Source organism: Panthera tigris, chromosome A2, assembly GCF_018350195.1.
Source record: "Panthera tigris isolate Pti1 chromosome A2, P.tigris_Pti1_mat1.1, whole genome shotgun sequence".
In the NCBI taxonomy this organism is placed as follows: Eukaryota; Metazoa; Chordata; class Mammalia; order Carnivora; family Felidae; genus Panthera; species Panthera tigris.
The window spans coordinates 7,554,749-7,609,152 of NC_056661.1; the positions used below are offsets into that span (position 1 = coordinate 7,554,749).

General features: G+C 54.0%; 2 protein-coding genes across 2 annotated transcripts; one reads left to right on the forward strand and one right to left on the reverse strand.

Moving 5' to 3' along the window:
* Positions 1–1,185: 1,185 nt before the first annotated feature.
* COL5A3 (collagen type V alpha 3 chain) lies at positions 1,186–36,612 on the reverse strand. Its single transcript, XM_042973974.1, has 68 exons — positions 36,525–36,612; positions 35,616–35,687; positions 32,512–32,670; positions 32,229–32,418; positions 31,997–32,153; positions 31,300–31,404; positions 30,825–30,980; positions 28,933–29,046; positions 28,672–28,818; positions 27,578–27,625; positions 27,463–27,504; positions 27,086–27,148; positions 26,641–26,715; positions 26,460–26,543; positions 26,221–26,277; positions 26,076–26,129; positions 25,828–25,881; positions 25,206–25,259; positions 25,071–25,124; positions 24,832–24,885; positions 24,445–24,489; positions 24,284–24,337; positions 24,057–24,101; positions 23,843–23,896; positions 23,651–23,695; positions 22,689–22,742; positions 22,550–22,594; positions 22,352–22,405; positions 20,822–20,866; positions 20,652–20,705; positions 20,402–20,509; positions 19,907–19,960; positions 16,919–16,972; positions 16,437–16,481; positions 16,127–16,180; positions 15,973–16,017; positions 15,550–15,603; positions 15,397–15,450; positions 15,253–15,306; positions 15,006–15,113; positions 14,752–14,841; positions 14,441–14,494; positions 13,521–13,628; positions 13,297–13,404; positions 13,147–13,200; positions 12,646–12,699; positions 11,897–12,004; positions 11,769–11,822; positions 11,512–11,565; positions 11,343–11,396; positions 11,153–11,206; positions 10,494–10,601; positions 9,840–9,893; positions 9,624–9,677; positions 9,265–9,318; positions 9,074–9,127; positions 8,793–8,900; positions 8,593–8,646; positions 8,071–8,124; positions 7,766–7,873; positions 7,414–7,467; positions 7,298–7,333; positions 6,805–6,858; positions 6,004–6,220; positions 5,803–5,915; positions 4,202–4,270; positions 2,230–2,469; positions 1,186–2,148 (listed from the first exon to the last, which is right to left on the reverse strand). Exons 1-68 carry the CDS (start codon positions 36,610–36,612, stop codon positions 2,002–2,004), a joined length of 5,322 nt encoding a protein of 1,773 aa, XP_042829908.1. The 3' UTR covers positions 1,186–2,001.
* Positions 36,613–38,481: 1,869 nt separating this feature from the next.
* Positions 38,482–43,988, forward strand: RDH8 (retinol dehydrogenase 8). Its single transcript, XM_015536314.2, has 6 exons — positions 38,482–38,588; positions 41,061–41,222; positions 41,853–42,032; positions 43,001–43,094; positions 43,384–43,567; positions 43,687–43,988. Exons 1-6 carry the CDS (start codon positions 38,486–38,488, stop codon positions 43,900–43,902), a joined length of 939 nt encoding a protein of 312 aa, XP_015391800.2. The 5' UTR covers positions 38,482–38,485; the 3' UTR covers positions 43,903–43,988.
* Positions 43,989–54,404: the final 10,416 nt, after the last annotated feature.

Consider the following 54,404-nt stretch of genomic DNA (forward strand, 5'->3'; position numbering starts at 1 on the left):
GTGACTGCTAATGGATATGGGATTTCTTTTTGAGGTGATGAAAGGTTCTAAAATTGATTGTGGTGATGGTTGCACAAGTCTGTGAATGTACTAAAAACCATTTAATTGTATACCTTAAATGGGTGAATTATATGGTAAATGAATTACATCTCAATAAATCTACTTTAAAAAACCTCAGCCCAACATCTAACCTCCAATTCAAGCTGCCTCAAACCCAACTCAGATCTTAACTGATGCCATCTTGACTTGCCAAACTGCCAATCCTCACTCCCCATTCATAGCAACCCCTACTTAGTTCTACTCAGTTCATCCTACCTCCCACATCAACCCTAATTCACGTCAGTCCAACCTCCAACTCCAGACCCTTACCTCAATCCACTGATTTCCCAACCTCCAGTTCAGCAGATCCCATCATTACTCCACCGCAAACGCACTCAACTGACTCCAAAGCAGCCTCCAATGACTCATCTTCAAGCCATTTTCAACATAACTCGACCAACCTCTACCCTCTAACACCCAACTCACCCCGAGGTTCAACTTGTAACTCAGTTCTCTCTCCCCCCAACTCATCTCCTGACTCTCCACCCAGATCTTTGACTTCTAGTCATTTCATCTCAAACCCAGATCACATCCCATGTCACCTCTTGATCCATTCCCTCACCCTCAGCTCAGCCAATGACTCCAGGACTAACCAAGATCAACAGAAAGATCTAGCTATTCTCTCTCTCTCTCTCTCTCTCTCTCTCTCTCTCTCTCTCTCAAAGTTTGGTGTATTCCTAATAGGTTCACATTTTTTTCCAGCTTTATTGACATAGAATTGACATATGACATTGTCTAAGTCTAAGCATACAACCTGTTGATTTGATACACTTGTATACTGATCACAACCGTAGCATTAGCTAACACTGGCATCACAACACATAATTAAAATTTCTTTTTTGTGTGCTGAAAACATTTAAGATCTCTCTTAGAGATCCGGAGATTTTTGACTCTTCTTCTAGGGTTCTGAAATGGTAAACAGACCCATCGTCTCCGGTGAGTACCATTATAATTGGTTTCCCCCACCTCCCAAAGCCACCTCTACCAAAAGACACTATTAAGCCAGGTGGTGGCAGATAACCTCAGGCGAGACAAGAGCCCGACCTTAAGAAAGATATAGGCAGCACTAGATGAAAGACACAGGGACACAGTTCACTGGTTTATTCTCAGACTTGAGATGCCAAATATGCCCTATGGCCCCGGAGGGGTGGGGATCATGCTAGAATCTCTCTCATCATATCCCAGCCTTCCCTAAAGGAGGAAGCAGATTAAATATACAACAGAGGGGATTTTCCCTTTTAACACAGACCCAGGTATAAATAGGGCAGCACCATTAGGATCCTGACTCACCCCCACCATCTTGGCTCCCCTACCACCTGGCATGGCAAGGTGAGTTCAGGGAGATATGGGTGGGGGCAGTACTCAGAGCTGGGCTGAGGCAGTGGAAGGAGCACCCAGCTCAGTCCAGGGAAGCCCCACTCTTCCCTCTGGAGCCTGACTTCAGTTCCTTCACTGTGAACCCACCTGAAAATAGGAATGAGCGAAGGGGTCCCAGCCTGGGATCAGGAGACATCCAGTGCTTAACTATTGGAAAGGGGAGCACCACCAGGTGTTGGGGGCACTGACCGAGGAGTGGGGAGGCAGGCATGGGGGGCATTCATCAGCTCTGAGTTAGAAGTTCATTGCATGGGGCCTCGGGGGTGGGGAGATGAGGGCTGGGCAGGCAGGCAGAGCCAGACTACAGTATGTCAGCTGTGGTGCAGTGAAGGGAGGCTAGACTTGAGCCAGGGGAGTGCAGCCCCCGGCCCCCTGGAACGGAGAAGGAAGACTGCTTGACCGTGATGAGCAGACTCTCCCCTGGCTCCACAGTCACAGGACACGATAAATACGGTGGCTTCAAAGCCTCAGCACCAATAGTGCCCCGTCTGGGGCTCCCTCATTATCCCTCCCACCCCAAGACTCTCAGCTGCTAAAGCAGACAGGGCCCAGTTCAAACCCAAACTTCTGGTTCGTCTGGCCGAAGTCAGTAGCCGCCACATCCCACAGAGGCAGAAACCCCACTTGGGAAGAGCTGAACTCCAAGAGGGTCTTCGTCTGTCCCTTGCGGAGCTGGGAAGACAGAACGGTGAGTTAGCAGGAGGGCAGCCAAAGCCTCTCCCCACTCTGGCCGGCCCCTGCCCTTCCCCTTACCCGGCAGCCGTCGTAGGGGACAGCGATGGTGGCTGCTGTCGTCTGGTTGAAGGACACCTCTTCCCCGTTGGCCCCGAGGAAGCGGAGGGAGCGGCCGTAGTCGCCTGCAGCTTCGTCCAGCCAGGCGGCAGAGTTCTGGCAGGAGTAGGTGAAGCTCTGGCGGGCTGTGGCACTCAGCAACTTCAGGAAGGTCATCTGCACCACGTTCACTGGAGACCCGTCAGCGTCCACGTAGGAGAACTGGGGGTGGGACAAAGTAAGAGGTGAGGGTGCCCCCAGTCACCCCTACTCCTTCTGCAGAACCTCCCTCCCAGGCTCTCCATCCCCTGGCAGACCCACGACCTCTGCCACGTCCCCTTCTTTGGGGGTGGCCTTTCCCGCCATCCAGCCCCCCATGGTTCCCCTGTGAGCCCCCGGGTGCACGTGGCTACTGAGCACTTGAAATGTGGCCAATCAGATAGAAACTTTCAACCATGTTACTTAACTGTTTAATTAAAAATTTGTATTTATGCTTTTACTTTAATTCATAACTAATAACTGAGCCTCAATCCAGGTATCAGAGAACTTAGGTGTGGAACAACTCAAGTATGCGAATCTACTTTTTCAAAGGCAGATTTTATGAAATCTAACTATGGATCAAGAACCTCCAATGAAATTTAGTGCCCAAATTACGATGTGCTATAAACGTAAAATATGGGTCAGACTCTGCAGAACTCGTAGGGGAGAAATTTTAAATGCCTCAGTAACCTTTATATTGATATGACACTAATTTAGATGCACTGGGTCAAATAAAATATATTATTAACATATCACGGGCCTGAGATAGCCTGCTGGGTAATACGTCCCTTCTGGCCTCCTTCTCATCTCTGTATCATTTCCATGTGCCCCTACCGATGTTTTCTGGAATCACCTCCCAGATAAAGTACTAGCAACTGAGTCTGTGTGGAAGGGTCTGTTTCGGGGGGAACCCAAACCAAGATACCCCCACGCTATATTATAGCTTTGTTTCTTGGGTTCCTGTCTGCCTGCTTCCTTGGTTATGCTCCCAGTAGAGTATCAACTTCATGAAGTCAGGAACTGTGTTTATTATTTGCTGCTACGTTCCCAGTGCTTGGCAGATACACGTATGTCATGTAAACAGTTCCCAAGCTGAACCCCAAATCCCCCCACCCATCAAACCTGTTCTTCTCATCTACATATCTCAGAATGTCACAAGACACCAGCCCACCAACCTTCTCCTCCCTCCCTTCCATTTCATCAGTGACTAGGTCCTATTGGCCTCTCTCTTAGATTTTCCAAGCCACACCCTCCTCCCCACCCCCACAGCACCAGCTCCAGCCTGGACCACCTCTTCACTCCCTTGGGCCAACATGCCAGTCACCGCCCCCTCCCCACCTGCCCCGGAAGCATTTTTCTAACTGAGAGGTTAGATTTGGGTCCTTCCCTCACTGAAACACATTCCACGGCTCCCTGCTGCTCACAGGTCTTTCTGGGGAGGTGGGCCTAGCCCTCACCTACCTCCCCAGCCTCCTTTCTTACCACATTCCCCTTCACACTTTCTAGAGCAGGGAGAGTGGCTTTTTCTTTCAATTCCCCAGATCCTCTTTTAACTCTGGACCTTTGTGTATGCTGTTCCCTCTGCCTGGAACACTTTTCCTTGTCCTCCCTAACTTGCTAACCCAGCTCATTCTTTAGGCTTCAGTTGATCTGTGACTGCTACCAGGACACCTCTGGGACTTGCGGCACTGCCTCTGGATTTCCACCATACCCTGGGCTTCCCCTATTCACATCTGACGCTCCACACACCCCTCCCCCGCCCCCAATCTGCTACCCCTACCAAGCCTGCAATCACCATGAAGGCAGAGGTGAGTCTGCCCTGTTCCTCTCATCCCTCAGAGCCCCTCCTCCAACTCCCCATGCCAGTTCCCACCAGTTTTCATACCATCCCCCACCTCGGTCTCCAGCCGCTCACCTTCTTCCCTCGACGGAATGTGCTGTACCAGTTTCCCGGCTTTTCCTTGGACCAGGAGGCCATTTTCACCTGGGATGGGAGGGGGTAGTCAGTGTAGATGGCCTGGGTGCCGGCCATGTCTTCTTGTATTTACCTCCCAGCACTGAAAGTTGCAGACTGTATACCCCGGACCCTTGAGCTGTTGTTCTCTGGGCATGGGAGTTGGCTTGGCCGGTGCACGGGTTGGGAGTCCCTGCCCTCTGAGGCAGCTCTCCACCAATGACAAGAATGGATGGATAAATGCTCAGCTCCCTCTCCCTCCCCCACGTGCCTGTTCCACACCATCTCCCAGAAGTCTCCCAGTGGAACTGAGCCTTCAGTGCCCAATGGTGACATTTTAACCCTCATCGGCTGCCTCCCCCAGTCCCCTCTCACTTCCCCCCTCCTCTCCTGGTGCCTCCTGCGATCTCCTCCCAAATAAATGACTCGCCCTCAAGTCTTTGTCTCAGGGTCTGTGTCTGAGGAACCCAAACCTGGATCAGTCTTCACACCCCTCCCCAACACCTCTGGGCAGGAGGAAGCTGAGCTGGCGGGAGAGGCTCAGATACCAGCAACTGTTTAGAGATCAAATCCTACGTGACCTCGAGGTCTGAGCTTGTCTGTATTCCCATCCACTAGTGTGTAAGGGTGCGGGAGAGGCGGAGGGTTGAGCTCCCACTAAACCAGGGCTCTGGCCAGTCAAAAATAATCATAAATAAGAGGGACATCACCATGCATTTTTGCAGGTTCTGTGCTGGCTACATACTTTACCAGCAGCAGAGGCATTAGCACAGCACCGCCCATCGTCAGTGTCTAATCTGATACATTGCATCAGCACTCAACTGTACAACCAGTCCATACCTTCCTGAGCTCCGTTTTGCAGATGAAAAAAACCCTGTTCCCCCCAGTTTATATCCCAACCCGGGGTTCTAGAGTTGCTGCTGCCTGCCCACTGCCCTCTGCTGCTGAGCCTGATGGAGAAGCCCAGTGTTCCTGGGGGCCCAGGTGGTCTCCCCTCCCAGCCCACAGCCTGGAGGGCAATGAGTCCACAGGCCCCTCAGATAGCGGATCAGGAGGCAGTGCCTACAGGAGGTTAAGGGCTGGGACTCTAGAGCCAGCCTGCCTTGGGTAATCCTCGGGTAACTTCTCTGTGCCTTAGTTTCCCTCTCTGGGGGATGATGGCAGAACTGGGCCTCAGTGTTGATGCAGCTAAGTGCTCAGAACAGCCTGGCACACATAAAGCACTATTTAAAGATCTGCCACCATTATTGTTTCCTTCCCTAGATTTTCTCGTAGAAGGTGAGCTCCCTAAAAGCAGAGTTTTGTTTTGTTTGATTCTCGGCTGTGGTCCCAGACCTTCAGACCTTCAGACCTTCACAGGCCTTGGCATACAGCAGGTCCTCAACAAATGCCGGATGAAGTTAGGATAAGGTCCCAGACAAAGCCTGTGTGTGTGTTGGGCAGGGAGGGGAAGCAGGGGACAGCCTTTGGTGGAGGCGGGAGGACGGGCTGGTGATAAGGCTTGGCTTCCGGTGCCCTCTTTCTCCCTGCGCCCTCTCCCCCCACCCAGCCCAGGCACTCACGGTCTCAAACTTCTTGTCGGGATAGAGGCAGGTCTCTCCTCCAGCTGTGAAGTTGCAGAAAACCCTGAGCGCGTCCCGCGCACAGCCCTGGTTGGGGTCAATCCAGTATTCCCCTGCCGCAGAGCCAGGTGGGGTCAGTGAGTCGGGAGCGGGACCCGACGGCTTCCTGCCCACGGGGCCCAGGCAGGGACGGGACCTCACCATCCGGCAGGTGCGGGTGGTTGCGGTGCAGCTCACTGCACACGAGGCCCGGGCGCTCAGCTGTGCCGGGAGGGCGCCGCATCTGCTCCAGTTCGAAGCTCAGCGACGTGAGCGAGGCCAGCACCTCCTCCAGGCCGCCCTCCGGGCCCTCCAGGCCCTCCAGGGGCACAGAGCGCCGCCGCCGCCGGCGCAGCCCGTGCAGCTCGGCCGGGGGACCCTGAGCGGGGTCGGGGACAGCAGAGGGGAGAGCAGAGATGCGGGAGGAAGAGACAGGAAGAGAGACAAGCAAAGATGAGAGAGACAAAGGAGGCAGAGACACACAGGGTTGGGGATAGATAGGAAAAGGGAGAGAGAGATCAAAAAGGGACGGGAGCCATCGAGAGGCAGAGACGGACAGGGACACATAGGAGGGAGAGAAAGAAAGACCCAGTGATGGGGAAAGGCCGAAGCAGTAACACCGTGGAGGGATCCGCAAGGTGAGGCAAAGAAAGCAGAGGGAGAGAAAGAAACAGAGACAAAATTGTGCAGCAAGTATTTGAAATAGAGACAGAGGCCAGGAGAGATGGAAGGGACGGAGGGAGAGATGGTGGGGGGGACAGAGTCAAGCAAGACAAGACCCAGTCAGAGCCCCCATGGGTGTTCCCCTAAACCCTCCAGCAGAGCCGGCATCCTCCCTCAGCTTTCAAGACACCTCCCTCCCCACCTGGGTGCCCTGAGCACCTGCTGTGTGCCCCACCCAGTTCTGGGCACTTGGGGACCCAGTGGGACAGACACTCCCAACATACTCCCTGGGGAACCTACCGGAGGGCCAGGGGGGCCAGGGGGGCCAGTGTCGCCACGGGGACCAAAGGATCCCTGTAGAGAGAAGTCACTTGGGAGTGAACTCTGTCTATGGAGACCCCTTCCTGCCAACACACACACACACACACACACACACTCACTCACTCACTCACACAGCACTGGGGGAGGGAACTGCAATTTTTTAGCCCCAACTATAAAACACTCATTTCCTTTCCATATTTTAACATCTCCGAAATCAAAACCTAACATCTTTGGCAAGTCATAGTTTCCTTGTCAAAACTGTTTTTTCTTCACAGTAGTTTCTAAAATAATGGTGCATCTCACAATTGGTGGCATTTTAGATTTGATAAAATACAACGGTAGGTGTTGAGTAAATAGTCGAATGCATGATTGAATGAGTAAATGAATGAATGCAAAGGGATTGAGGGTGTGGTGACGTTGAAAGGGGTGGGAAGCCAGGATGTGGGAGCCTGAGGGAACAGTGCATACTCACCGGGGAACCTTTTGAGCCCTTCTGTCCCAGAGGACCCTGTGAGGTAGAGACAGGGAGGGCTGGAGTCCCAGCTGCCCCACCACGGTGACCCCACCCCACAAACCCCTCTTACTCACCGCCACACCTGGGGACCCAGGGGGGCCCAGAGAGCCGATGGGACCGGGGGGACCCTGAAGAAAGGACACCAAGGTCATCACTGATGGGGTTCACCCCTGTGATCCAGGCACATCCCCCAGACAAGCCTCCAGTCCCCTCAAAAAACAGGCCACAGACACAGCCTCCAACCCGCAAATCCCTAGATGGAGACACCACCCCCCGCCATTTTCCCCAGACACAACTCTTATCATTCTAGACCAGGCTTCCCAAGCCCCAACCCCCACAGTCTCCAAATAAGCCCCAATTCTGCCCCCCACCCCCACCCCTTCCTATGGACACATTCTTTCCACTTGGGGTAGAACACACACTCACGGGTTCTCCCTTGGGGCCGGGGGGGCCCTGCACGCCTGGCAACCCCTGATCCCCTTTCTCACCAGCTTCCCCAGGGGGGCCGATGAGGCCAATTAATCCAATGTGACCCTGGAGGACAAGAGAGGCACACACAGGGAAAGAAATATGGTGGGGGGATTGCTGGAGGATTTTTCTTCTAGAGCCTTGGGGTAATGAGGTTGGGAGCAGAGGAGACCCCAAATTCTCAGCCCTCTGGCCAGGGAGGGAGGTAAATGTGGAGGAGACAGAGGTAACTGGGGGAGAATAATGGAAGGAGGTATCCTTACTTTTTCCCCCTTGGGGCCAGCATCTCCCTTCAATCCTGGAAGGCCAGAGGGCCCCTGGAAGGAGAGTGAGGCTCAGTTAGTCAGGCTCAAACACAAAATCTCAAGGTTCATGTGGGTGATTGGAGGGTAGTCAAATGGGAAATTACTCATGTTTCAAATGGGAATTACCAGGGATGTGGTCATGGGGATGGTCAGGAGAGAGGGGTGATGACAAGGGATAATGAAGGGCTGGCTGGAGGAGGTCCAGTATGAATGGTCCGTGGTCAGGATCGCTGTGGGTGGTCAGTGTTGACTATCAACATAGATGGTCAGTTTGGCTTGTCATGATGGTCACTGTGGTCGGTATAAACCACCAAGATAGAGGGTCGGTATTGACCATCAGGATAAGACCATCAAGATAGATGGTTAGTACAGGTGGTCAGATGGACTGTCAGTGAGGGGTGAGCCCACAGCACCAGGTGGCCACTGGATGCCCAGTGTGGTTCTCCATGCCGAGACACCAGGGACAAAGAGGTCTCTTACCAGGGGTCCAGGAGGGCCCATCAGTCCAGGAGGTCCCAGGAGGCCTGGTTCACCCTAGGATGAAGCAGAACGTGGGGATGCTGCACTCGGCCAGACCCAGTGTAGATGCCCCCACCGCCCTCCAGGGTCAGCCACCTCAGGCTGTGATTAGAAAGCATAAGGTGGGTCACGCACAGAGGGTCTGATCCCACCCTACTCACCACAGGGCCGGGGATCCCCCGAAGACCCTCAGGCCCCACACGTCCAGGGGGCCCTCGAGCCCCCACTGGGCCCGTCATCCCTGGGGGCCCGTCGGGACCTGGCTCCCCCTGAAACAGACCAGGGCAAGGGAAGGGCAGAAAGTGTCAGACAGCACCTTCCTCCTGGCCTCCCAGCCAAGAACCATCAGGGAGGGGGAAGGAATTGGGGCACCCATTCTGATGGCCCATCTGTTGGCCGAGGATCAACACAGGGACCCTCCCTGGGCAGGGGGGGTACTCACCTTGGCCCCTTTCTCCCCTTCTTTGCCTTCTGGACCCATGCGGCCTGAAGGACCCTGAGGAGGGAAAGAGTGTAGGAGGGATGCTTTGGGGGTGAGGGGGCCTGTGGAGGTGGGCGGGGGCCTGTGGGGGCCTGTGGGGGTGAGTGGATCAAAGCTGGAGCCAGGTCAGCCAGGAGGCAGGTCTCACTTACCCTTTTGCCGGGGGGCCCAGGGGGGCCAGGCTCCCCAGAAGCTCCAGGCGGACCCTATGGATATGTAACAGTACGAGGGTAGTATTAGCTCACGTTAGCTCACGTCGGTTGAGCAGGGCTATGTGTCAGGATGCCTGTGATCCCAGGACGGCCTTCCCCAGACATCCCCACAGCACCAGCCGTCTCCCACCTCCTCCACTGAGCTGCTCACCGTCGTGGTGAAGGCCCAGAGCGGCAAAGCAGGTGCTGTACGGGAGCCCTGGGTACCTCATCAGCCTACTCCTCCGGCCCCCCAGTCTACCCACTCACCAGCCCCAACCCCCCTCTGCCAGCATGACATGCTCTGCTCCCCCACTCACCGGTCCCCCAACATCACCAGGGTCTCCCTTCTCTCCTGGGGAGCCGTCTATACCCTGTGGGGGATGGGAGGGGTCATGGAGGCAATATGAGTTTGGGGTGAAGCTTGGGGACACATAAAGCTTATGTGCTCCCCTGACCTTGCCCAAGTCTGTGGAGGGAGGCGAGATGGGGGCAGAATTAGGAATATATTGTGGGGGTGGGGGGCTCACACACACCGAAACTCCTGGGTCTCCGGGGGGGCCTAGATCTCCTGGGAGCCCAGTGGGGCCCTGGAAGACAGAATGACGAATAATCACATTTCTGAATTACCGAGCATTTGTCTGACAGGTGAACAGTGCCCAGGCACAGCTTGGGCTGCTGAGGACACATAGTGAACAAAACACAAAATCCCTGCCCTGGGAGAGAGAGCTTTCTACAGTCTAACGCGTGTAGGCGGTGACCTAGGGGCATCACATGCATCACCTCACTTCATCCATCAGGTGTCTCCCAGCCCACGACTCAACAGAACTGACCCTCAGAAAAGGGGTGAGATGCAAACTGAGGTCCCACAGACTCCGGAGCTCCTCACTGCCCTGCCAGCCACCCCAAGCCCCACTGCCGTGGCCGGGGGAGGGGGGGCGGTCTCAGCCTCCACCCTGGTGCTAAATCCCACATCAGCCCCAGCTCCGTTGCCAACATTTCCAGATCGGTTCTGTGTGGGAGCAACTTCCACCCCATCCCGTGACATACAAGCGTGCCTTTGGTCATTGTCAGCCACGTTCTGGGTGGCTCGGGGCCAGCAGGTTGGAGGAGGGAAGGCCTGCTCTAGAAGTCGGGGAGCAGGGTCAAGGCCCCTCCCCATCTCTGCCTCCTCTTCTCCGAGGACTCACCACGTTCCCTTTGACTCCATCCTCTCCAGGGGGGCCTTTCTTGCCTGGGGGTCCAGCAGCCCCAGATGGACCTGAGTCCCCCTTTTCACCAATTTCTCCCTTGGGCCCCTTTGTAGAAATAGAGGTCGGAGGTCAGAATAGCCTAGACAAGAGTCCAGGGTCAGGGGTCAAGGGTCAGCATCCCTGGACTCAAGAATCTGGGTAGTCTGGGACTTCCTGGGGCCAGGGGTCAGAGTAGCCTAGACTGTCCAAGAGTCAGAGGTCACAGGATCTAGGACTTATAGGAGTCAGGGGCAAGGATGGCCCAGGTGCTCAGAGATCATGACCAAGTTTGGTCTAGCCCACATGCCACATCGGAGTGAATTAGAAAAGGGGATCCCTCTGGGAAGTTCATCCCCAACTCAGGGTGTACGGCTTGGATCCGAGCCCCCACCCCCTCTCTCAGCCCCACACCCTTGTGCAGTGTACAACCTGAAGAACTCTGTGTAGCAGCCCTATCTGAGACCTTCCAGGGCTCTGTCATCAAGACAACTGGGGCTACCCATAGGTCCTGGGTCAATGGGTGACTCTGGTCTGCCCAGGGGTCAAGGTGCCCCAAGATGCCCAGGGGTCAGAGGTTCCCTGCGATGGGTGCAGGGGCACAGGACACAGTCACTCACAGGGATGCCTGGGGTTCCTGGGGGTCCTGGGTCTCCAGCCTCCCCTGGCTCACCCTGTAGGAGGCGAAGTTGAGGGTAAGGAGAGGTCTGCTTATGAAAGACAGGAAGGAGCTCCCCAGAACAGCCACCCCCAAGCAAGACTGGCTGTGCCTTCCCAACCCTAGGCAGTCCCCTGCCCCCTTTCTCTCACCTTCTCGCCCACAGCGCCCGGCTGACCAACTCCCCCAGGCAGCCCTGGAGGGCCCTGGAGAGACAGCAAGGGGTAGAAGTGGGACTGCAGGATCCCAACAGCCCCTTCTTGGGAAATGGATGCCCCCACCTCTCAGGCATCCTGCCCACCCCCCACAGAGGGTCCTCACCTCCGATCCACTGGGGCCATGGGGACCCCTAGGGCCTGGAGCTCCATGGGGACCCTGTGAGACAGTCAGAATAGCATCCAGTGACCTCATGACCCCTCAAAGGCACCACTAACCACAAACACCACCCTTAATGCTGGTTCCCAGCATCATCTTAAAATGACAATGTGCCCTGTGACACCACCACCTCCAAATCAGTCTAACGGTCACCACCACCCTGCTATCCTCTTGCCCTCCCACCTTCCCCAGGTTGTCCATACCATGGACCCTACATCTCCGACCTCCCCTTTCTCTCCAGGAGGGCCCGGCAGTCCCTGTGGAACAAAGAAGCAAGATTGGAGCACAGACTGTGGGGAAAGAGGCCATGCCCCCAAACTCAGACACACACCTGCAGGCCAGGGGGGCCAATCACCCCAACGAAGCCTCTCACTCCATCATCTCCTTTCTGCCCAAAGAGGCCTGGTGGTCCCCTGCGTCCCTGAGCCCCATCTGCTCCCTGGGAGAAGGACAGAAACAGGGCACAGTGAGGGTGTGGGTCAAGGGTTGGAAACAGGGTCAAAGTCAGGTTAATGGTGGCAGTCAGGTTTGGGATTAAGTTTGGAAAGGGTCAGGGTTGGGCTTGGAGGTGGGGGTACAGGTTAAGGGTCAGAGTTTGGGAATTAAGCCAAGAGTTGAGTCAAAGTTTTCAGATGGGCAGCGAGTGGTGAGATGGGCATTGGGTGGTGGGTTGAGGTCAAGGTCATGAGCAGTGTTCAGATGAGGTTGAGGTGAAATTTAGGGTCGGGTTTGACATTGGGGCCAAAGTCAGATTCAAAGTTTGGGTCCAGGTTTGGGGTCAGCACTGGAGGGTGGGTCAAAGTTGGGCTTCAGGGTAGGACTGGGTCAAGGCTCAGATTTGAAGGTAAAGTTTAAGCTGGGATTGAGGTTCAGGTCATAAGTGGGGTTGAGACTGGAACTGCGATGGCCTTCAGGGTTCAGGTTGAGGTTGGGATTGAGCCAGACTCTGGGATGAGTTCCTGTTGGGTGTCATCACAGGGGGGTAGGGGTGGGGTTGAGTTTGGGTCTGGGTCATGGTGGAGGACACTGTCCCTTCCCATCTGGGGTCCAGGCAATGGCCACAAAGCCAAGAGCACTCACCGGGGAGCCTGGGTGTCCCACAGGACCCCGTACCCCTGTTGGTCCAGGCGGGCCCTGGGGGAGGGAACACAGCCAAAAACACCTCAAATTCAAGATTGGGAGCACACTCAAGATGACATTCGCTGCCTCCCACTGCCCCCACCAGGAAGCAAGAGCTGCTTCCCCCACAGTCCTGTCGTCCTAGCCACCAACAAGTGGGATCAGATATAGACATCATCCAATGCTTGGATCACTAGGACTTTTCCCCAGAAGTCCCTCCAGGGACTGAGCTGGCTCACAGATGCGATGCTGTGGCTGAAGGTCCTAGAGGGAAGCTGGGGAGGTGATGCCCCAGGGCCATGCAGAGTCACAGACAGAAAGATGGCCACCAAGGAAAGGGAGAGGAGAGGGTAGCCATCTCAGCACCCTTCCCATTCTCCTGGGGTCCCAGCTATCCCCCTCATCCTTCACATCCCTCTGCCTTCCCCCAGGCCCACCTCCCTCACCGGCCCCCACACTCACCGCATCCCCTTTATCGCCTTTGCTCCCTTTGTTGCCAGGGGCACCCACTTCCCCCTGCAGAGGAAACAGGTGAGGGAGGACCAACATGGCCTCTCCCTACCCTGAGCCCCCTAGCCCCTCCTCCACGAGCTCTTGTGTCCGTGAACTCACCTTGTCCCCATCCTCGCCAGAAGGCCCAACAGCTCCCGGCGGTCCAGGAAGCCCCAGGGGCCCTGGGATCCCATCTTTGCCCGTGGGGCCGGGGGAGCCACGTTCGCCCTGATGGGGGAGTGGAAGAGGGGATGGTCAGGGGCCAGGGCAGAGGTGAAGGTCCGGGGATGTGGGGGGTGCTGGGTCCTGAGGATGCTTGAGGACTGTAGCAGGCAGGCACTTACCGGGGACCCCTTCTCGCCTGCAGGGCCAACAGGGCCTTGGCCTCCACTTTGGCCAGGAAGCCCCATGCCTCCTGCCGGGCCCACAGGACCCCGCTCCCCAGGAGGGCCCTGGAAACAGGGGTGAGAAGTGTGGGAAAAATAGCAAAAGTTCTCATGGATAGAGGGGGTTTCAAGCCACCAGGCACTGAGGTAGGTAGTTAACCAGCGTCATATCCATCTGTTCCCTTCCGCACAGTGGCCAGAGGGACACCTGAGTCAGGGTACACATGTCCCTCTGCCCACAGCCCTCCACGGCTCCCACCTTACTCAGGGAAAATGCGAAGTCCTCCTGGTAGCCCACAAGGCTCTGCACGAGTTGCCTCATCACCTCCTGCCCTCTCCGCCTCCCACTCACCCCTCCTCACTTCTTTCCAGTCACACAGGCCTCTTGAGCATTTCCTCCAACGTGCTAGCACACCCCAACCACAGGGCCTTTGCACATGCTATTCCCTCTGCCTGGAACACCCTTCCCCTGTATATCCGCATGGCTCCTCCTTCACCTCCTTCAGGTCTCAGCTCAAATGTCACCTTCTCAGGGGGCCTTCCTTGACCAACCCATTTCAACTGCTCTCTCCCTACTCCCCCTTCTCCGTGTCATTCATCACCAACTAGAAGAGACGCTCCAGGAGAAGGGAGGTTTTTATATGTTGATGTCTGGCATGCAGGTAAGTATGTGTCAGACGGATCATCTCACTGAGATTTACAGTCTGTGGGGCGGCGCTGTGTTACAGATGAGAAAACTGAGGTCACGAGGGTGACCCAGGCCTGTTTGACACCCCAAATGGTGGACTAAATCATAGCGATGCCCAGCTTCCCAGATGCCCCAGGCCCCCCCCACACACACACACTGCCCCCCACCCAGCAGATGGGGTTACACTTACATTGGCTCCAACAGGGCCCAGGGGGCCTTTGTCACCCTTTAAACCAATAGGTCCCTGAGGGAGAGATGATTCAGTCAAGAGACCCCCCCAAGGGTGTGCCCAGGTCCTGTCTTCACTCTGGGGGCTCACAGTTCCCACCTTCCTCCTGGGCACTGAAGGTCAGGGGTCTCTCTCCTTTAGGTCCCTCCCGCTATGATTCCTTCACTGCACCCGGGATGCCATCACCATGGCCCTCCCCCCGAGCCCCCCTGTCCTTCTCTGCTTCACAGGCCAGCCAGGCACATTTAGGAGGGGTTCCAAAGAATACTCACGGGGTCCCCAGGGGCTCCTTGGGGGCCGGGGAAGCCCCTGGGTCCAGGCGGTCCTTCCTTCCCAAGGGGCCCGGGTGGCCCCAGGTCTCCCTACGGGAGTGCAGGGGGAAGGTCAGCCTCCAGAGAGGTGCGGAGGTGCTTCCCCCTCTGTGAATCTGGGCCCCTCCCCCACGGAGCTGATTCTGAGCCTTGGGGTGGCATGGGGCCAATCTCTGGGGCCACTCAGCCAGATTTCTTAGGGGGCAGGATCTCACCTTGACACCCTCTCTGCCTTCCAGGCCCGGAAGACCTTGTTCACCCGGAGGTCCAGGAGGGCCTGGGGGGCCCCTCTCGCCCAGAGGTCCCGCTTCTCCTGTCTTTCCCTGGAGAGGAAGGAAGCTTCTCTTGAATGGAGGCCGCCCGGGGTTGGGGGCGGTGGGGGGGTGGGGGAAGGTCTGTCTGAGATGCACCTCCCCCCAAAATATCTGCAAAACTGGAAAGACCTGTGGGCTCCCTTCTGACCTGAGGACCCACGACACCAGCTGGTCCAGGTGGGCCTGTCTGACCTTGGAAGCCCTGGGGAGAAAAATGTAAAGGGGTGTCACATGGGAGAGAGAACCAGAGAGCCTCAGGGGGTGAGGGGTCAGAAGTCAAGGGGCCACTCACCAGTTCTCCTCTCTGTCCAGGGTGCCCGGGACGCCCGTCCTTCCCCTGGGGACCCTGGGGAGCAGGGTGAGAGGGAGATGAGACGGCACTAAGGAGTCTCCCCACTCCCTGGCTTCCCTCCGGGCTGCCCCCACCCAGGGTGCACGCACTTACAGGGGGACCCTTTGGCCCGGGGAATCCAGGAGGGCCCTGCAGACCTGGGAGGCCCTGAAATGGAACCAGAAGCCACGGTCTCATCCCTCCTGCCCCCCGAGCCCCACATACCGAGCACGTGGAGTGCTTTCTGCACGCCGGGCAGGGGGCCAAACACGCACCCGCAGTCATTCATTCCAATCGTCACCGCAGCCCTTTGTGGTTATTCCCATTTTATAGAGGGGGAAACTGAGGCCCAGAGAGGTGGAGTGACTCGCCCAAGGTCACGCAGCAGCTGAGTGGCAGAGCTAGGGCTTGAGCTCACAGCTCCAGACTTCAGAGGCTGCGTTCCTTCCACTGCACCCTAACTACCTCCTGGGTTCGTCTCCCATCCCGAAACACACACACACACACACACACACACACACACACACACACACTCACCTTTTCCCCAGGGATCCCAGAGGCCCCGTCCTGGCCCACATCACCCTAGGACAGAGTGGATGGGATTCAGGCTGCAGGACAAACTCACAGGGAGGGCTGGGGGACCCCGGGCCGGGGGCCTGCACGAGGGCCCGATCACCCACCCAGCCCATACCTTGGGGCCCGGTTGCCCGGTGGGACCCGGTTGCCCCCTCTCTCCACGGGAGCCCTGAGTAGCAAAGAAGCCAAGATGAGAAGTGAGAGGGTGTGGGAATCTAGGAGACAAGCCCGACTCGCCTGGGCCGCCTCCCGTGGTGACCCCTCCTTGCCCCACCAGGGACACGGACATAACCCAGACCCCAGACGCTCTGCCCTGCCCGCTCACGATTCCCCACCCCCCACCCCCCGCCTCTCCTCTTGCAGCCCCTCCTCGCAGCCCTGCCCCCCAAGGCCCAGCAGGATGGGGGAGCATTCACTCTTCTTACTGGTGGCCCCCGCTCTCCTTCCAGGCCCGGCTGCCCCGCTTTACCCTGGAGAACAAATCAGGTGACGGGGAAGCAGAAGACAGTTATGGCACAAAGACGTGAAACACACACAACTGGGCACAGACCCAGAATGGTACCTGCTGTACATTTCTTCATAAGCCTTTCACACACACACACACACACACACACACACACACACACACACACACCTACACGCATGCAGGCTTATGTCCTTGTTTACCGCAGGCCCGCGGGTTGTAACACCCAGACCCCATCTGATCTACACCGAGAGGCACCTGTACACGCAGACTCATGCGCAGTAACGCGAGGTGGGGTCACCTACCTGTGCCCCGCACCGCAGATGGGAATATGCGTGCAGACAAGTGCTTCCAGGCTTAGCTACAGGGGCCTACCCGCTGCCGTGCAGAGCTGCACGTGTTGCCCCAGACAAGCCCTACCCTTCCCCCGGCCCCCGGACTCACCCGCTTCCCTTTTTCTCCTAAGGGTCCCAGCGGCCCGGGAAAGCCAGTAGATCCCTGAGTTGAGAGAAACAGAGAGAAAAGATGGGGGGTGGTGGTTGTGGAGTGGGTGATCAGCAAAGTTGACCCTTCACCCTTCAGCCACTCCGTCCTTTCCAGAAGTTTCTTTGGTCCTTCCAGGCCCATCCTCCTCCCAGGCAGCCCTCTGCCCTCCTCTTTCCCCTCGCTCACCCCTTGCTCCCTCCACTTCAGCCACACTGGCCTCCTCCATGCTACTCAGGCACACCAGTACACTCCTGCCTCAGGGCCTTTGCACTGGCTGCTTCCTTCGTCTAAAATGCTCGTCTCTCAGGTCCCCACACAGGCAGGTATTCCTATCGTCTGGATCTCATTTACATGTCAGTTCCTTAGAGAAGCCTTCTGCCACCATCCTGACCACCACGTCCTCCAAGTCACCCTCTGTCACCTTGTCCTAGTTTGTTTTCCCATAATATTTATATTGAAATGACCTTGTTCACTTGCTTACTCATCCGTTGTCTGTTTGCTCTGCTCTGACATGGTGCTCTGATCTCCTGATCTTAATCCCCTCAACCTGGTACACAGACAGGGCTTACTGGATATTGGTTAACTGACTGACCCCAGTCCATGCTGTCCTGCCCATTTGGAGGCATCCTCCCCTGTCCCCACAGAGGAACACATCACAGGCTCTGCTATCCCCTCCCGCTCCTCACCATGTTTTGAATCCCAGACCCCCCACTGGATTAGCTATGTGGCCCTGGACAAATGGCCTACCCTCTCTGAGCATCAGTTTCCTCATTTGTAACCTGGGGACACCAATGATACCTCCCTCACAAGTTTTTGGTGAGGATTAAAAAAAAATTTTTTTTAACGTTTATTCATTTTTTGAGACACAGAGAGAGACAGAGCATGAGCGGGGGAGGGGCAGAGAGAGAGGGAGACACAGAATCAGAAGCAGGCTCCAGGCTCCGATCTGACAGCACAGAGCCCGACGTGGGACGTGAACTCACGGACCATGAGATCATGACCTGAGCCGAGGCTGGGCGCTTAACTGACTAAACCACCCAGGTGCCCCTGGTGAGGATTAAACAGAATAATGAATAGGAAGCATTTTACACTGTGTGTGGCACATAGTAAGTGCTTATGAAATGTCAGCTGTCATCATTCATGCTGATTATCACTGTCTGCTATGGACTGAATGTTTGTGTCCCCTCAAAATTCATACGTTGAAGCCCTATGTTGAAGAATGGTCATTTGGAGGGGCGCCTGGTGGTTCAGTCGGTTAAGCATCTGACTGGCTCAGGTCATGATCTCACGGTTCGTGAGTCCGAGCCCCATCTCAGGCTCTGCGCTGACAGTGTGGAGCCTGCTTGGGATTCTCTCTCTCTCTCCCTCTGCCCCTCTGCCCCACCTTCTCTCTTTAAAATAAATAAAATGAGAAAAAAAAACTTTAAAAAGAAAAGGAGTCTAGGTCTCTCTGTCTCTCTCTCCCTCCCTTCTTCCCTCTCCTTGTCTCTCTTTCTCTCCCAGTGCCATGCCAAACCTTTGGTCTCAGACTTCTAGCATCCAAAACTGTGAGAAATGAATTTCTGTTGTTTCAGCCCCCCCTCCCCCGATCTAAAGTATTTTTGTTACAGCACTAAGACCCTGACACTGGCTAAGGCACCTCAACTCAACCAACACACCATGCCTTCTGCCGTGTAGCACATGATGCCCAAAACACACAGACTGGTCGTGGCTAGGAGGCTTTGCTCTAACTCCCATGAACTTCTGCTCCAGCAGATTGAGTTCTATTCTAAGTTACGGTGCCTTGAGTTTCCTCCCAAATCGGTTTATGTCAGTTGCCCTTGCTCTTGGAGTCATGTGACTCAGTGAACGTTTTTACAACAACGGATGGAATGAAGAATGGAAAAAAAAAAAAAAGACATCTATTGAACCTAAGTCAAATGGAAAAGACTCGCCATAGAGAGGGAAGTCACTGAAAAAAAAAGTCACTGTCAAATTAGGCACGCATAAGATGACTGCCAGATGGAAATGACAAACTGTGGCACTCTGGAAGGATTCTGCACTCAGCTCTCTTCCCAAGTGTCTAAGTTTCTGCTTCATTTTACATAAACCCACACTATAAATCATCAGTGATGTAATGAGGGTGTGGTTTAGGCAGAAATACACGTCTAACAGCAGCCTCATCCATCAAAACATTGGCAAAACAAATGTACATTTTATATAAGTGCATTTTAACATGTTATAATTCAAGATATGTCAAATATGTATTTTTTAAAGTTTATTTATTTTGAAAGAGAGAGAGAGAGAGAGCAGGAGCAGGGGAGGGGAAGGAGGAAAGAGAGAGAGAGAGAGGGACAGACAGAATCCCAAGCAGGCTCCACACTGTCAGCACAGAGCCCGATGTGGGGCTCGATCTCACAAACTATGAGGTCATGACCTGAGCCAATATCAAGAGTCAGACGCTTCACTGAATGAGCCATTTAGGAGGCCATTTCTGTTTTGTGTGTGTGTGTGTTGTTTTTTTAGTTTATTTATCTTGAGAGAGAGAGAGTGTGTGCGTGAACATGAGTGGGGGAGGGGCAGAGAGGGAGGAGAGAGAGGTCAGATGTGTATTTTTTGTGATTCTCCTCCTTACAGACTTTGAACCAACCTCAATCACACCAAATAAGAAGGATCCTATAGTTTGATTACCAAAATTATCAATGTTACTATAATCAAGTTGATAAGACAAATACAGGATCTCCATTTTGCAACAAGCAAGTGGGTTCAAGAGACTTGACCAAGGTCACTTAGCAGGTAAGGGGTCGGTATCTGAACCCAAGTCTGATGCGAAAGCTCACATCTTCGCCGTCTCTCAGTGACCCGTGGGGTGGATGGCTCAGTCCCCCAGACCACAGCCTGGCCCTCCAGATGCTGATTAGTCTCTGAGTCCTGCCCTTGCCCACCCCTAACCCCTTAGCTTCTTACCTTAGGGCCCGGACGTCCTGGGTAACCTGGGAGACCTGGCACCCCCAGCTTGCCCTGCAGAAAAATTATGGGACAAAGGTCAGGAGTTGAACCCTGAAGATCAGGAAAGAAAGGGCAGGATGGCTGGGACAGGGGGGCGGGGACAACAGCGTAGAATTCAGGGAAACGTGAGCTCAAGTCTTGGCTCCTGCCTGCTACAGGCATGTCTTTGGGCAACTCATTCCATTCAATTCTGTTGCAAACCTCAGTTTCTTTGTCTGCAAAATGGGGGTAAAAATGCCCGTCGCCTGCGGTGGGGATGAAAATCAGATAATGTAGTCTGTGCAATTTCTCTATCATGCTGAGTGAAGGAATCAGAGACGGTAAGCGAGGTAGCAGTCTCCTGAGGCTGGAGACAAAACAGCCAAGGGCAGAAGGCGAAGGGCCAGGGAACACCCTCGCTGCAGGATGGGAAGCTGGAGGGTAGACTGGAGAGGGTGACCGCGGTCCATTCACCTTCTCCCCAGCTGAGCCTGGGGGCCCCTCCTCGCCGGCCAGCCCCTCCTGCCCCTTCAGCCCTTCAGGACCATCTTCTCCCCGAGGACCGGGGGGCCCGGGGGGTCCCTGCAATAGAAAGGCGGTGTCAGGCCCTGTGTCACTCCGGCCGCCTCCAGCTCCCTGTCTTAGCCCCAGCACCCCCACCCCCACCAATGTCTTCCCCAAGCTCCCCAGAACCACTAGATCCCTCATCTGGAAATCATCTTACCCGATCTCCTTTAAGCCCCCCATCGCCCTTGAAGCCTGGGAAGCCATCCTCTCCCTGGGGGAGAGAGAGTGTTAGAGGTCAGAGGACAGAGGTCAGGGTTTCAGGGAAGGGGCACAACCAGAGTCCCGTTATTAGGGCTCCCCTCAACCAGGAATCCCCTTCCTTCTCACCTTCTCTCCTTTCTCCCCCTGGAGGCCACGGTTGCCAGAGGTACCCTGAAAAACAAGAGACCTCCAGTCCCTCTCCTGCTTCAGAAGGGCCTTCCAACTCAGTTCCCTGTCCCAAAACAGTCAGGACAGTCCCAAAAGGATATTGGACACGAGTGGAAGGGGGCAGCCTCAGAGGAAATGACCCTTCTCCAAAGCCTTGCTAGTGTGGTGTGCAAGAGGCTGCCTCTCCGCCCCTCTTCCCAATGGCAGCCTCCCAAGGTCATCCGTGTGGGGGTGTGCAGGGAAGGCCAAATTTCCGAGTAATTGATTCCAATCTCCCGGGGACACAGTGTCCACAGTTCCTTCTGGCAGGAGAATGAGGATGAACATTCCAGGCCCCAGTCTCATTCTAAAGGCAAAGGAATGTTCCCCATTGTGCTGGCTACAATGCGACTCTGTGCCTGGCAACAAAGCCAGTCTGTGCTTAGCTACACCAAGGCTGCTCAGTTCAAGCCCAGGTGCCCAAACCCCGGGCTTGGGTTGCAGTGAAAACTGCACTTGGCTACAATGTGACTGAGCTCAGAGACTATAAAGAAATTGCACTTGGATACAGCCTAACTGTGTTTTGACAATAGCATGACTGTCTCCAGCCACAGAAAGACACATGTAACTGAGCTCAGAGACTGTAATGAAATTGCACTTGGATACAACATAACTGTGTTTTGACGATAGCATGACCGTCTCCAGCCGCAGAGACACAAGGTTTAACTGAGCTCAAAGACGACAATGAAGTTGTACTTAAATACAGTATAAGTATTTTGACCCTCGCCTGCCTCCGGGCAATTCATTTGACTACAGTGTGACCAAGCTTGGCTACCGTGATTCTCTGACCCTGGCTACAACGAAACTAGACTCAGCTACAACACGGCCTTCAACTCGCTCTCTATAATTATGGCTGGTTACAACATAACTCTGACTTTGGCCACCCATAGGACTCTGTGGCCAGCTGCAATAGAACCACCTCCTTGGCTCGGAGATAACTGAGCTTACCTCCAGTGCAAAAATGTGACAAGTTGCCTCTTGGCTCCCACCAAACTCTGTTCTCGGACCACAGGTACCATACTTGGCTACAACGTGACTGGACTCATACAAATGTGAAGTCCAACGTCCCTGCCCTCGGGCAACAGTACGGCTCTTGGCTTATCCCAGCATTTCTGTGCTTGAAGATCATATGGGCCTGGGCTTGAGGTAAGACATAAACTGTCTGCTTCACTACAGAGTGCTGACCTGGACTGAGCTTAGGCCCTTCATGGGCCTAACTATTCTCAATTACAAGGTGACAACTACATGACGGTACCTCCCTTTGGCTGTTCACCTCCAGGTAACACACACATTTCTACATATTGTCACTCAGATGGAAACCCCACTCCCACCACACCTGTCCTGCAGATCGATACCTCTCGGCACATGTGCACAGGTTTACCATGAAGCTGGTCCCTGGAGCTCATGCCAATGAATCACCCCTTCTTATGCGCCCCGAGCACCACCTACCTTCACACCCCGAGGTCCAGGATAGCCCGGGGGTCCTGCTGACCCTGGTGGACCCTGGGATGGAGATAAGATCAGTGCCGTCCTGTCCTTCCCCCTCCATGTTACCAGTGCCCTCATTCCTCTCCTCATGAGCCCCTGACTCCTGGCCCTGCCCTACCAACCCTCATCCCCAACCCGGCCTCTCTCCAGGCCACTCACCTGGGCCCCTTTCTCTCCTGTGGGGCCCTCATGGCCTGGGTGACCCTGGGGGAAGAAGTTGTCAGGGACCTGGATTTGCCATCCAAATTCCCAAGCCTCCCCCTTCTCCTTCCTCCTTCTGCCAGCACCCACTTCTCACCGGAGGGCCATCAGATCCTTGAATGCCTGGAATACCTGGGTTTCCAGGGGGGCCCTGAAAGAAGATGAACAGTAGGGAGAGACACAGAGTCTCAGTCTGGCATCCCACCAAGAACAGCCCTGCTCAGACATGCAGCGACATCAAGGTCACAGAACAAGCACACCCCACAGGCTACGAAACCTCTCCCGAGCTCTGCCCAGTCTTACTGAGTGACCCTGGGCCAGCCCCTTTCCCTCTCTGAGCCTCAGAAATCCTTCACTCCTGGGAGAGTGGAGACAAAGGAGGTAAAAACAGGGTGAGGAACACACTGGGCTGGGGGACTCCCCAGTTATATCCCTTTCTTTAGAAGTGTCTCCACCTTCATCTGAGAGAGGTGGGCCTAGGCAGGCATGAGGTGACCCCTGTGTTCTACGAATAGTTGATAGGTCCAGAGGCAGGCACTGGGTCCAACTAAACCAATCATTTTCTTCTGAGAATTTGAGGTAAGCGACGTCTCACTTCATAGAAACTATGATCAGGTGGGTTTAGGTAAAGGAACTATAAGGCCATGCGGAGCTGGGGGCTGAAATGGTGATAAATCGTGCAGAAACGGGACTGGCGGGGGGTGAACAAAGACACGTGCAGGAAAAAGCCTGTCTGCCGAGGGAGAGGGAACACATGTGCCGGGGAATAAAGATGACACCACAGGACCCCAGAGAAAGGCCTTCCTGGCCCATGGATCTCGCTAATATTTTTGATGACGGTGGCTTCTGTGGGTTCCCCTAAATCCTGACAATATCCGTTTCTCCCAATCAACTCTTTCCCGTCAGTAATTTTTTTTTTTTTAAACTCTCAGCTTGCTGAAGGATTGTTGCGATTCACCATTATCCAGGGCTAACCACAGGGCCCTGGTGGGAAGCTTTTCCTGCAGAATTGAAGGAAGAAGACAGGAGAAGGTGGTGGTAGGTGGGGTTGTCACTCACCTTCTCCCCAGGAGTGCCAATGGGCCCCTGGGGGCCAGGGAGTCCCTGGGGACATAAAGAAAGAAAGAAAAAAGGAAGGTGAAGGAAGACATGAGAAATGAGCAATGAGCTGGGGAGTGGGGAGGCTGGGAGGGGTCTATGACCATGGCCGACTACTGTCACCCCCCGGTTATTGAAATCGATAGCTCAAACCTGGGATCCAGGATTTCCCTGCTGTCCTGGAGGGCCTGGTTCTCCCGGAGGACCCTGGGGAGAAAGTGGGGGTGCTGTGACGCTGGAAGGGACCCCAGCGTGGAAGTGCCAGTGAAGTTGACAAGGGGGCCAGGGGAGTGCACAGGGATATGGACAGATGGCCACGGGGTCGGCGCATCAGAAAGCACTAGGGGTCAGAAGGCGGGACACGTACCACATTTCCCTTGGCTCCCGGAGCACCATCAATCCCAAGTACACCCTGGGGGAGGAGAGGGTGTGAGACCCGGGCAGATACCACACAGGAGCCTGAGTCTGAGACACCGAGAGGTACAGGTGGGAAGATGAGCAGGCAGCGAAATCAGGTAACAGAAATGGGCACGCAGAGGAGACAGAGGTGAGAGGAAGACAAGCAGGGAGGTGGACAGATAGCGACAGTCTCACCGGGCGTCCCAGGGGACCAGGGGAGCCTCTAGGGCCGATCAGTCCTCGGGGGCCCTGCAAGGAGGTAGGAGCATTATTCCAGCACCCCTGCTCTGAGGCCCCATGAGTCCTGGCTCCCTCCCCTGGGCCAGGCAAAGGGGCCTGAGGGCCCTGGTACTCACCGGTTCCCCAGCCTGGCCTGTGGGCCCCGGAGGTCCCTCTGCTCCCTGTGGGAAAGCATTCATCACTCGGTGAGGGGGGGCGGGGAGTATAACCCTCAGAAAACCACGTTCCCTCATCCGGGCACCTCTTCCAGGGGATCCCAGAGCCAGAGTGTAAGGCAGTAACCAACAGACTGAGCACACGTGATTCAGTTCGGGCCCCTGACCCCAAACCTGAGTCCCACCTACCAACTCTGGTGCTAGCTCCCAGCCCTCAGTCTATCTTTTTGAGCCCCACTGAGGATCCTGGCCCTCCAGCACAGACCCTCACCTCTCATCCTGGCCCCTGAAGACTCCATTCCTCTCTGACTCTCACTCTAAACCATTCCCTCTCTTCCCCAAACTTACCTTCTCACCATCCTCTCCTGGGGGGCCAGGATGCCCCACATGGCCAAAGTCACCCTGGAGTTAGGAGGGGGGGGGCGTTCAGAGTGGAGATGTGAGGGTAGAGACCAGCCTCCCAGGGAAGGACATGCGGCACAGGAATGAGAGCTCGGACATGGGGATGGGGATTCTGACCCTGGGGGTGGGGAGGGCATCCTGAATACTGGGAGGTTTGACATGCGGGAGGGGCCTCACACACTCACCCTTTGGCCCTTCTCACCAGGCAGCCCTGGCAGGCCGTCAAAGCCCCGATCACCCTGCACAAAGAGACACCGCCTGAACCCCGAATCCTCGACCCACCCGTCCCTCCAAGTCCCAAACCTGACCTTATCACCTACCTTAGGTCCTGTGTCCCCTGGGAGGCCCCGGGCCCCATCTGCTCCAGAGCGGCCCTGTCAGGGAGGTGACAACATCAAGACACCCACTGCTGTCTGTTGAGCTCCTCCCTCATGAAGAATCCTGGGGGATTCTCTGTGTACCAGTTTAACCTCCCAAACACATCTCAAACCCGTCCACTGTTCTTTATCTCCAGGCCCTTTCCCCGAGCGCACATCACCAGGATCACAAAAATTAAAATCTCCGGTCTCCACTAATTGTCCCAGTTCTTCATTCCCCGCTGCATTTAAAAATTGTCTGGAATTATCCTGCTCATCATCTCCCTCAGTAGACCAGTCTTTTCTTTTGCGCATGCTGTTCCTTCTACTGGAATGCCCTTCCTCTCCTGTTTACTTGGTTATACCTCAGACCTCAGTTCAAGCATCAGTCTCTCTAGAAAGTCCTCCTTGGCTCTGTGACCTGACCAGATCCCTTTGTGACACCCTCAGTGGAGCTGTCATTCTCCTTCCTCGGTGCCCTTATCCCACCAATGACACCAGCAGACCCTGCGGGCACGGAGCCAAGACTCCTGCTGGGTGTTGAGGGATAGACGAGGGATGGCCTAAAGACTTACGAGTCACTCACCATCTTTCCCTCCCGGCCAGGGGGCCCAAGAGGTCCCTGAAGGCCTCGGGGACCCTAGGAGAGAAAAGGAGGAAGAAAAAGGAGAACAAGAAGGAGAAAGGACTTATTTTTAATCAATCTCTAGGAAGGGCAGCAATTGCAAAGGTATTCTCAGCCCCTTTGTCATTGTCCTCAAACAGCACTTTATCCTGTGGCTCCGGGAGAAGACCCTTCCCCTCCAATCCTGGCCCCATCCCCACCAGTCTCACCTGTGGCCCCATTTCTCCCATCTCTCCTTTCTGACCAGGATACCCAGGGAGACCCTTGGAGGAAAGAGATGGGGAAATGGAATTAGAGGGAGATTGCCCTTCTCCACTGATGTGTCCCCCTCCTCTGTACAGTCTCCTTACTCACCACAGGGCCTGGGCGCCCAGTGAGCCCCACCGGGCCAGGAGGACCTTTCATAGACAGCTGGAAAGATGGAGGAAACAGATCCTCAGGTCTCCCACAAAACCCCAACACCCTCCAAAAGAGCATCTTCAGGAGACAAACATCCACCTGCCCCCCGACTAGCCTCCATTATCCCCATCTCTGTCACTCCCTCAATGTCCTCCCATTACCCCCCGTTGGTCCCCTGATTATCTTCCACTCACCTGAGCCTGTTGCAGGACTGCCTGCGCCTGGGCTTGCTGGAAGGAGACTGGGGGTCCTTTGAGGGAGCTGCTTGCAAACTGGAACTAGGGGGCAGCTAGTCATGAGGGGGGGCCCAAGGAGAGGCCCCTCCTGGGTCAGGACTACACCCCCCAAGGATGTGCTACCCTATCCCCCTCTTACCGGCATCATGATCACAGTGCCTGGTAGACCCCGGATGCCATCGATGCCAGGGATTCCGGGGAGGCCAGCAGGACCCTGAGAGAGGGAGAGACACAGAGGGGGATGGAGGCAGAGAGACAGACAGACAGAGATGAGAGATAGAGATAGAGGGAGAGAGGGGAGAGACAGAGACATAGGGAGAAAGACTGAGATGAAGGACACTCAGGGATAGAGACAGATGGAAGGAGAAAAGCAGGGGATACACCCCCAGAGACAGGACGTGGGCCAGAGTGACAATTCACAGATGGAAAGAGAGATGAGCAAGTGGGGCCAGTGCCAGCTTCAGTGTGGTGTCCTCAGTCCCTGCCTCCCAGATCCATGTTCAGACATACACGTGCCCACCTTCGGCCACATGGCCCAAAACCTCACCCCCCCAAAAGGATACAACCCAGTGGGAGTCTCTTACCGGTAGACCAGGGTCTCCAGGGAATCCTGGGGGGCCAGGAGGGCCTGAGGGGCCGACCACCCCCTGTTGGGGACAGAGAACAGAGGTTCATAAGAAGTGCAAAGCTCGAGCCAGGCCAACTTCTGACTCACCACTGACTCTGACCCCATGCAGACCTCCTTACCCATCACTGAGCCATTCCTGGCCCCTCAGTACTATATTGACCCATACCACCCCCCAACTTTACATCCCAACCCCTATTTTGATTCACCCTTTGAGCCTCAAATATGCAATGATCTTTTAACGATATGGCAATGTTACACCTCAACCCTCCACCCCCGGGTCTCAAATACCCCAACTAGAATAGAAAGGAAGAGGGGGGTGCAGCCATCACTCACTCGGGGTCCTGGGGCTCCTGGAGGTCCCTCAAACTGCTGTCCCTGAGGGAGAAATGAGTGTGACCCCCGTTCTAGCCCAGATCTCTCCACCTCCTCCTAGCCCCAGGCCCCTCACCTGTTCAATCACTGCTGGTTCCCCTTTTGCTCCCTTCTCTCCAGCACCCTAGGGCAGGGGAATGAACAGAAAAGAGATGTGAGCCCTGACCATGGTCAAGGAGAAGAGCATGAACTTCAGGGTGTGCTGTGGGGTCCTAATCCTGGAGCTGCTTCTCACTATCTGGTGACGGGGAACAACTTACTCGACTCCTATGGCCTCACCTGCAGAGTCAGTAGGCAAATGATAACAGTGTATGTCCCCCAGGAAGAAGAATAAATTAAAACAATGGTCGACACATAACAAGCCCTCGGGGTAGGTTGGCTATGAGCATTCCCCTCCTCCCTTGCCCAATACCAAGGCTAGAACCTGGTACCCTTCCCAGTCTGCCCTATTTTCCGAAGCAATCTTATCCAATCCCTTGGCTAAAGGTAGCATCCCTCCGGTTGATGGTTCCCAAGTCTTTATCTTCAGCCTAGACCATGTCCCTTGAACTCCAGAATCTTCTAAACAATCGCCCACTTGGCATCTCCATTTGGATGCCAAGCAGGGGTTGCCAGTTTAGCACATCCAAAATGGGACCCTTGATGCTTTCCACCCGCTCTTCCTTTAGGCGTCCCCATCTTGTTCAAAGGTGCCACCATGCATCGGCTAAGTCATCCTCGCATCCTTCTCCATCTCCAGTAGCAAGACCGGCCCAGATCTGTCCACTTCTTTCTGTCCCCACTGTCACCACCTTGCTCCAGGTCACCAGGCTCTTGCTGCACAGACCACTGGTTTCCCTGCTGCCCCTCTGGCTCCCCCTACAGTCCATATGCTGTTCAGCAGCCAGAAAGAGCTTTTAAAGTTCCAAGTCCGATCAGGCTCCATGAGCTTGATCAAGAGGTTTCTCATCACGCTTGGACGAAAGGCCAAACGCATAATTCTATACACAGAGACAACCATTCGTGAAGTTCCTGTCACATCAGCATAGTGATAATATTTAGCAACTACAGTGGGGTGGTGGGAAGGCATTCTAGGCAAGATTAAAAGAAGGCAAAAGAGAAAATGTGGTCCTATGTGGTTCCAGGCAGGACCTCCTCCCCGCCCCCCCACACCCAAATACTCAGACTCACAGAAAAAATCTGGAACTGAGTCTGTGACGGCTGCTCTGCTGCCCGGAAGACAGGGACAATGGTAGGGCCACCTCCTTCTTTGTCTTCTTTGGCTAACTTAGTCTCCAGGGTCCTCAGTTCTGTTCCACTGTCAGGGTCCAGGGGCCCCTGAGAACATTGTGACAGACCCAAGTTTGTCCCTGATGTCCTCATTGTCTGCCACCACCAGTTCCCAGGACTTTCCCTTCCCTTCTCTTCCAGCCGCATCCACTTCCCACCGACCTCTAGCATGGTGACATTGTGGCCAATAGTCACAGTGGTGGTCATGACCAAAGGCGTGGGAATCGGAGGTAAAGTTGAAGCTGGTGTCTCTGTCTGGGGGATGTCAGTGGAGGTCTGCAGCAGGGACAGAAGAAGTATCAGTCCCCCAGGGGAAGCTAGACCCTGCCCCCGCCCCCAGCAATGCCCAGTCCGAGGAAGGAAACAAAGGACGACCCCCCAAAAAACCATCAGTGGGATGTAAGGTAGGGGACGGGGACTGGTCAATGGAGGCAAACGTGTTCTGACTGGATCAGGACAGCCGCCAGCAGAGGGAGGCCTCTTGTGTGGAAGAAGAGCAAGGCTGGGTCAGGTCTGGGAGACCTAGAAGGCAGAGTGGGGCTGGCTCGATAACCACAGTCAAGGTCCAGTACTCGGGGCCAGACTCTAAGAAGCCCACCCCACATGTCTTCTCCCAAGGCAGAGCTCAGTGGTCAGCCAGCCAGGCCACAATTAGAGAGGCCTGGACAGCTGTAGAGAAATTTGGTCAAGGGCACAAAGAGGGTAGTAGAGGCCCAGGCCCTTCCTGAGGAAGGGGTTGGGGAGGGGTTCTTTTTCTGGGCCTGAAGTGATCATTTCTTTCTCTCCACTGAGTTAGTACATCAGTGAGAACAAATGGAATGTAACCAGTGACTCTCCCCCAACCAATGGCCTGCACCAAGGATGCCCACCCAGTGACTCACCAGCTAATGATCTCCCATTAATGACCTCTAATGATTCCTACAACCAGGGGCCCATTAGTGACTCCCTAATTAATGACCCCCATCAATATCCCCTGACTAATGATCCCACTAAGGGACTTAACCAATGACCCCTCCAACTAATAACTCACATCACTAGCCTTTATTCCTGTAACTAGTGATCCATCAGCGGCCCCTGCAGTCAATGACTACAACCATTTACTCTCCCATCCAGTGACCTCCCCAACCAATGACCCCCTCCACAACAAGTACTAGCTAGTAGACCCTCAACTACTAAGCCTTACCAGTGACCCCCTAATCAATTATTCCCCTAACCAGTGACCCTCCAACAACAAGCAACCATGAGCGAGCCCATCTATTGCTACCCCACCAATGACCCAAACGGTAATTTCACTAATCAGTGACCCATCAATGCCTTCCCAACTAATAATCCATCAGGGACTCCCAAACCAATTATCTCATCCATGACCCCTGAAAGTCATTTCTCCAACTGGTGACTATAACTGGTGACCCCACTAGTGCCTTCTAATCAGTGATCCCCTACTGATGACCTACCTTCCTTCCCAACTAATAATCCCCATCAATGGCCCCTTCCCATTAACCCTAAACCAGTGACAATAATAACACCAACAGTGGTCTCTATCAATGACTTCCAACAATGACCCCCACTTAGGAACCTCTCAAACATCAACCTCAATCAATATCTCCCTTTAGTGACTTCCCAACCCACAATCTCTATCAGGAAAGCCAAATAGTGCCCCCCAATTAGACTTCTCCAATGAATAACCCTCACCAGCTACCTAGACCAATCAATCCCAAACAATGACACTCTAACTAATGAACCCATTATTCACTCCAGCTAATTGCTGCCCTTAAGCAGTAGCCTCCATCAAGAACCTCCTAATATAAAGTAATCATCTGGGTTTGCCCCTTTCCTCCAGCCCCAAAAACTGGACATTGAGGAGCAGATATGAGAAAGCTCATAAGACAGTACCAGCCCCCCTGCCACACATAGTTGTCAGCTGAGACAAGTCAAAGGTCAGGGATTGGAGACCAAAGGCATAGAACTTGGATGAGGTACCAGCAGTCAGTAGGAATCAGAGACCAGAGGTCAGGCAGTCAAAGAGCAGAGGTGAGTGGCTGCAGATCCCTTACCTGGTTCTCCACGGAGCCAGGAGGTAGGCTTGGGGTCAAAGTCTCCTTGTTCTTCTTCTTCTTCCTGCCCTTCCCCTTACGACCTCGCCCTTTTTTCTTCCCTTTTCCCTTCCCCTTACGTCGAGGGGCTGGAGTTTCTGGCTCACCCTGGGGGGCCTGGGAAGAGGACCTCCATCAGGTCCAGAGCCCCTCAGCGGAGCCCCCATGGCTCAGTCATCTGGGACCATGCTGGCACATGGCTCATTGGTCCCATGTTTTGAACCCAGGGCTCACTCAGTCCTGTGACCTAGGGTCAAGCTTACAATCTGGATCCAAGAATCACTCAGTTATGTGACTTAGATCAAGGTCACTCATGCCTAGGATCTTCTTGAGGGCAGGAGTCACTCAGTCCCAGGTAGGGGTCAGAATTCACTCATTCCTGAGATCTGGATCCAGGGATGATTCAGCCTGACCTCAGGACAAACGCCTCACTTACCCCTGTGGCTACAGGGTCGAGGTTGTCACAGCCAGGAAGGTACCGCTCACAGGCCTGGAAGGCAGCCTGAGGATCCGGACTTATCAGCAACTCCTGAATATCTCCCTGGGGAGAGGATGGGGGCCAGGGAAAGAAAGCCACAGGCTGACTCTGACACCCTATTCCAAGCACCAAGGCTTGGTATTTCTCTACCCAGGGCCCCATAAGTATAAAGAGGGGGTGGCCCCACCACAGCCCCCACAATCCCTCTGAGAGGGAGGAAGATTCTGTCATGGTCACACCAAATCACAGCCATAAATCATACCCTACAACACCTGTCCCATCAGAGGCACATTTGTTCCTTTGCCCCCAGGCACCTGACACCTAATATGTGCCAGGTGCCCTTTAAGGTGTTGGGGATAAGGAGGGGAACAAGATGAATGTGGTCCCTGGCCCCCTGGAGGGGACACACATCACAACCACACACAGTCACACACCATCGTAGCAACCAGTAGAGTCCCACGTCTCCACCGTATTCTACCATGAGTCAAGCATGCGCCACCGCGTACTATTGTTTTGTGGCCCTACGATCTCACGCACCGCAAGATGCACAACGATGCATTCCGCTCCCTCTCCTCAGCTTCCTGGACCTGGGGTGAAGCTGGACAAAACGCCTTCCCGTCCCCTGCCTCAGTTTCCCCGACCACTGAATCCCTACCTCAAAAGTCTCCTCCCCGAGGTCCTGGGTGCCCAACACAGTGAGTCCAGCCGTGCTAATGAATCGAGGCCCCTGGCCCAACGTGGGGGGCTGAGGTTCACAGTCGGCCACCAGAGTCACCATCCTGCCATCCACACTGATTGCCACACGGTGCCACCTGCAAGAGGACAGTCTCAGTCGGGGGTGCTTCTCACCCCACTTCTCTCTGGACCCCAACCTTCCCTATACTCACCTGCCATCCATGAGGTTGACCTGCTGGGGGAGGGGGCTGAAGGAGTCACCTAGGAGACCCAGAGCTGGCCCCAGAGCCAGGCCCAGCTGCCGAGCACCACCCTCATCATAAATGGACAGAAGGACAGATTGGTTGGCTGGCTGGCCCCGCAGAGTGATCAGCACGGAAAAGTTCTCGGGAAAGTGCCCATCTGAAGGGGCAGAGGGAAAGGGGCAGCTTAGAGGGCCTGGCAGGGACCCATGCTCCCAGGATGACCCCGCCAACCCCTCCTGCACTGACTCACCTGGAAAAAGCTCCCACGTAGGGGTGCCAAGTGTGGTGGCCTTGCCAACCCTGAATGCCCGGTCACCCTCCGGGGCCCTCTGGGGGCAGAAGCCAGGCCCTTCAGAGACCCCAGCCTGGCCCCCTCGCACACCCAGGGCCTTCAGCACATCCACAGGGTCTGCTGTAGAGAGAAGCCGGGGTGCAAGGCAGTTAAAAAAATCTAGGACTCCATGTGAGCAGCTCAGGTTTGGGGGCTTCAGCCCCCCACGGTGTCTGTGGGTCAGAGAGAAGGAGCAGGCGCGGGACCTGACCCACCTCACCACCCCACAGCTGTTCCAGCCTCGTCAGCCTGTTGACTCCTGTTCCCCACCACCCCCCCGCTTGGTTTTTGGTAGGGGAAAAAAAAAAGCTGACCTACTTCTGGGATGAATCAAGGCTTCCTGGCCTGAGCCCCAGAGCCAGACTGTCCCCCTCTCTGCTCTCCCCCGCACCAACTCCCTGGGGCTGCTTCCCAGCCTGAAGCCCCCTGCCAGGGGAAACCCGCTTGGAGAGGGGGGGCTCCTAGTGTGTGTCTCCCCCACCTCCTCCCTCTGACCTCCTCCTTTGACTGCCACTTCCTCTGAATTCCTCCTCCCTGATCATCACCCATGATCTACTCTCTTTCGCCACTACCTCTCCTGACTTCTTCCTTCTGACCCCCTCCTTGATCACCATCACCCATGACCTCCTCTTTCTGCCTAACCCAGTCTCCTCCATCTGACCTGTGACCTCCCCATTTTATCACCTTCTCTGACCTCCTCCTGATGACTGCCTCTCTCTAATAACCTCCTGACCTCCTCCCTCTGACCCTATCCCTCCTGACCTCCTCCCTCTGACCCTATCCCTCTTATCCTAGCAAAGGAGGGAACTGGTGTGGCCCAACCAGATCCTAATCCAGGCCATCCTACCAGCCCCACCCCACACAGCAGGCCAGTGCTAAGTGGAACCACATGGCTTGGGCAGGGGAGGGCGGGGGCTTCCTCTGGGCCCAAAGCCCCTGCCTGCTCTCCCCTCCCCCCAGCAGACTGTCCCACTGACCCCCTGACCCAGCCTCTTGGCAGGAGCCAGATTCTGTCAAATCTGTCCATGACCTCACCCTGGGGGCGGTTCTACTGACCTCACCATTGGGAGTGAGGGTGGGGGGCCAGACTTGGGGGAGATAGGGGCTTGGATGAGGGACCCTCATCCCAGCTCCTCCTGGGTCAGACCCTTCATTCTCCAGATTTACAGACACTTATTCCAGCCTCCGCTCACTCTTGCCTCCAACCTCCTGTTCTGTCTTTCTCCTCTCCCCCTCCCTGCCCTCTCTCTGTCCCACTTTCTGTGTTGGTCTTTCCAGGTCTTTCTCTGCATCCAACTCTGAATCAGTCTGTCTCTCTCACTCTCTTGTTTCCTAGCTCTTTCTGCGTGTCTCCTGGTACTTCATTGGTTCTCCTTCCTCTCTGTCTCTCTGTCCCTCTGTCCCTCCTCTCTCTCCCTCTCCCTCTCCCTCTCTATAGATAGATAGATAGATAGATAGATAGATATACATATACATATATATACATATATACACATATCTGGCGGGGGTTACTCTCCTCATCCCCCTCTCTCTCCATACACACACACACACACACACACACACACACACACGCACACACACACCCCTGTTCTGCTGCTGCCACCACCAGCCCCGTCTCTAATTGCCTGTTCTCTGGCTAGGCTGTCATTAAGAGGTATTTGGGTTACAGTCCCCTGAGACTAAGATCTGGGCTCCCAGGCTCTGTCAACCACAAGGGTCACTCCCCCATGGAATGATCATCCCAGCTGCCCCCTCTCCAGGCTGGAGCCCCAGGGAGGGCTGAGAGTCACGACCCCGTACGGTACGGCTCTCCCAGGCTTTCCCCTCACCCAGACCCCTGTCTCGATGCAGCAGGAATGGGTGTCCCCTCAACCAGCTGCTCAGTCACATTTAAAAAGTCCTTCTCAGCACCTAACCCAAATGTCTCTTGCTTCAATCTTGCATATCTTCTGTAGTGACCTTTCAGAAACTGACTGCCCTTTCTTTTCATGGCTGGCTTTGTGACAAGGGGACACACAAGAGGCATTGAGTCCTGCCTGCAGGGTCAGAGGGTGGGGGTCTGTCAGGGACCCAGCCTGACCTTCCCCCACTCTCTCTACTGTCCTGGTCAGGGCCCCAGGAAGATGTTGGATGGGGTCTAGGATATGAAGGGAGGCAGGCAGGGACTAACTAGGCTGGGGCATGGTTGGGATCTCCTCAGATGTTCAGGAGAGCACAGGTGTGGGTGTGGGTGCTACTGTGTACATGAGACTGTGTAAGCAAGTGCATGACTCTGTATGGACCAGGGAATGGCTGAGCACGTTGTCAGCATAGGCCAAGGATTTGGCCTACAATGGAGAGCGAGGTGCAGCTATTTGATGTGTGGGTGGGTATCTCCTGGCAGTGAGTCCACAGTCCAGCTGGTCATGCAGGTGAGTCTGTGATTACAAGAGGCGACACTTGAGATGGGGAACTGTGGTCACATGGGAGAGTACAGACAAGTCGGCGAGCAGGTGACTGGTTGCCAATGCTGACTGTGTTGTGTGGATACCAGTGCACACGTGTGCAAGAGTTGGAACGTGTAGGAGGGTGACAAAGGCTGTGACCCTGTGGCGGGTGGCTGCTGGGGTTGCCTGGGGCGTGGGCCCCGGTGTTTCACTTTGGGGTGTCCCAGAGGGCTTATATTTTGAATGGATGCCTATGATGGCACGAATGTATGGATGTGTCAGCATGGGAATGGGACATAGGCCAATTTAGGATAATCCACGTGAACAGGCACCTCCCTGAACTCCAGAGAAAGTGAGAAAGTGCAGGATGGGCGTGTGTGTGTGTGTGTGTGTGTGTGTGTGTGTGTTGGGGGACTGAGCTCACCCTAGGGAGCGATTTCCAGGAGGCTCTAGCCCAGCCTCTCTCAGACCAGGGACGCCACTTGAGGGACCACAACCTTCCCAAACCCCTGGGCGCCCCCAACCGCGAACCCTATGGGGCGGAGCTCGGCGCTCAGCCAAAAGCGCGCAGCTGGGCGTGCGTCAGCGCTGACTCACCCGTCCGCCGGCCCCCGGGACCCTTGGGGCCCCTGAGAAATTCCTCGGGAAAAACACCCGCAGCTCGCTCGGCTGGGGGGAGCAACTTCCACTTCCGCCCCCGCCCGCGCTCCGCCCCGCCCCGCCCCGCGCCCCGCCCCGCCTCGCCCCTCACCGCGGCCCTCCCGAGGCCCTGTCCATGGTGCTGATCGCGGCTCTGGGGAGCGCGGGGTGGGGGGAGGGGGGAGAAGTGGGGACAGAGGAGGTGGGCGCGCGCCAATTGGAGGCAGAGGAGGGAGAGGAAGAATAGGATGGAGCCATTAGGGGAGATGGAAAGGAAACTCTGAGTCCCCGATTAGCCCCCTCCCTTACTCGTCCCCACTCACCTTCACCCCCAGAATCACCCACTCACGTCCTCATGGGCGATTGTTTACGCCCCAGAATCACAACAGACCCTCATCGGGTCACCCAAAGACAAACAATCATACGCGTAACGCTCACACGATTATTCTCTTAGGTCAGCCCCACACAGACACACCCACAACTCACAATCACCATACCCTTGGCCAGGAATCACCCATCACCCACATTCATACAATAGTCGTCAACTCCCACACCCACTTTCCCACACACGATTTCACTTCAAATGGCCTCACACACACATTGCCGCACACACAACTCTACGTCGCATTCATTCCAACGCATCCACCAGTAAAACACGGCCACACGTTTCCCCCCTCCCGCCAGCTGTCACACCCACAAATCGCCCAGAGTCTGACACGCGAGCCCGAACACAACACCCTATCCACGCGCAATGCGCACGCCCCCCCCTTGCACGCCCCCCCCCCCATTCCTGACTCCACCCCATCTTTAGGACCTCGTTAGATCCTGCACCGGGGTCCTTTTCCTATCTCCTCCCTCCGGACTCACCGGCCTGCGTCCGGAGCAGAAGCTGCAGCGAGGCCAGGAGCAGGCAGAGGCCGGCCCGCGGCTGGCTCAGGCCTCGGCGACTCCCCATCCCGGCGGGCCCCACACGCAAGGCGGGGACCGGCCGGGGCGTCTACGGGGCGCGGCGTCTCCTCGGGCTCCGTGCGCTCACTTGCCGCGGCCGGCTCCACTCGGGATCGGCAGGAGACTGCGGGAGACCCCGCCCTGGCCTCGCCCTGCGCTCCAGAGCCCGGCCGGGCGGGGCTCGCTGGAAGGAGGGGGGGGGGGTGGCTGACAGCTGGTGGGGGAGTTGGGAAAGTTTGTGCTGAGTGCTGATTGGCCGGCCAAGGCCGGAGCCCTGGGCAAGGAGCTGGGTCCTCTATGCCCCACCCCACAGTGGAGGAAAAGGGTCACTCCCACCCAGCCTTAGAATTCGGGGTCCCAGACTTACCCCAAACTCTTTCCTCCTAACAGGCTCCCTCAAGGGAAGTCTTAGCCTCATTCAAACCTTCAGCCTCCATCCAAGCCCTGGAATTAATGGATATAGCTTTGTACCAAATCTATTCTGTCTCACCCAGGCCCCCAAATGGGGTTCCAGACTGATGCCCAATTCTCACTCATTTCCTTTACCCCAGTGCTTAGTCACACTATGAAAGGTCCCAGCTTCATCCCAAGGCCTTCCCTTCAGGTGTCTAAATAGAGAATCCTGATCCCACCTCCAACCTCACCCCAGATTACAAAGTGGGGTTCCCAGCTTTACCCCAAACTCTCATTTCCCCACCTAAATTCCAGAATTGGATGTCCTGGCCTCACCCCCAAACCCTCGACATGCATTCCAAAAACATAGCTCTCTACTTCCCCCCAAACTCTTAACCTTCAAACAAAGGGTCCCATCTCCCATCTCTAGCCTTCCTCTCCCCTCTCCCTGACTCAGGTCCCCAAATGGATGCCCTAGCCCCAATTCCAAATCTTCACATATGCCCCTATTAAATGGGGGAGTCTTGCCCTATCTGAAAACAGGGCACTGCCGCAGGGGGAGGTGGCGGGGAGGTGGATCCCTGCCACGTCTGGGGGTGAGGCAGAGCTGTCTCTCATCCTACTGGGACCCCCCACTGTGAAGTCCCCTCCCCCCCCCAGGGGGTCACATGGAGCTGTCTGTGCAATTGAACAAGCACAGACTTGCAGGATCTCAGGGTGCTTCTGCAAGGAGGAACCCAAGGGGCGTATCCTGGGCCCTAAACTGCCCCACCATGGAGAAGAGGGAGAAGCCGGCAGTGTCTCCCTCCCAGGCTCTGGCTCCACGGACAAAGAGTCTCTGTGTCCCAGGAGAGGAGGGGTGGGGCCCCATCTGGCCTGAGGGTGAAATGGGGGCTGTGGGGTGGGGAGAGAGAGGGAATCTCCCCAAGCTGCTCCTCCTACCTCCTCAGGGACCTTGAGGCTAAGACTTCTCCTGCTAAAAGATTCTCATAAAGATACTGCCCTGCCCTGCCCTGCCCTGCCCTGCCTTGCTGGGAAGTTCTTCCTAGTCTAACCCCATCTTCGGACATATCTATGCCCATTCCCCTTTTTGAAAGGACCCTTCTGGGACCACACTCGCTGTCATTTTCTCTCATTCTCTCCCTCCAATCAGAGATTCTTTGCCCAGAATAGAGACAGGAAGGGAATACCCCTGCTAGTTCCCCCAGCCCTAAATAATTTGAAATCATAATAAAAAGACCCTAGTTATGAGTGTAGCAGTGAGGAGAAGAAATTTTTCACAGATAAAGGAAAGAGGCTATTTTGAGGTTAAAGGTTTCCTCCCAGCTGCCTGTCCAGGGTCCGTTCAGAATTGGCATCATCTGGGACCCCTTCGCCTTGCGGGGAATCCGTTGGAGGGTGTCTAGGAGGGGGCAGAGGAGCCAAGGGATGGGTGGCAGGAGTCAGGTGCTGGCCAGCAGAGGTCACCCATCCAGGGAGGGATCAACATGGCCGACGCACCCCAGACTGTACTGATCTCAGGCTGCTCGTCGGGAATTGGCCTGGAGCTCGCAGTACAGCTGGCTCATGACCACAGGCAGCGCTACCAAGGTTAGAGGCCCAGGGTGGGGCCGGGAAGGGCAGGGGTGGGCACGGCTTCTGAGGACCTTCAGCCGTCCTGGCACTATTTCCACTAGCCCATCCCTTCAGCTGTATTTGTGGGCTTGAGGAGGACCCAGGACACATGGAGGCCCCCTTCCCACCTCTGCTCAGGAATCACCCCTTCATCCAACCAATATTTCTTGTGCACCTACTGGGCGCCAGGCACTATTCAAGGTGCTGGAAACACAGCTCTGAACAAAATAGACAAAAATCTCTGCCCCGAGCAGTGTTGTGAGGGAGGAGAGGGACAACAGACAATAAACAGATTTTAAAATTGTATAATATGTCTAGTGCCAATAAGTGCTAAGAAGCAAAATAAAACAAGGGTAGAGTGTGGTAGGAAGTGGGAGGTTGGTGATACTTTTTAAAGGGCTGGTGGGGAGGGCTTCCCGGAGGCTCCACTTCTCATTCCCTAGGACTCCCCTCCCCCACCCCTCCCCTGATTACCGCTCCAAAATAAGCCTCTTAAGTGGCCCTGACCTTGGGGGCTTAAGGGGGTGGGGGTGGGGGGCTCTAAATCTAGGGACCTGGCCTCCTGCAACTCTGGAGTAAAGTGCCCCAGTCTGCACCCCACCCCCCCCACCCCCCGGGAACCTCTGACCCAGAGCACGCTGGAGCTGAAGTGGGCACAGGGCCACTACGTAAGAGGAGGTTGCAGGGGGCAAGGGCATTGCCCCAGTTGGCGGGGCTGATTCTCCCAGCCCTCTGCCCTCTGTCTTAGACACACACACAGCTTTGGGTGTGACAGTCTGAGGGTCAGGGTGCAAGGAAGCCATAGCACTGCATGTGTCTCCGTGCACACGCAGTGAGTGTGTAAAACTGCCGAAGGATGTTTATTCAATCACTTCCCGGCCTTTTGGCGAAGATCAGGTGTGAAGGATGTTTACCGAGTGCTTCCAGTGTGCCAGGTTCTGATCAAAGTGTCTCGCATCACGTGTATCAGTTAATCCCCGTATCACCCCTATGAGGTGGCCATTACCATTAGCTCCATCTTAGAAGTGAGGAAACTGAGGCACATTGGGCCAAAGATCCTTGCCCAAGGTCGCCCAGCTGGAAAGTGGCAGAGCCCGGATTTGAACCCAGGCAACCCAGTCCCTGTGGCCACACTTGTCACTGTATGTAGATGCATGTGGTCCCATTCATCTGTGCAACACCCACGAATCACACGGGCCCACGGATCACGTGAAAGTGCCCACCAGGGCTGTGCATGTGTGACTGTGGGTACATGCACGAGGGGTACAAACAGGTACGCAGGTATTTGAGCTCAGCACGCCAACAAACCCAGGTTGTTGTAGGGGCGGGACAGACAAGGAACTTCACTTTGCTGAGCCTCAGTGTGTCAGCCACTTCACCTACTTGTCCTGGCTTCTATTGCTAAGTAGCAAATCATCCCAAAACTTATGGTGTAATAGAACAACTGTAATCATCTGTCTCTCATGTTTTACAAGGCCATAAATTTGGAAGGGCTCGGCCAGGCAGTTCTGGCTCAGGGTCAAAGGCTACAACTGGAACAGTGCGGGGTAGTCATGGGCCTGGGCAGGCATGAACCTCAGGGCTTCTCCATGTGGTCCCTCTATCTGGCTAGCTTGGGCTTCCTCCCAGCAAGGTAGCCTCGGGATAGCTGGGCCGCTACAAGGTGGCTGAAGATTTTGAGAGTGAACGTTACAGCAAACAAGGCAGAAACTGCAGCATCTTTTCTGGCTGAATCCCAGAAGCCATCCAATGTTACCTTCACCCTATTCTATGGACTCCCAGCTAGTCACAAGATTCAAGGAGAGGGACATGAGATTTCATGACTTGAGGGGGAGCAGCAAAGTTCTCAAAGAGCGTATGCGATGAAAGATATTGTGGCCATCTTTGGAAAGTCAGTGGCCTAATCATAGGGAGGATTAGAGTCCTAATCATTGGAAGGATTAGAGGTTTATAAAAGTGTTTAGCACAGCGTTTGGCACATGGCAGGTATTTAATAAGCTGAAATTTCTGTGGATGATGGAAACATGGCTATTTGCATGTACACACACACACACACACACACACACACACACTGACCCTAAGTATGTATTTCTTTCCTCAAGGCAATATGTTCTATGTTTATTTTATTGGCTTCCTTCCTGGGCTATACATTCTGTGAAGCCAGGGACTTTGCCTATCTCATTTCGTGCAATAGTCTCAGCACCTAGAATAGGGCATAGTGGATACTAAGTAGGTGCTCAGTAAAGGATGGATGTATGAATGGATGAAAGTACAGGTAAGTGAATGTACACAAATATGCATTTGTGGCCGTGTAGTGAATGTAAGTATGTAAACCTGTGGGTCCCCATCCCTCTGTGACTGTTCATGCAAGATGATGGAAATACATGCAAATGAATGCAGAGGGAAAAGGAGCCCAGTGCCTGACCCAACACCGGTCTCTGTTCCCAGTGGTGGCCACCATGAGGGACCTGGGAAAGAAGGGGGCACTGGAAGCAGCTGCTGGAGAGGCTCTGGGGCAGACCCTCACCGTGGCCCAGCTGGACGTGTGCAGTGACGAGTCAGTGGCCCAGTGTCTCAGCTGCATCCAGGGAGGGGAAGTGGACGTGCTGGGTGAGACCGAACAGCCCCCGGGGGTCACTCCCCTCCCTGCCCTAACCACAGGTCCTCGTCCCAGCGAATCCTCTCCACTGTCTGAGCACCAGCTTTCCTGCTTCACCAGAAACCTGTAGCCCTGGACAGAAGGGGTAGACAAGCCGGCTAAAAGCCCAGGGTACCTGTTTATTAAGGATACAAGAATAAACTTGAGTCCTGGGTGTAGGATGGATTTTATTGAATAGAACTTCCCACATTTGGAGAAAACCATATGCAGTTGGAAAAATTACTCTGATGAGTCATTCTGGGGAAAGAGCTTCTGTTGAAGAAGCGACACAAGTTCCCTCGGAGGCTTTTGAAGGAGGGCAGGTGTGGCTGTTCTGATGCAATGTGGGGTCAGAGCTGAACGGCTCATGTATTAAGGGGAGGCTGTTCCCAGCAGCCCTTCCCCCCCACCCGGGGTTCAGGGTCCCTATAACAAATGTTAAACTATATGTAAAAATCACCAGGGCTCCACACTCTTCCACTCGAGATACTCTGGCCTGGCCCTGAATTTGGAGCAGGGGATGGGATGATCCAGGGAGTGTCCCTACAGGAGTGGCACTAGAAAGGTTTGGGGGACCTCAATGTAACCTCACCCCCCCTTAGTGAATAATGCTGGAGTGGGCCTGGTGGGGCCCTTGGAGGGGCTCAGCCTAGCTGCCATGCAGAACGTCTTCGACACCAACTTTTTCGGGGCTGTGCGTCTCGTCAGAGCTGTGCTTCCTGGCATGAAGAAAAGGAGAAAGGGCCACATTGTGGTGGTCAGCAGTGTGATGGGGCTGCAGGGTAAGCCCTGGGGACCCATCCCTGCGAATCCCCCCAGTGTCTGACCCTCCCCAGGCCGGAAGGATGGCAAATAGGTTTTAGCTCATACTCCAAATGAGCCTGTGTGGGGAAGGATTCCAAAGCTCTGAAGGAAGAATTTCTGGAAGAGTCTATGTCCACCATACTGTAAGAGGAGGCAGTGGTCTTACAAATACGGCCAATGGCCATCCACATCCAGTATCAGACCTACTTCCCGACACCTCTACAAGTCTCTCCCATCTCCCGAAACCCAAAAGAACCGTCAGAACTCCTCTGTGACGTTTTCTTGCCAAACACCTCCAACCAAGCCCTGGCGACGTCTAGCTCTGGGGCTCTGAGGTTCTGCAGAAACGGAGAGCAGTGATTGCTCAGTGATGTCTGCTATTGGCCTGCTATGGAGACCACCTGTTTGCCATCCAGGCTCCTGGGTCTTTCCTCCTTGAGTCCCTCTAGACTCCCTTCCTCCCCAAGGAAACGCCCTGGGATCCGCCCCCCTCCTCAGCAGGCCCCTTAAAGAATCCCCCTTACTTGTTAAGAATCTGATTCTACTACTCAGCCCCATCTCTTTGGTCCCTCTTCCAGCTGTACCTCCTAACCTCAGGGGCTACATTCCCTCTTAATAAAAACAGAGAAGAGCCCCAGTGAATCGGACTTGACTTCAGGGGCCCTGGAAATCCTATGCTCAAGTGGCCCAGAGGTTTAGAGGATGGAGGGAAGAAGGGTTTTCCAGGGCTAAGGACAGGTGGAGCACAGGGCAACCCAGGACAATTTAATCCTGAGCCCATATGCTCCCATCACACATACATACACTCACCATGTTGGCCCTCAATAGCCCCTCATTCTGATCTTCAAACCCTCTTTGCTCTGTCTCCTGAAGACCCCATGTCCCTCCGGACCCACAAGCCCATCACCCAGACCCCAAAGGGCTCAACCTCCTCCAATCCTCTCAGGTGTCGTGTTCAATGAAGTCTACGCAGCCTCCAAGTTCGCCCTGGAGGGATTCTTTGAGAGCCTGGCTGTCCAGCTGCTGCAGTTCAACATCTTGTGAGGCGGGCGTTTGGGTAGTGAAGGGGGAACGGGAGACAGTGATGGGGAAAGACAAGGGAAACGGAGGCAGCAAGGAGGAGTGGGGTGGGAAGGCAGTGATGGTGGGGAAACGGAATCAGGAATGAGGAAAATGGAGGTATGGGAAGAGGATGGGCAGTACCAGGGGAAGGGCAGTGGATGGGCTGGGGAACCAGGAAGGATGGGGAGAGTGAGGAGGAGAGGGACGTTAATGGGGCCGCGAGGGGGTCGGGGTACCAGACCCCGGTGCCCCTCCCTATATCCCCAGCATCACCCTGGTGGAACCTGGTCCAGTGGTCACTGACTTTGAGGGGAAGCTCCTGGAGCAGGTTTCCACGGCCGAGTTCCCAGACACTGACCCTGACACCTTGCACTACTTCCGAGATTTCTACCTCCCAGCCTCCAGGGAGCTCTTTCGCTCTGTAGGGCAGAGCCCACAGGATGTGGCCCAGGTGAGTGGGGGGAGGGGGAGCGCAGAGCCCCAAGGACGTGGCTCCGGGGGGATGGGAGGGTGCCTCACCCTGCAAACCCCGCCTCCCTGAATCCAAGAACTCAGGGCTCCACCCCATAGGTCATCGTCAAGGTCATCAGTTCACCCAGACCCCCCCTGCGCCGACAGACCAACGCCCGCTACACCCCGCTGGCTGCACTCAAGGCTGTGGACCCCTCCGGCAGCCTTTACGTGCGCACCTCCCACCGCCTGCTCTTCCGCTGGACGCGCTTCCTCAACCTTGGCCTCCGATGTCTGGCCTGTGGCTGCCTCCGCATCCGAATATGGCCCCGGTGAGCAGAGCTTCACCCGCCTCCCCCCCAACCATGGTCAGGGCTGGGGCAGAAAGAGGGAGCCTTGGACCCTGGGCTGAGGAGCCCAGAGTAGGGAGGCTGGAGCTGTGTCTGGGAAGGTAAGGTAGGCTTCCTGGAGGAGGGGACATTGTTGCTGGACCTTGAAAGATGAAATAGACTGCCTCATTCAACCTCTGGACTTTATTATCTTGGGCCTGGAAATACAAGGATGATCTAAAACGCCTTCTACATAGAACCGAGTCGACTAAGGGGTCTTCAAGACTTTTCCGGTCACACAGCCCATCAGCAAAATGTTTCATGCACTCACCAGCGGCACATGTATATTTTTTTCATCAGATATATATTTGTTACCACTAGCAATCCCTATATTAAATATTTAATAAAGCTCAACTCCCTATGTCTAAATAAAAAATTTAAAAAGCAATAAGGTTCACTTCACACACATTAGAACGACTGCTATAAATAAACCGCGCAAACAAACAAAACTCGAGAAGATAACAAGTGTTGGTGACAATGTGAGGAAATTGGAACCCTTGTGCACTGTCGGTGAGAATGTAAAATGGTACGGTCACTATGGAAAATAGCACGATAGTTCCTCAAAAAACGAGACAGAATTATCACGTGACAGCAGTTCCACTTCTGGGTGTGACCCCAAAGAATTGAAAGCAGGGTCTCAAGGAGATATTGGCACACCCACATTCATGGCAGCATGATTCACAACAGCCAAATGTGGAAGCAACCTCATCAACGGGTCCATCAACAGAAGACTGGATAAACACAATGAGGTACATCCATTCCATACGATGGAATATTATTCAGCCTTAAAAAGGAAGTCAGTTCCAACACCTGCTACAACACGAATAAACCTCGAGAGCATTATACTCCGTGAAATAAGCTAGACACGAAAGGACAGATACTGTAGGATTCCACTTGGATGAGGTCCCTAGAGGAGTCCCATTCACAGAGATAGGAAGTAGATGGTGGGCTCCAGGAGGGGGTGGGGAGTCAGTGTTTTGGGGGGACAGAGTCTCCGTTTGCAAGACATAATGAGTTCTGGAGATGAGTGGTAGGGAGGGCTGCACAACCACGAGAATGTACTTAATGCCACAGAACTGAACACTTAAAAACGGTGAAGATGGTAAATTTCGTGTTATGTACATTTTATCACAATTAAAATTTTTATTTTTCATTATTTTTTATGTTTATTTATTTTTGACAGAGAGAGAGAGCGTGAGTGGGTGAGGGGCAGAGAGACAAGGAGACAGAAGATCTGAAGCGGGGTCTGGGCTGACAGAGGAGAGCCCCACGCGGGGTCAAACTCATGAGCCATGAGAGATCATGATCCGAGCTGATGTCAGATACTTAACCGACTGAGTCACCCAGGCACACCCACAGTTAAAAATTTTTAAAAAGCAGGAGCCTGGGTGGCTCAGTTGGTTAAGCATCCGACCCATGATTTTGGCTCAGGTCATGATCTTTTTTTTTTTTTAATTTTTTTTAACGTTTTATTTATTTTTGAGACAAAGAGAGACAGAGCATGAATGGGGGAGGGTCGGAGAGAGAGGGAGACACAGAATCTGAAACAGGCTCCAGGCTCTGAGCTGTCAGCACAGAGCCCGACGCGGGACTTGAACTCACGGACCGTGAGATCATGACCTGAGCTGAACTCGGACACTTAACCGACTGAGCCACCCAGGCGCCCCTCAGGTCACGATCCTGTAGTTTATGTGGTCCCACATCGGGCTTCACGCTCACAGTGTGGAACATGCTTGGGACTCTCTCTCTCTCTCTCTCTCTCTCTCTCTCCCTCTCTCTCTGCCCCTCCCCTGCTCTCTCTCTTAAAATAAATAAATAAACCTTAAACATTTTTTTAAGCAATAAGGGTCCTACTGGAGCCCCCAAGAGAGTATTACCAAGTTTCTTGGTCCTCATGTGGAGAATTCGGAAGCAAATGGACTGACTCCGTGTCCAGTGCTGACTCTGTTTCTTGCTTACTGGGTGACCCTGGGCAGGTGACGTGCTGGTGGCATCTCCCCGAGAGCAGAGCTAACGGTAACAGCACCGAAATGACAGGAAGAGTCCCGCGCTGGAGGTGGAGTTTTTGTGATGCTTCACGTCTGGCTACCACCTTGGAGGGCCAGGCCCCGGGCGAAGGGGTTTTCATCAATGTTTGCTCCTGCAGCCTCAGTAGACAGAGGCACTCAGAAGCTGCCCAGTTCATAAATGAGGAAACCGAGGTTGTCCAGAGCAGAGGGAGGGGCAGGAATCAAGCCTGGGTCTCTCCAACTCAGTCTATGCTGACCTCCAGGGGCCTCTAGTAACATCTTCTAGGAAAAGGGAAACTGAGTCCAGGGCCCTCCAAGCATGTCTTTGAGTCAGAGATAATGGAGCAGCTTACTATTTTTTTTCTCAAATGGGCCCCTCCTTTCCCCTCCCCGACATTGGATTTCTCAAGCGTGTTGGAAATACCTACAAAAGAATGTATGAAATTAGATCATGACGCCCGTTGCACAGCCTTGTGACTTGACCCAAACCACTGAATTTCACGCTTTAAAATGGCGGATTTCACCAATTTAAAATTTAAACACATTTTTAAAAAGAATATAAGGGGCACACGTGTGTAAAAAGGTCTTTGGGCTGCCTCAAGAGGTTCACCCAAGGTTTACATCAGCCGGTTTCCTCCACATCTAGTTTTTGGTTGTGTGGGGCTCTGCCGATAGGAGGCATCAGCGGGGGATGAGAGGCTGGGAGGAAAAAGGCCAGAGTATTTGTCTCCCCCCCCACCAGAGCTCCCTCCATGGGGGCCACTGCCTTATGGCAGATGGTCCCAGCTGAGGCCCCAGCTCCAGTGTCTAAGAGCCACTCCCCGCTTTGTCCCTTTCAGCTAAAGATGGTGATAGGACCCCCCAGAGGCCAGCAGAATGGCACTGCACTCCATAGGGCTACCTGCCTTCTGTCTCTACTTTTGCAATTGTCCCTGTCTCCATGGAGCCCCAAATTACCCGCTTTGAGGGTACTATCTCTTTCCATCCAGGATTCCGACTGACATCATGCATGTGTGCAAAAGAGCAGGGGAGCAAAACACATATACACGAGCCCACCATCAGACTCCACCATTAGAACATTATTGATATTTGCTGCCTGCCTTACCCCAAGAGTCTCCACTGTCCTGAATTCTATGTCCAATATTCTCTTGTTTAAAAAAAAAAACCCAAAAACTCCCTTAAATAATTGTATTTATTTATTTATTTATTTATTTATTTTTAAACTTTTTTTTAACGTTTATTTATTTTTGAGACAGAGCATGAACGGGGGAGGGTCAGAGAGAGGGAGACACAGAATCTGAAATAGGCTCCAGGCTCTGAGCCGTCAGCACAGAGCCCGACGCGGGGCTCGAACTCACAGACCGCGAGATCATGACCTGAGCCGAAGTCGGCCGCTTAACAGACTGAGCCACCCAGGCGCCCCAAATAAATTATTTTAAAAGACAAATTTATCTTCTTGCCAACAAGGAAAAGTCATCAAAGTCACCGTGCGTGAAGCCAAACTCGGTAGTTATTTACAGGTGGGGCATACAGTATTCCAAACCCCAGACTCATAGACCCCTGGTGTGAGAACATACCAGACCTTCTTCTCAGATTCCCCAGCGGCTACGGAAGTGAGCATGTGACCCCGATTCCACTCAACAGATGCACAGGATTTAGAGTTGAGAACCCACCCACCCCCCCCCCCCAAAGGAGGAGGGATCAGGAAAGGGAGGTGGCAGGAGAGACAGGGGCATTGACGGAAGTGTCATGGAAAGCCAGAGTTTCAGATTGGATTCGGGAGGAGGATTTAAGCTCCCGCCCTGCACCCCCACTTTGTCCCCGTCCATCTTCGAAGGCTGGTGATTTCATTAGCCCCCAGCATCCAACCGGGTAAATTCCTTTGCAGCTTAAATCACCCTGAGCCAGTTTCTGTTGCATGTAAAGAAGAATCACCACCAATCCAGATGGCAACATAAAAGCGAAAGCGGCGTGTGTGTTTTGGGGCAGGGACTGTTACTACATTGTAGCTGGATGCTATTGCTTACAACAGAAATAGGCCGACGTTCAGAAGGTGTTGACGCACTAACCCTTGGTTCTCGATTTCTGCGCTCACACCTGCCCCTCTGTCCTCTCTCCCCATCTTAGCAGAGGGAAGTCTGTTCTGATTGCTCACGCCAAAACTCTCGGAGTCATCATACCTCACAGCTAATCAGATCTTGCTCACTTGACCTGTAAAATATATTCAAATATATCCAACCAACCGTTTTGCAACACCTTCTGGGCCCCCACCCTAGTCCAACCACCATCATTTCTCACCTGGAGCATTGCACCAGCCCCCTCCCCGCTTCCGCACTCGCTCCCCCTACAATCCATTCTCCACCCAACAGCCCAGAGGATCTTTAAATTATTTTTTTTAACGTTTATTCACTTATGAGAGAGAGAGACAGAGCATGAGCGGGGAAGGGGCAGAGAGAGGGAGACACAGAATCCGAAGCAGGCTCCAGGCTCCGAGCTGTCAGCACGGAGCCCGAGGCGGGGCTTGAACTCACGAACCGCGAGCTGAAGTCGGATGCTCAACCAACTGAGCCACCCAGGCGCCCCCCCCCCCCCAGAGGATGTTTAAAATCAGCTTTTGACTAGCTAAAATGCTCAGTGCTTTAAAAAATCAATATATATGTGCATATATATATTTAATTTTTTTTAAGTAGGCTCAATGCCCAACGTGGGGCTTGAACTCACAACCCTGAGACTGAGAGTCACATGCTCTACTGAGTCAGCCAGGCACACCTAAAAGAATACTTTAAAAAACAATTCTCCTAGGGGCGCCTGGGTGGCTCAGTCAGTTGGGCATCCAATTTCGGCACAGGTCATGATCTCACAGCTTATGGATTTGAGCCCTGCATCGGGCTCTCTGCTGTCAGCACAGAGCCTGCTTCAGATCCTCTCCCCCCCCCCACCTTTTCCCCTCCCCTGCTCATGTTCTCTCTCCCCCCCTCTCAAAAATAAATAAATATTTTATTTTTTTAATTTTTTTTAACGTTTATTTATTTTTGAGAAAGAGAGAGACAGAGCATGAACGGGGGAGGGTCAGAGAGAGAGGGAGACACAGAATCGGAAACAGGCTCCAGGCTCTGAGCCATCAGCCCAGAGCCTGACGCGGGGCTCGAACTCACAGACCGCGAGATCGTGACCTGAGCTGAAGTCGGACGCTCAACCGACTGAGCCACCCAGGCGCCCCATAAATATTTTAAAAAATTCTCCTGCCCTCCTCTTTCCCTCAACTGCCCAATTCCTGACACCCCCCACCTCGAGTTATCTATCCAGATCTTCTTTCTTTCTTTTTTTAATTTTTTAATGTTTATTTATTTTTGAGAGAGAGACAGACAGACAGAGCACGAATGGGGGAGGGTGGAGAGAGAGAAGGAGACACAGAATCCGAAGCAGGCTCCAGGTTCCCAGGTGTCAGCACAGAGCCAGACATGGGGCTCTGACTCATGGACTGTGAGATCATGACCTGAGCTGAAGTCGGACACCCAACCAACTGAGCCACCCAGGTGCCCCATTTAAAAAAAATTTTTTTTTAATGTTTATTTGTTTTCGAGAGAGAGACAGAACGCGATATCCAGATTTTCTTTCTGATTATACAAGAAAAAAACTGATAAGCAAACTGTGGTATATACACGCAAAGGAATGCTATTCCACCTTAAAAAGGAGGAAAATTCTGGCACCTGCTACACCATGGGTGAACCCTGAAGACATTAAGCGGAGGGATATAAGCCAGGCACAAAAGGATAAATACATTGTACGATTCCACTTATGCAAATCCATAGACAAAAAAGTAAAACAGAGGTTAACAGAGGCTGGGGGAGGGGGAATGGGAAGTCAGTGTTTCGTGGGGACAGAGTTTCAGTTTGAGAAAGCGGAACGTTCTAGAGATGGATGGTGGGGATGGTCGCACGGCGATGTGAATGTGCTTGATAGCATCCCACTGTACGTTAAAAATGGCTAAAATGATACGTTTTACGTTGTGCAGGTTTTACCGCATTAAAAAAAATAAATATACTGGAAAAACTGAATATATATATATATGATCTTTTTCACAAAAAGCAGCACACTATGAGATCTTTCCTTGAATACTACATCCTGGAAGTGTTTCCCGATCAGCCCGAGCAGACATTCTCATTCCTTTGCACAGCTGCAAAATATTGCATTGTGTAGATGGACAATAATTTATGCAACTGGTCCTGTACTGATGAATCTTTGGGCTCCCTCCAATCTTCTCCTATTATGTAAACGGCTACAACGGATGACCTTGTGTGCATACATCATTTCACACGTGTGCAAGCGTCTCTGTCTTGGGATTACTTGGCCAAAGAAACTATGCATTTGTCATTTCCACGAACATTATCAGATTTATCTCTACTGGGAAGGACTGATGTCCATATGTTAACATGGTCACTTCCTCATAGCCTCACCGCACTGTGCGTGATTAGTCTTCTAAATTTTGGCCAACCTGATGGGTAAAAATCAGTACTTCACGTTTCTCTCTTTTTTTTTAACCATACTGTTTTATTTTTTTTATTCTTTTTTTTTTTTTAAATTTTTAACGTTTATTTATTTTTGAGACAGAGAGAGACAGAGCATGAACGGGGGAGGGTCAGAGAGAGGGAGACACAGAATCTGAAACAGGCTCCAGGCTCTGAGCGGTCAGCACAGAGCCCGATACGAGGCTCGAACTCACAAACCGCGAGATCATGACCTAAGCATGACCTGAGCCGGAGTCAGACGCTCAACCGACTGAGCCACCCAGGTGCCCCTTGCTCAAGTTTTTCTATTGGACTGCTTATCTATATTTTTTTGAGGGGGGGGGCAGAAAGAGAGGAAGAGAGAGGGAATCCCCAGCAGGTCCCGCACTGCCAGCACAGAGTCCTATGTGGGGTTTGAACTCACCAACTGTGAGATCCTGACCTGAGCCAAAACCAAGAGTCGGACGCTTAACTGACTGAGCCACCTAGGCGCCCCTGGATTGTTTATATTTTTATTATTAATTCTTAGAAATTCTTTACATATTATGGAGATTAGGGTGCCTGTAATATGAAGTGCACTCTTCCCCCATTTTTTCAACTTTTCTGTGACATAATGTGGCCTTATTTTTATGTCATGGAATTATTTGCCCTCCTTATTGCTTTGAACTAAGTGAAAATCACCTTTCGATTTCAGGTCAGAGGAAGAAAGGACCTGCCCAGACTAATTCTGTTAAAACAGAAAGACAATATTGCTTTTCTTTTCAAAATTCTGCAATGGTTCCCCCTCTTACTTAGATTCAAAATCCACAGCTATGAGGCCTCCTACATGTTCTGACCCTTAAATATTAATCCCAAATTATCTTCTACTCTCTCCCTTTCACCTGCTTCATTCTGGAAACACTGACTTCCTTACTATTTCTTTATTTTATTTTATTTTTTTTAACATTTATTTATTTTCTTTGAGAGACAGAGAAGGAACAGGGAAGGGGCAGAGAGAGAGAGGCAGACACAGAATCCAAAGCAGGCTCCAGGCTCCGAGCTGTCAGCACAGAACCCGATGTGGGGCTCGAACTAATGAACCTCAAGATCATGACCTGAGCTGAAGCCGGCCGCTTAACCGACTGAGCCACCCAGGTGTCCTTCCTTACTATTTCTTAAATGCTCCATGCACATTCCTACCTCAGGGCCTTTGTATTTGCTGTTCCATCCGCCTAGAACGCTTTTCCCAGATAGCCACATGGCTCCCTCCTTCGGTTTATGAAGGTGCTCAGATGTCACCTTCTCAGAGAAGCCATAAGACCGTACCCTATCGCCCTATCCCCTGAACCTGCTTTATTTGTCAATACCTGACATACACGAAAGTTATGTTTCCTGCCTGTCTCCCCCCACTAGAATGTCACCTCCCTGGGGAGGAGACTGTCCTCTCCTCGACCACACCCCCAACTCCTACTAGAGTACGTGGCACATGATAGATACCCCAATATCTGACACCTGAAAGAATGGGTGGGTAAATTAAGGCATCAAAATGAATCCGTGTCTGGGACACCTGGGTGGCTCAGTCGGGGTTAAGCATCCGACTCTTGATTTCGGTTCAGGTCATGATCTCGCTGTTGGTGAGTTCAAGTCCAGCGACAGGCTCTGTGCTGACAGTGCGGAACCCGCTTGGGATCCTCTCTCTCCGCCCCTCCCCCGTTTGCTCTCGCACTCTCTTGCTCAAAATATATAAATAAACTAAAAGATTTTTTAAATCAAACAAATTTTAAAAATGAGACTCCCTGTAGCCTATTAAGCATTTCAAGACCCTTTTCTTACGACTCCGCAGATGCGCCACGTCTCTTCCACGTCTTCACGTGGGCTGTTCCCTCCCCCTGAAACAAAACCTTCTTCTGTCTCCCACCCCTAACCCTCCACCAGATTCCTCTTACTGTCCTGAGACTTTTCAGACTTTCGGGTCTCAGCCTAAATACCGCTTCTTCCAGGATGCCTTCTTTGATTCCCCAGCCTGGGTGGGTTAGGAGGTTTCTCCGGGCCCTCCTAGCTGCTTATTTGGGGGCAGTTTTCCCTGATCAGGCTTTCACTTCTGTTAGGGCGCCTATCGCGGTGCTTTCAGACCCAGTAATCAACCCCAAATGCGACTGCTGAATTCTTCCTCCCCCACAGCAAGGAACAAGCTTCCCCTGAAATTTGTCACTGCTAGCAGGCCTCCTTGGACCGGGAACCAGAGGCATCTGGGGCGTGTCCTTAGGGATCAGGAGGCAAAGCCAGTTCCCGAAGCCTCAGGGACCAAGAAGTGACGGAGGAGCCTGGGTTGACACACAAGGTGACCAAGCAGAACGCGTCCTGGCGGCCTCATCTGGACCGAGACGCGCCTGACACCTCCTACCTGAGCAAGAAACGCCACCTTTCTGAGCATCGGTTTCCTCATCTGTGAAATGGGAAGGGCTGCTGGCGAGAGAGCCCCTGCTAAGTGCCAGGACTGAAGTGTTTCACAAATGACAGCCGTTCGCTGAAATGCTGGTATTTGTATTATTTCTTGCCTCCTGGATCCGGCCCGGCCTTTCCCGGGAAGCTGTGGGCTGGAAGCCTGGAGGAGGAGGGAGCGAAAACAGAGGCCACACATCCCTGCAACGCCGTCCCTCCCGCCCCGGCCTCCTTGCTGCAAACCCCGGGTCCCAGGGAGGGGAAGGCGGGCGGAATCCGAGCGGCAGCAGCAGCTGCTCTGGGCGCGCGGCCAACGTCCCCTCCCTCCACCACCCGCATTCCTGCGGGAGGGGGCCGAGCGCTCCTGGGCTGGCCGGAGGCTCGCTGGCGCCCTCTCGCGGCCGAAAGTTGGACTCGACCTTTAACTGCCGTAGCGGACCCGGGTGGAGCCCACGGCGGGTCGCCCGCCGACCCCCTACCCTTCTCCGGCTCCCTCTCACACAGGTTCGCTGAACTTGCTGGGTGACCTAAGGCGACTCACTTAACCTCCCTGTGCCCCAGCTTCCTAGCTGCACAGTTTCGGGCAGGACGCTTCACCTTCTGGTGCCTAGGTTTTTGCATCTGCAAAATGGGTCAGTGGGTCCTGAGATTGCCGAGAGGACCCAAAGGGACAGTCCAGGTGATGGCAGCCACAGGAAACACCCACACCCCAGGGGAAGGGGGTTCCGTCCTGTTCCCTGCTGTGTCCCCGCCCCCCACGCGCCAACAAAGCCAGCCATGCAAGTGGTGCTCAGACTTATTTCATTTATTTTATTAGTTGTTGAGCAAATGCTCATTCTTCATGAGACGCGAGCTCCTGTCACTCATTCACCCAGCACCCACTTTTGCCTCCATCCATTTGTTCAACTCCTCCATCAATCTGATCATCCCTCATTCACTGGATGACTAAGCTGTGTCACAGAACCCCCCCCCCCCCCACGGTGTTTGTTTTCAAAGTGTTTCCCGCCTCCTCTGTTGCTCCCTCGTACCCGAGGGCGGTGCTGGGCCCTCCCCCAAGTCAAAACCGAAACTCAAGGGAGCTGCGGGCCTGAGCAGGCTTCAAAAGCCTCAGATGTGTTTACCTAACAAAGATTCCCACTCCGGGGTGACTCAGTCAGTTGAGCATCTGACTCTTGGTTTCAGCTCAGGTCATGATCTCCTGGTTCACGGGTTCGAGCCCCTGCATCAGGTTCTGTGCTGGCAGTGTGGAGCCTACTTGGGATTCTCTCTCCCCGCCTCTCTCTCTGCCCCTCCCCTGCTCCCCTGCTCATGCTCTCTCTCAAAATAAATTAAAAAAAAAAAAGAGTTCCCTCGGGAGACAGAGATACTGGCAGAGTAACAGGGAGCCCAGACTGGACAGAAAGGTGGGAGGGACTGAGAACAGCGCCCCTGCCATCCTTCACCTTTGGGTGAAGGGAGCACCCAAAGCACCTCCCTCCTTCACAGAGGGAGGATGTGGACACCTGGGGTGG

What these genes read in the sequence shown, in the direction of transcription:
- RDH8 (XM_015536314.2), top strand. Translation starts at nt 38,486, where the DNA reads ATGGCCGACGCACCCCAGACTGTACTGATCTCAGGCTGCTCGTCGGGA. An exon ending in AGGGGAAGTGGACGTGCTGG is followed by an intron (nt 41,223 to 41,852) that starts GTGAGACCGAAC and finishes ACCCCCCCTTAG; the next exon opens with TGAATAATGCTGGAGTGGGC. An exon ending in GCCCACAGGATGTGGCCCAG is followed by an intron (nt 43,568 to 43,686) that starts GTGAGTGGGGGG and finishes TCCACCCCATAG; the next exon opens with GTCATCGTCAAGGTCATCAG.
- COL5A3 (XM_042973974.1), bottom strand. Translation starts at nt 36,612, where the DNA reads ATGGGGAGTCGCCGAGGCCTGAGCCAGCCGCGGGCCGGCCTCTGCCTG. An exon ending in CTGGACCTCGGGGTGTGAAG is followed by an intron (nt 20,867 to 22,351) that starts GTAGGTGGTGCT and finishes CTTGTTTTTCAG; the next exon opens with GGTACCTCTGGCAACCGTGG. An exon ending in CTGGGTCCCCAGGTGTGGCG is followed by an intron (nt 7,334 to 7,413) that starts GTGAGTAAGAGG and finishes TCTACCTCACAG; the next exon opens with GGTCCTCTGGGACAGAAGGG.